The sequence below is a fragment of the Oryzias latipes genome, chromosome 23 (assembly GCF_002234675.1).
Source record: "Oryzias latipes chromosome 23, ASM223467v1".
Classification (NCBI taxonomy): domain Eukaryota; kingdom Metazoa; phylum Chordata; class Actinopteri; order Beloniformes; family Adrianichthyidae; genus Oryzias; species Oryzias latipes.
This window is the reverse complement of record NC_019881.2, coordinates 1,920,225-1,992,313: the sequence shown is the minus strand read 5'-3', so window position 1 is coordinate 1,992,313 and position 72,089 is coordinate 1,920,225. Positions and strand designations below refer to the sequence as shown.

Genomic DNA, 72,089 nt, shown 5'->3' with positions numbered 1-72,089 from the left:
GCCAAACGTCAAGGTCAGAGATACGCTGCTGCTTGGAGATGGCGCTATCAGTGGAGTCAGCCACAGAAGAATGCAAACTTTATGTTGCCCAAGTTCTACTGTTCCAGTGATTACAGGACTCTTATCTAAAGTCTTGTACCAAGGAGTTAAACGAATAATCATCCATGTAGGTGCTGTCGATATCAGAAAAGAACAGTCCGAACGTTTGAAAAAAGACTTCATCAAGTTATTTGAAGAGATTGACAAAGTAGAGGTTGAAGCATTCATCAGCGGACCTCTTCCTAACATCGATGGGGTGTCACTCAAGTTCAGCCGTCTGTTTCAGCTGAACAATTGGCTCTCCAGAGAGTGTGCTTCCAGAGGATTGCATTACATTGAGAACTTCAATACATTCTGGAAGCGAAAGGACCTTTTCATGGGAAGAGGCCCACACCTGAACAGAGGTGGAGCAAGAGAGTTAGTGAAGAACCTCCTCCACGCTCTGGGGCATAGAGGCCAAGGCCCTGAAAAGGCAGTAAGGAAGGACCGAGCCAGTGTCCCAGGAACCACAGCACAACGGCAACAACAACTACCTCCACTACCACCACCGGTCAAAGACTTGGATCCGGCAGCACCAGCACCACAACCACCTCCATCTAAGGACTCAGCTGCACCAGCATTACAGCAACCACCTCCATCTAAGGACTCACCTGCACCAGCACCACAACAACTACCGCCAGCTAAGGACCCAGCTGCAGAACCACAACAACAACCACCAGATTTGGCCCCAGAAATTCCACCATCTGACCAGCTGTGGGCGCCCCCTGCTACATCTACTCCCAGTGAAGACTCACTTTCCTTTTCGTCCCCCCCACTTTCACCCATGGCCCTACCTAGCCATTTTGATAGCCTCATCAAGTCAGGAATTAAGATGGCTCCCCTAACACCTGTGAGCCTCACACCACACAGGAGCTCTCCTACCCCTCCAGCGCCCCCTCCTCATCCTTCACCCAAAGTCCCTCCAACACGGCCTTCATCCAAACCCCCTCCAACACGCCCCCTCCGTCGTTCACCCAAATCCCGTCCAGCTCCCACTCCTCCCGGTCCATCACCCAAACTACCCTCAACTCAACCTCTCCTGCGCGCCTCTAGACGTGCTATTCCCCGGAGCTAGGATGAAACGGGCCCCCAGTGTCCTAGGAAAGGTTATGTCAAACTGGGGCCCTGTGATGAACAGCTTCCTTCTGGTGCTATACCTGTAGTTGCACCACGTAGAATGCAAAAAAGGGCAGTTAGACTGTCCAATCAAAGAAATCTAGTTCACATCCCTTGCAAGAAGGTTTTGACCAGTCCCAAGGAAACTAATCTCAAACTTGCTGCACTCAATGTCAGATCTTTATGCAACAAATCATTTTTAATCAATAATCTTATCTCTTCTTTCAATCTTGATTTTATGTTTTTAACTGAAACATGGCTTGACAAAAACACAGGAAACATAGTTCTAGTCGAATCAACTCCCCCCAACTACAAACATGAATCGGAAATACGAGAAAATAAAAAGGGTGGAGGCGTTTCTGCACTGTTTAGAGATAATATTGCAACCCGCAGACTATCATTTGGTGTGTTTTCATCATTTGAGTATGTGTCCTTTAAGATTGAGTTAAAACAAACTCCTCCCTTACTCTGCATAGTTATGTACAAACCTCCTCAGCACAGCCAAAGTTTTATTGATGATTTCACTGAAATGCTCTCAGTTGTGTGCACAGACTTTGATGGTCTAGTCATTACAGGTGATTTTAATGTTCATGTTGATAATGTCAATGACAGAAATGCAAAAGAGCTCAATGCTGTCCTTGAAACCTTTGGTCTAATTCAGCATGTGAGTTGCCCCACCCACAGCAGAGGGCACACTCTGGACCTGCTCATCACAAGGGGGGTTACTATTTACAATGTCAGTGTGGTTGATGTCGCCCTCTCTGATCATTTCTGTGTATTCTTTGACCTGTCTGTTGCTCCCAAACCACCGCCTGGCCCTGCAGTTGTCCAAAGGAGACAAATAAATGAGAGCACTAGGGCACAGTTTGTAGAAATGATAAACCCTGAAAACGCCTCTGGTGCCAATGTTGATGAAATGCTGAATTCTGTTACTTCTAGCATCTTGAATGTTCTGGATGCCATTGCCCCTATGAAAGTTCAATTGAGAAAACATAGACAGAAAGCTCCCTGGAGGAATGATGATCTAGTCAGAGCACAGAAACAACAGTGCCGCAGAGCCGAGCGAAAGTGGCGCAAGTCAAAACTCCAGGTTCATTATGGAATATATAAGGCGGAGTTGTACGCTTATAACCAGATCTTATGCAGAACAAGGGAAAGGTACTTCTCTGAAATAATTGGAAGTTGCAGCAGCAACTCTCGTATCCTGTTCACAACAGTTAACAGATTAACTAACCCCCCAACCCAGCTACCAATAGAATTGGTTTGTACACCTAAATGTAATGAGTTTGCTGTATTTTTCAATGACAAGGTTCAGGGCATTAAAAAAGCCATCAACTCCACAACACATATAACTATCGAACGGCCACCTACTCACTCTAAGCTGACTCACTTTATACCTGTCACTGACCAAACTGTCCAAGAGACCATCACCCGTCTGAGCTCGTCTACATGCTGCCTTGATGTGTTACCCACTAGATTTCTAAAGTCTGTCTTGAACAGTGTGTTGCCATCAATTACTCAAATAGTTAACATGTCTCTTCAATCTGGAATATTTCCAGAGGCATTAAAAACTGCAGTCATTAAACCTCTCCTGAAGAAAAACGGTCTTGATCCCACTGTACTGAATAATTACAGACCTATCTCTAATCTGCCATTTTTAGGAAAAGTCCTTGAAAAAGTTGTCTACCAACAGCTCACTGATTTTCTCTTATTAAACAATTCATTTGATGTTTTCCAGTCAGGTTTTAGACCCCATCATAGCACAGAAACTGCTCTTATCAAGGTAACCAACGACATCCGCCTGAACACTGATGATGGCAAAGTCTCTGTCTTAATCCTGCTAGACCTGAGCGCTGCCTTTGATACTGTTGATCATGGGATCCTTTTGCACAGACTCCAAGACTGGGTTGGCATCTCTGGATCTGCCCTAAGTTGGCTCAAGTCTTATCTGGAAGACAGGAAATATTTTGTTGAAATTGGGAGTTGTGTCTCAGACTACATGGGCTTGAATTGTGGTGTGCCCCAGGGATCGATCCTGGGACCCCTTCTGTTCAACCTCTACATGCTGCCACTAGGGCAGTTAATACGCAGTAATAACATATCTTATCACAACTATGCAGATGATACTCAGATCTATGTGTCACTGACAACAGGTGAATATGGGCCGGTGGATTCTCTCAACCACTGCCTCCAACAGATCAGTGCGTGGATGCAGAACAACTTTCTCCAGCTAAACTCAGACAAGACCGAAGTTATTGTTTTTGGCCCACAGAAACAAAGAGAAATTGTCAGCAGCAACCTCATTCTCTGTCTCTCAAACCCTCAAATCAAGTCAGAAATCTAGGGGTAATCATGGACTCTGACCTGAACTTTAACAGCCATATCAAGTCAGTAACATCAGCGGCATTTTACCACCTGAAAAACATTGCCAAAATCAAAAACATAATCTCAAAGCGAGACCTGGAGATACTTATTCATGCATTTGTCTCCAGTAGGTTAGACTACTGTAACGGCCTGCTCACCGGCCTCTCCAAACGAGCTGTAAAACAGCTTCAGTACATCCAGAATGCTGCTGCTCGAGTCCTGACCAGAACCAGGAAGTATGATCACATTAGTCCTGTGCTCAGGTCTCTGCACTGGCTCCCTGTACCTCAAAGAATAGACTTCAAAGCAGCTCTGCTTGTGTACAAGTCTCTCCATGGCCGAGCACCAAAGTACATCTCTGACATGTTAGTGCCATATGAACCATCTCGTACTCTGAGGACCTCAGGGACCGGCCTCCTGTTGATTCCCAGAGTCAGAACTAAACAAGGGGAATCAGCGTTTCAATATTCTGCAGCTAAAATCTGGAACAGCCTCCCTGAAGTCGTAAGACAGGCCTCTTCTGTGTTCATGTTCAAATCTAGACTTAAAACATTTCTGTTTAGCCGTGTATATGACTGAAAGGTCCTATCTGCACCTTTCTTTCCTTCCTTTCTTTTTAAATCTTTTTTTTTTCTTCCTTTTCTTTTAAAGTAAATTTTATGTTGATTATTTCTATGATGTATTGTGATTTTAATGCACTTTTCTGTTTTGTGAAGCACCTTGAATTACTTTGTGTACGAATTGTGCTATACAAATAAACTTGCCTTGCCTTGCCTTACAGTTTTCTGCTGCAGGAAATGTATTTTTTTGTTTTGTTCAGAAAGGAGAGTAAAGATTAAGAGAATCACTGAGTATTTTTGAGTTTCCACATACGGTCAGAGTAACACCACACCATGACATATTAGTGCTTTTTCATTGAATCAAACATGTATGATTGGGTGGAAACAAGTACATTTTTATTTGTTTTTCAAAATAAAATGCGTCATACTTCTCAAAAGGAAGTCATTTTTTTATTTTGGTAGATGAGCTAAAAATAGTCCAGTCCAAAGACCAATTTAACTGACAATAGGCACAAAGGAGGGCATCGAACCACAGAAACAACTATAAAAGGTTTCAGCGCAGAGTTTGTCTTCACCTTGGGGAGTCAACTTGTGGAAATGAACCCAGTGAAGCTGTCTGTTGTGAAGCTGCACCGCTCCTCCATTAGGAGGAGGGTCCCTGCTGGACGGGAGCTGGGACCCCCAGCAGCAGCAGAGGAAGACCTCCACTCTGACATTCATTTCATCTCAAGAGTTCAGAGCGTTTCCGATATCCAGCTGCTGAATTTGTCCAAACCGAAACTGCTGATGGGACCAGAACGACTTTTCCTACCAAGCTGTGGTGAAAAAAATAACAACTGAACAAAAAAACCTTCAAATAGAGTCAAGACTGGGAGGAAGAGCAGAGTTTGACTTTGGAGCTTCAGCTGCAGTGTTGACATTCTTTTGACAGTCTCCTCATTCGTTTAGTTAATGTCATTCTGACAGATTTCCTCTGGTATACATCACTTTATGACTGCACCACTGTGCTTTACTCAGAACCCGGTCTGCTACATAGACCCAACAAAACCTAGGGAAGATTTTCCATGAGTGAGAGGACTTTCTGTCATGCATTATGACTTTATTGTGTCCGTCCTCGGGGTCCTGGGTCCATTCAGTTCCTCGTCCTCTCTATTAAGGATCACAGAGGCTGTTTCCAAGGGTGCCTGCTATGGGATGTCCCATTAGGTTGTGTGAGGTATTGGGAACAGGGCGGATTTTCTGCTTTTATTTTGGTTGATTGTGTTACTTCCTGTTGTCCTCTCATTTCAGATGTCTTGACTCCTCCTTCCCGGTGTAATTCTCCCACAGTGTTGTCACCGGTCCTCCCTGTTGTGTTCACCTGTGTGTAATTGTTGAATCCCTCCTCCTGTTTTGTAGTCTGCGTCTCCCGTCATCCGTTGCCAGATTATTTTGTGTTTGTGTGACAGCAGCAATCATCTTCCCTTCATTTCCAGTCTGTTTCCTAATAACGTTTGCTTCTGGATCTTTCTGCATCCTGCATGTTGTTTCCACCCCCATCCCGGCAGGTTTTGGGCCCCAGTCTCACTCCGAGTCATTTGATTCTGAGAATCTATACCAATATGATACTTTTGTAAGACACCAAAAAATAAAAACACTAAATAAGCAGATCAATGTTTTCTCCCTGTTGTTGTCCCTACTGTTATTAACTGTTATTAACTGTTATTAACTGTTATTAACTGTTATTAACTGTTATCAACTGTTATCAACTGTTATTAACTGTTACTAACTTTTTTATCCTTTAAAACCTGAGCAAGGCACTTTCAAAAAACAGTTAACTATTAACTAGTAAAAAATAGGAGATAGTTATGGGAGAAAGTTTGGTGCCTGTAATTTTAGTATCAGCAGAACTGTTGAACATTTTTGATCAGATGTGATTGATATACCTGTTAAAATGTCCTAAAAACTTCATGATGAATTTCTTTTAAAATCGTAGTTGGAGCACAAGAATGATGGCGAGTTTTCATAGATCATATCAATGGAACCATTTATTTGTTGTCTTTGACGTTGACTTTGTAGACGGTCCCCTTGGCAGTTGTCTCTCTGCCATCTACCTTTTATTAAAAATAATTAAATAAAAACGATCTTTTGTCTTTTTAAAACACCTTCGTAGGTCGTTGTTTCCAATAGAGACACTTGCTGTCCTGCTTCAGGAGGACATTTATTCTAGAAATGATGAAGTCTGAATCTGTGAATATCCCCTAACTTTACCGAACTGTTTTTGTGCGCCTTCTTCTCGTGTGGTGTTCTGCTGCGCCAAAAAAATGTTGTGATCCGTTCTGGTATTTATCTGCAATAACAACATAAAGCACTGAGCATTATAGGAACAAAAAGAAAGTTTGATCCCTGCACTCAGAAAAAAGTTGATAAAACTTAAATAAATCACTTAAATTGGTAACAGGTAATTGAATTAAGTTTAATATTTTATGTCTATTCAACTCAATTCAATATGTTGATCTAACTTACATATTTTTTGTTTATACAACTCAAATTAACATATTTATGCAACTCAATACAAAATATTTATTTTAACATAACAGGTTAAATTTAAACAGAGTAAAACAGCCGGACAACAAAACACATGGACAAAAACTCACACTGAAAACCCAATCTGCCCAGACAGACAAAGAAAATGGTATCCCACAATTCCTTGCGCTGCCTTGCGTTATGACGTCATGACACATTGACAGCTTCACATCAACGTTTGTTTGGTCTTATTTGTGTGTTTGATATTAACAATTGTTTCTTTATTGTGCAACTGAATGTGAATTTCTGTAAATTGAAAAATGTGTAATAAAGTTTATTGGAAAAAAAAGAAGCTTCACACCAAAGTTACACCAACTTCATTGAATTAAGTTGATTGAAAGTAAAATAACTATGTCAGACAACTACGTGTTATTTTTAATTTGAACAAACTCAAAAAATGATTTATTTTCACCAACCTAAATCATGAAGTTACATGAGTGTAAAAAAGTTCATCTACGGCCCAAAAACCTGTTTTAGAGTTTGATCAGGATGCAACGTCCGATTCAGCTGGAGTCTGATTACATCATTTCTGATTGGATCGGGACGTCCCAACATTCAAGCCTCCCAATCCACTGGAGAAGAGGAACTGGCTCCGCCCACATGGTGCTAACCGCCAATGTTTCCACCCCCTAAGAACACGAACAGCTTGAAAACACAATAAAACCACACACATGGGGCCCCCACATCCCCAGACTGGCGCACAAACATCATCAGAACTGTCAGAACTGCAGACTTGCTGGTTGCCGGTCACAGACCTCTCAGCTCCTCCGGAGCATTTAATGGGTTCCAATTAGCAGATGGAAGGCCCTCCCACCGGCCCTCCCTCATTTGGAAACCAAGACTTCTGGATACGTGACGTGTCCTCCAGCCGACTAAAGACACAAACCTGTTTTCCTATTTCCCATCATCTATTCCCATCAGCTAGGGGGTGGGAGGTGGGAAAGGGGTGTGTAGGTCCGGGGAGGGGGCTCTACTTTAATTTTCGTGCTCGTTTATTTTGTCTTAACGTAAAGCACTTTGTGTTATCGTTTTAAAGGGAAAGTGCTCTTTAAATAAAGTTTGATTCGATGAAGTTCAGAGAGCTTCATCTCCTCTGACAGCGGAGGGAAAACGGGGCTTTTCAGGCGACGGATTGCAGCAGCAGAGCTCTGCGTCTCCCGGGATGCTGGAGTTAGTTCATCCAGGTTGTCGGGGCAGACGACCTTTTTACCTCACCCAAAGGCGTGCGGGATGCAGCCTGCTGCTCCATGAATTCTTGGTGACCTCGCCCTGTGGACAGGACGAGTGCGGCGGTGGCGTGCTGTGTGATCTGTGAAGAGCTGGCCTCCTCCTGAATAGATTTCTGAAGAACGACCTAAAAAATAAATAAAAAGCACGGAGGAGGAAAAAAGAGGAGCGGGGGCTGGCACCTATGATGATGTGAAGTGACGTTAAGTGAGTCTGGAGGAGTTTTAGAAAGCTGAGAGGTCAGAAGGAGAAATGGAGGCAAACCGGGGGGGGGGGGGTCTCGCTGGATCGTGGTGATTTTTGGCTTTGGGACAAACTGCTGCACAAAAAGGATTTCTGAGCCGTTTCTGGAGAAAAGTTTGAGTCAGATAAAGATGAGCTCCAGAGGAAACGCTGCTGCCAAGTAATTATATCCCCAAAAAACCACCTGTAACCCTTGTGCTATCCTAGACACATTAACGTTGGGAGTGGGGTCATCTAGACCCACTAAACAGTGCTCTGAACCTTTTTTCTTCAATGATTTGTGATCTTCACTGGTGTCCATGGATTACATGAAATCTTTCCACCTTTATCCACCTTTGTCATGGTAGGGAGAACACCTCAATGGAAGGGGGGGTCATCTGGACCCCATAGGATAGCACAAGGGATGAATGGAAATAATTGCTGTTCAAACGGTGGTGGTTAGTGATGGACGGCCCAGAAAAAAGTTTCGGCCTGATTTGAGATCCGTGGTCCAGTTCTTGGCTCAGGCTCGAGGGTCACAAGCAGCAGGGCTCCAGTTTAAATTTTTGCCCCGGTTGCACCAGGGCGCCCTTTTTTCCCCAGCATGAACGCTGGGGCAGATCTCAGCAGTTTTACATGGTCTATTTGCTTTTAAATAGTTCTCATCTGATTGGACGAAGACCTACAGGGCTGCATTTAAATGTACCCTGCCCCCCCCTCCCTGGTTTTTGTGGGTTTCTTTGGTCGTGGTACAGCATGAGGTTTGGTTCCCACCCTGCCTGCACGTGCGCCTTTTTTAAAGTTTTATTGTGACGGATGTTAAATGTTTCTGCAGAGCAGAGATCACAGAAAATGCTGCAGACAATCCAGCAAAGATTTGTGTTTCATTTGTTGGTTTGTGTCATTTTGGGGGGGACAAAAACCCAAATTCCTTCAACTGGCTACCAATAAAGCTGCAGCAACCTACAGAACTCATATAGAAATCTCCTGAACAGGTTTTTTTTCTTTTAAATGATAAAAATGACCTAGAAAGTCTGAAGAGAAGAAGACCACAAGCTGTCTTTCAACAGCAGAATAACCTCGCTAAAACTTCCACTCCTCCTGTGAAGACAGCCTCTATAAATAACTTCCTGTTAGATGCAGGAAACTCAGGCTAAGAGTGCCCTCTATGTGCAGAGCAAAGACACATGCAGCTGCATTTGCATGCATGACCGTTGAAGCAGTTAGAAGGTTTCCCCGTTTCTTTGCTTCCCTCAGCAGCAGAGACCCGAGGAGCTCAGAGCGTGCGAGCACCTCAGGTGAAGCCAGAGCGCCAAACCTCACGCCCGGCGCCACGCCAACCCTGTCAAGTGCCGTGTCATCAGAAGTTAAACAGGGAGAGGGCCCAGATCAAAGCGGCGAGGCAGATCTTCACTGTCCGACTTTATCTGTGCCTCAGCCCCAGAAGCCCCGTCACATCCGCCGACGCTCAAAACCCATTTTCCTTCTGGACTCATTATTCCCCCCAAGCGCCGGATGACGGTACACACTCTGTCACGCTTGTGTAACCCGAATCAAAGGGCTCTGTTTGAAGACTCTTTTGGTTAATAAGTCTATTACAGAGGCATAAAAACTGCAATTACATGCAGGATTCACAGTCCAAATCCCTGCTGAGCCTCAGCAGCCTGATTATGCAAAGACAGGTCCGTCACCTGGAGAGTCTCATTGAGTCTTAGCGGCTCCACGATAAAACAAAAATCTATACGTATTAAAAGCCAAGTTTTGCCGTTACGCCTTTGCATTTCAGACGACGATTCAATCAGTCTTTCAGGCGAAGAAAACAAATGCCTCAAGTGCTGCATCCACAGAAGGTGCTGCAAAGAATCTGCCAAAAGAAACAACAAAGCGCAGCGAGCGGCTGATGAAGGTCAAACGCTTTCAAAGCCTCCAGACTGGAATGATCTTGTTAAAATACCTGGAGAGCCTGTGAAAGATGAACATTTCAGCCTCAAGGGATTCATTTCATCTGACAGGAAGCATCTCTTCAAGAGAGCTTTATTTCAGTTTTTCTGCTAAACTTTGAGCCAAATCATTGACTGTATACGAGAACTGGACTGAGGCACCCCTCCCCCGGGCGTTCCAAACAGGAAGTAGCCGCTGGCTCCAAGAAGCCAAAATCCCACAGACCTCTATTGAGAAACAAATATTTCTTGCTAATCATATTTTTTCTGCAGTCTGGTCTGTTATTCTGAAGTCATTCAACTGACCAATCAGAGGCCACATCAAAAGTTTGAAATGTTTGACTGACCGGCTCCTAATAGCCTGGTTTCACTGGTAGGGGGTGGGGCCTTCCAACAAGCTTACTCCCAATTGGCAAGAGTGGTTGCCATAGAAACGTAGACTCAGATCAACTCCGACCAATCACTGCTTACTGACTATTTTGTGATGTCAGCCAGAAATACAAACAAGTAAAGCCTGTTTCCTGGTTTATTTCATATCCATATCAAGGTGATTTATAATAGCTCAAATTTTTACACTATGAGGGGCGTGTCTTTTTAAATGCCAGGTGGGCGGGGGCGGAGCTAGAACATATTATATGGCAGGAGGGGCCTTTGTAAGGGCGGTCAAGCACCAGAGTGAAAGGCCTTTATGAAAGAAAGGATCAAAAATACATATTTCTGTTTCAGTTTGAATATTGTTTTGGTGTAATTTCAAAATATTGTTTTTGCAATGCTTAGAGAAGCTATTATTGATGATTTGTTAATCCTTTTCAATAACAATGCAAATATTGACTCAAAAATAACTTTTTGCTTGGAACAATAAGCAAAAGCGAAGCCCCGCCCCTTCAGGGAGGCGGATCGTCGTGGTGCTGGGGGAGGCAAACTCTGGTTAACGTGCCGTTTCTCTTCAGGCTTCCCTTCTTTTCCGTCAGAATCCATAATGTTACATTTGTCCAGATAAAACATGTTCAGTAGAAAGATATTGTATTAAATTGTCTTCTCAAGATTGGTGTAAAACATAATTGTTCATATTTTCTGTCTAAGAAATCTTTCAGAAACAAAAGATTTACAATGACACAGATTTAAGTCTGTCTATTAAAACGGTTTTATTTTCTTCTTTGCTTGTTTGAATTCTCTGAAAAGTCTGTCATCTTTTTTTTTTCACAAAACAAATTCTAAATCAAAACATTTGGACGAAAGCTCTTTGTTTTTAATGAACAATCTTTAACAAACAATTTGTGATTCATCTTATTTAAACTCTGATGATGGAGGACATGTATAAATGTATAATGGAGAAAATAAGCTCAAATTGCATTTCTTCCATTTATTGACCTAAAATCTGTCAACAAAGTTAGAATTGGAAATGAGTGGATCAAACATACTCTAAAGACCTGGAATGTAGTTATAAAAATGTTACTTGACACAGGGTTAGTTTCCAGAGCGATGCCTATTGTCGGTAATATAGACTTCCTGCCTTCAACACGGGACTCCGGTTTCAGGACATGGGCCACTAAAGGCCTTATTACTCTCAACCATCTGTTCAATGGAGCAGAATTTAAGACTTTTTCACAGCTTCAAGGACAGTTTGGTCTCTTGCTGAATGATTTTTATAAATATCTACAAATCAGGAATTACATCATGAACCTCAAAGAGAGAAACAATATTTTACTGCAATTGCAGCCAAAACTGTTCCAACTCATAAACACATTTCCAACTTGTATTAGAGATTCTCAACTGCTGCTAGACAGAATACGTTTAATATCAAAGAAAAATGGGAATTAGAATCCAACTGTATAATAGAAGACGAACAATGGGACAAATTGTGTGAGGACAGCCATAAAGGAACTGAAAGTTAACTATGGAAAGAATTTGACTGGAAAATCAAAATGCGATTCTTTCTCCTTCCTGTGTCGATCTCTAAGTTTATTAGGGCTTCAACTACAGCCATATGTTGATGCAGAAAAATTGGGGGTCATACACATATTTTCTTTGACTGCCCCGTTATTAGTGAATTTTGGAAAAATATTAAGAGGGAGATTGAAACAGTGTTGGAACAAAACATTCCTTTAAATGCCATGTCGTGTTTGCTGCGTGTTTTCCCAGGGGACTTTGGTTCTGATCGCATTTTATTATTGGTAGCAAGAAAAACTGTAACAGGAAATTGGAAAAAGGTCACATCACCATCTTTAACAGAATGGAAACGAAGAAACAGATAGATTTATTTGGTGGAAAAAATGACAGCGTTTCTACAACTAAACACTGATGTCTTTGAACGTAGACGGCTCACTGTTAAACTTTATTTGAGGTTGTAACTGTAATATGTTCCTTTATTCATGGTTGTATAAGTATCTGTGTAACTGAACTACTTATCTCATATTGCCTCAATGCAATTTTTTGTTTTAACTTGAAAATAATTATTGTACACCTCATTGGATGTGGACTTATGGTCAAATGTATCTCAGGGAATTGTTGTTTATTTGTTGTGATGAGAGAACAAAAATAAAAAGTTCAAAAAACAAACAAAAATTTTTTCTAAGTATTTGTTTATTCCAATTGTTGTGAATCAGAGGAAAAAATGCTGCTTGAAAAAGTTTGAGGTTGTGATATAGAAGCTACGAATGATTGGAGGGGGGTGGGCTTACCCAGCACCAACAGTCCCGCCCACAATTCAGAGGTGACTTTCTGATAAATTCCTGCCGCTCTGCAGAAACTATGTCCCAGAAACAAGACTAAAATGGCTAAAAACAGCAAAGTGAGAGTCAGAGAACGTCTATAATATTCAGTGGTTCTCACCTTTAACCCCTGTGCTGTCTTGTGGGGTCCAGATGACCCCACTCCCAACGTTAGCGTGCCTTGGATAGCACACGGGTTACATAGGGGTCTTTTGTGGTCTTTTGTTTAAAAAAGGATGTTGAATTGACTTTCTTACTGAGGTCTGACAAGTCTTTCCTTGATGAAATCATTTTACGATCTGCAAGTTTTAAAAAATATGCAGAAATCCTTTTACCTGATCCAACCTCATCCTTTTCCGATTAAATGATGCGCAAATTAATTATCCAGTAGTGGTTGATACAAGGAATGGGTTGATAATGAATCAATAATATATCCATTGAAGTAGAAATCAATCTTTCATACCTTTCCTTTTCCGGTGACCTAATTTAAAACAGCAGCAGAAGCCAAAGTTCACCAGCTTGATGCTAATGTTTGATGGAATTTCCGATCAGTTGACCCAAACATGCATTGCCGACTAAATGAACAGCTATATAAACTCACAGGCAGGAATTTTCCATACATCTTATTAAGTAACCATGTGCGGGTTGACCCCCGGGTCGCGGACGGGTCATTTGGTACCGGTCCGCACAGAAAGAACAAATAACTTGCATTACTTCAGTTTTATTTATTTCGGAATCTGAAAGATGTTTTATTTTGAAAAATTGCCCGATTCTCTGTTCCATCCGTCTATGTCACTCTTGACGCAGGCCAAGGCGCTCTTCTTGGTTTTAGGTTTTAGGTTAAAAAAAAGCCCAGGAGCTAGCAAAATGAATAAAATAAACGTATTTGGAAAGTTTCTCAGCCAAGTGGGAAACGCCCAGCCAGGAGACAGGAGAGGATCATTATTGTTATCTTTCCACACAAAATATGTCTAAATTTCAAATTGAATGGAATCGAGTGGATCTTAAATCCAATCAATCCAGGCTCAGATTAATCAAATGGAATCCATTCTGGAAATGATTGGTGATACCCGGCTCTAGCTGGGCCTTCTTGCAGTGAGGTTAGAGCGCTAACGCTCCAGCGCTTCAGTTCAAGGAATGTGTTTGTCTCTTCTGGCTCCACACGCCTGGATTCTGTGTCCCTCCACCTTCCACGCTCATCCTTTAGTGATTGTAAAAAGCATTGTCTGTCACTGAATAGACCACTGAAAAAATGCAGCACAAACACAACTGCGTTGTCCTAATGTCTGGTACAGAGAACATTCTAGAACGGCATTCTGGGAAGTGAATAAATATTCATTTTGTCGTTCTAAGAGGTTTCCACACTTGAAACAACAAAAATCTCCCATTGAAAATGTTTACTTGTGTTTAAAAGCTTCCCTTTCTTTCTGTTCCATGAAATGCACTTAAAGAAAAGACGTCCGACCTGAACAGATGTGGATGTGGGCGTGTTTACAAGGTCACTCACCCCTCATGCTATTTCATCTTAAAGCTCCATCGTCTCTTCTAAAGGTTAAAACCTGTTCAATATCAAATTAAAGCTAAATGAATTCAGTCCAGGACAAAAACATATTCATGTAAAATGGCGGGATTGTCAAAAGTTTATTACATAATGTTCCATAATCTTCCAGCCTCTGCATCCCACTGAATGAACTCCTTGTGGTATCTACAGAGGACATTAGGGGCTTTCCAATGATCCCACCTGTGAAGGGGTGGGGCTCTGGGAATTGTAGTTTTTGGTCGACTCAAAACGTCATTCATAAAAAATGCTTTATTTCCGGCTCCAACGAAATCAACTCAATTCAGTTTAACGATATGGTCGCCGCCATGTTGGAGCCAGTCAACATCAGCACGCAATGTTTAGTCCAGGTGTGTCTGGATAACCATTTCTATGGCAACCAATCTGTCAATCATTTTAAGCGTTTGGCGTGGGGGCCAGCAGGCACCACATGCTTTCATTGAGGCATCTGATTGGTCAGTTTACAACTTCAATAACTTGCAATAAAAAAAAAAAAAATAAGGATTCGAATGAACATGTTAAAAAAAAAGGTATCGGATCCAGAACGGTTCTTCTGACAAATACAAAGCTGTTTATTTCTCTATAGAAGTCAGTGGGATTTTGGCTTCTTGGAACCAGCGAGTACTTCACATTTGGATTAAGGGGGGGGGGGGGTGTCACTCAGTCCAGGTCTCATTTACAGTCAATGGTTGAGACAGGGAACCAAAACCAATAATTAATTACTTGTTAGAGCGTGAAAATGGTTTTAAAGGGCGTATACAATACTTTCTAAGCCTTTCGGACTAAACTAAATTTATTTATCTTCTAAAGCCGTCTATTCCCTTTTGGGGTCACGGGGCTGCTGGAGCCTATCCCAGCCATTTGTGGGTGAAGGCAGGGGTCATCCTGGACGGGTCACCAGTCTGTCACAGGGCCACAATCACACAGCCATGCACACTCACATTCAGACCACCAACTATATCTATATATATGATAATATTGGCACACTAAAGAAGACATTTTTAGTCAGTTCTTTTTGCAGCTCATTTTCCTACCTGGAAGTAAGACGACTCAATCTCTGAGGCTCCGCCTTTGGCTCCTTGTGGGCGGCGCCATTTCGAGACGTCAACCTAGAGTCGGCCTTGGCAGTGTATTTGGGTTTGGCCCACGAAAGCAAACGGCATCCGAACTTCTGCAAAGATGTATCCATGTCCATGTCCATATTGTGGACATTTTGTCACCGCTGGCTAGCTCCGTAGAGGAGGTGGGTGTGTCTGTTAGCCTGAAGGCGGAGCTGGCAGCTCAAACTCTTCCTGGAAGGGGCTGTTCTTCACTTATCCGTGTCACAATGTGAGGACCCACTCTTTTTTTCATGGATTGGTATGTTTTTAGAGGACTACTCAGAGATTGGATCAAAAGACTGTTGGGGTTGTTTCTTGTGAGTCTTTGACATTATAATACAGTTACAAATTTTAGTGGATTTTGCTCTTATGTCCTGTATATGTCAATTACAATTAAAAGTTTTTTTTTCTATTTACTAGAAAGGGCCTAGGCCCTTAAAAATGATTGTAGCTATGCATAAAAACATGAGAATTTTGAACACGGAAGCCCAAAATGCACACATACTGGCGTTTTTGTAGAGTTTTCGCTGGAAGACGCTTGAACGTGCGTTGCTGAGGGTGTTGGGAATGTAGCTTCAGTGTTTTTAACCCATGTGCTTTCCTATGACCCCCCCCCCCTTCCATTGATGTGTTCTCCCTACCATGACAAAGGTGGATAAAGGTGGAAAGATTTCATGTAATCCATGGACACCAGTGAAGATCACAAATCATTGAAGAAAAAAGGTTCAGAGCACTGTCTAGTGGGTCTAGATGACCCAACTCCCAATGGTAAAGTGCCTAGGATAGCACAAGGGTTACAAATATTGTTTAACCCCTGTTCAACTTAGGGGATTGAAAAACAATCAGGAGTGCCAAAAAATAACTTTTGGTGATAAAAGTAAATAGGTGTGAATGAAAACATGTGATTCTCCCTGAAAGCTTGACAGGAACAGATGGAGATCCTGGTGTCTGTGACCCGATACCCGTCCTGCTGGTAAATCCTCCTGATTGTTGATGTTCGTGGATGAAGTCCGATTCTGACTCATGCTGTGGAGTCTTGACAGTAAATGTAGAAACGCTTAGGCGGGAAGCAGTAGTCTGTTGGCTCCACACCCGGCTGCTGGAACAGAGCAGACAGATGTGCTGATATGCCATATATAGCCGCGGGCCTTTTCTGACTTCTAAAGGCTTCCGCTGTCAAAATGGGGCGCCGCGGAGAGCATGACACAAAAGTTAAATGAAGGTTAAATGGAAGCACTTCAAAGTGGGAGAACTCCACAGAAAATAACGCTGGAGAGGTTAATGTGTGTCTTGTCGAGCCACCGGAACAGCCTGTAGCTGCTGGCTGTATGGTTTTGAGGTCCGGTTGGGGTCAGAAAGCCTCCGGGCCGTCGTTTATTGGTTTGGTTCGCACAGTGTGATAACAAGCTTTTGAAGGGATGTTCTCTTCTGGGTTGGGTTTTACTCTGTTACTAGTCTGATAGGAATCACGTGATACCAGAGGCAGGTAAACGGTAAAAAAGACAAGATGCAAAAGCTTTGATCATTGTTCATAAATTAGTGTAGAAAAAGAAAAAGAAAAGCTCCTCTAAGTAAGGGTTAATGGCCAACAAAGTATGCATTATCACTTGTTAACGCACGCCGTGGAAGACTGAGCCGTCCGCCGCGAAGCGCCTTAAAAAGTGACAATACATACTTCGAAGGTCATTAACCCGCTTAACCCTTGTGCTATCCCAGGCACTTTAACATTGGGAGTTGGGTCATCTAGACCCACTAGACAGTGCTCTGAACCTTTTTTTTTCAATGATTTGTGATCTTCACTGGTGTCCATGGATTACATGAAATCTTTCCACCTTTATCCACCTTTGTCATGGTAGGGGGAACACCTCAATGGAAGGGGGGGGGTCATCTAAGATAGCACAAGGGTTATGTACACTGAAAAAACAGACCCTGTTAAAGTAAAATTCTCAAATTTTAAACAATTTTATTTAAATGGGCAAAGAGAAATGATCTTACCAAGAATTGGTTTTAATAATAAATACTTTCCTCATTTCTGTTTATATTTTTTTAGTTTTAAGGAACCTAAATGTACTTTATTTTAATTAGAGAGATAAATAGATAGATAGATAGATGACTTTATTAATCCCACAATGGGGAAATTTCATTTCTGTGGCAGCAACACGACATTCAGAAATAATCTATATAATATAACATCAATAAAGGACATCACAAATGACATTTATATTAGATAATTAAAAATATTACTAAAATTATTATGAAAAATTATTATCAAAAATGAGATTCTTATTAAATAAAGAAATAAATAATAAATATTAAATAAATACAGCTGCAAAAGTGTAAAAAACATGCTGTCTGCAAAACATGTAAACTGTAAAAAAAACATTACAAATTTTTTCAAAATACAGAAATAACTAATGAAGTTCACACCAAGAACAAAAACAAACAACTGTTCAGGAACAAAAAACAATTTAAAATTGAAAAACAACAACTACAACAAAAAGTAAATGAATCAATGACTAAACAGAAAAACACCCCTGGGACCGTGGAGTGTCACTTTGACACAGTGTTGTACAGTCTGATGGCTGTGGGGAGGAATGACCTGCGGTAGCGCTCCTTCTTACACTGAGGGTGCAACAGTCTTGTGCTGAAGGAGCTGGTCAGCGCCTCTACAGTTTGGTGCAGGGGGTGGGAGGGGTTATCCATGATGGATGTCAGCTTAGCTAACATCCTCCTGTCCGCCACCTCCTCCATGGACTCAAGTGTGCAGCCCAGGACAGAGCCGGCCCTCCTAACCAGTTTGTTAAGCCTCTTCAAGTCTCTGCCTGCACTGCCCCCCGCCCAGCACACAACTCCATAAAGGACCACTGAGGCCACCACAGTGTCGTAAAAGGTCCTCAGCAGCTGTCTGCACACGCCAAAGGACCTCAGTCTCCTCAGCAGGTGAAGGCGACTCTGGCCCCTCCTGTACAGAGCATCCGTGTTGTTGGACCAGTCCAGTCTGTTGTTCAGGTGAACACCCAGATATTTAAATGTGTCCACGACCTCAATGTCTGAACCCTGGATGTTCACCGGTGACTGTGATGGTGAGGACCTCTTGAAGTCCAGTATCAGCTCCTTTGTCTTGCTGGTGTTAAGCAGCAGGTGGTTAACTTCACACCAGCTAACAAAGTCGGTGATGACCCCCCTGTACTCCTGCTCATCCCCCCCTGATACACAGCCCACAATGGCACTGTCATCTGAGAACTTCTGCAGATGACAGTGGTGGGAGTCGTAGATGAAGTCTGATGTGTACAGGGTAAACAGGAATGGGGAGAGCACAGTCCCTTGAGGTGCCCCCGTGCTGCAGACCACCACATCAGACACACAGTCATGCAGCCTCACAAACTGTGGCCTGTCTGTGAGGTAGTTGATGGTCCAAGCAACCAGATGTTGGTCCACACCTGCAACCTCCAGCTTCCTCCTCAGCAGTGATGGCTGAATTGTGTTGAAAGCACTGGAGAAATCAAAAAACATGACTCTCACAGGGCCCCCAGGGGCCTCCAGGTGAGACAGGGCCCGATGCTGCAGGTAGATGATGGCGTCATCCACCCCGATGCCTGGTCGATATGCAAACTGCAGCGGGTCCGGTGCTGAGCTCACCTGAGTGTGGAGATGGCTGAGGATGATCCTCTCCATAGCCTTCATCAGGTGGGAAGTCAAGGCGACAGGTCTGAAGTGGTTCGGTTCCGTAGGACGAGGTACCTTTGGAACCGGAACCAGGCAGGAAGTCCTCCAGAGGACTGGTACCTTCTCCAGTCTGAGGCTCATATTAAATATGAACAGCATCACCACACAGAGCTGGTCTGCACACTCCCTGAGGAGCCGGGAGGTGATGCTGTCAGGGCCTGTTGCCTTCCTGGCCTTTGTTCTCCTTAACTCCATCCTAACCTGACTCAGGGTGAGGCAGAGGGGGGTTGGAGGGTGGGGGGGCGGTGGCTGGTCTGGTGCTGTGAGTCGTTGGGGGGGTCCCTTTGCTTCTGTTGGAAGAAGGGGAGAGTGGACTGTTTGGTGCTGAGGTGGTAACAGCTGCAGCTGGGAGGAGACGCCTGAGCTGGAAAGGTGTGAAGAGGGGGCCGAGTGGGTGGAGACTGGGGGCTGGGCAGAATCAAATCTGTTAAAGAACAGATTCAGTTCATTTGCCCAGGCTTGGTCACCTGTGACCTGGCGACCATTTCCAGCCTCAGCATGTCCTGAGATGTGTTTTAGACCCCTCCACACATCACGGATGTTGTTCTGTTCCAGGCGCTGCTCCAGCTTCTTCCTGTAGCAGTCCTTGCACTTCCTGATCTTATATTTCAGGTCCCTCTGTACTCTGCGTAGCTCCTCCTTGTCCCCAGAGAGAAAAGCCCTCTTCTTTTCATTTAGGAGGGTCTTCAGCTCAGGAGTGACCCAGGGCTTGTTGTTGGAAAAACACTGCACTGATTTTGTTTGCACTGTGTTTTCCACACAAACATTGACATAGTCCGTGATGCAGTCAGTAAGACTGTCAATGCCCCCCCCGTGTGGACTGCAGAGAACGTCCCAGTCTGTGGTGCTAAAACAGTCCCTCAGTCGCTCTGTTACTTCTTCAGTCCAGATCTTCACCGTTTTAATCTGTGGTTTCTGCTGTTTCACCACTGGAGTGTACGCAGAGGAGAGATGGACCAGGTTGTGATCAGAGCGTCCTAAAGGGGGGGAGGGGGGCAGAAGCATATGCATTCTTGACGTTTGCATAGAAAAGGTCCAGAGTTTTCTGTCCCTTGTATGACAGTTCACATACTGGGTGAAGTTGGACAGGGTGGCGGAGAGGGGGGTGCATGCATGGTTAAAGTCCCCAGAAATCAGGATCAGGGCCTGTGGGTGTTGTGTCTGCAGCTGGGACACGGTGCTGTGCACGCGCTCACAAGCGACAGCTTGTGAGCTTTTTTTTTTTAACTTGTCCTGTCCAACAGCTGGGCAGACAGATGAGAGCTGAGGGCCTCTTGTGTTGGACAGATTTTACTTTAACAAGAGGGGTTATTAATCTTCAGACAAACCAAAGGTATGTCTGAATAAACCCCTTTTGGAATTGAGGCCAAACTTTATTAATTTCAATCATGTCTGAAAATCTTAGGTGTTGGACCGGACGGAAAAGGAAAGAGGGGAAGAAGAGAGAGGGACGCTAGAGAGAGGGGGGGGTAATAGGGTGATAATAGGAGGGGAAGGGGGGTAAGACCATGAAGCAGCATAAAGCAACAAGTTTACTGGTTGTTAATCATTATGGTAAGGTTCAAATGTAGTACAATAAGGGCGGAGCCTGTCCACACACACACTCAAATATTATCAACACACCTGCTAGCTGCAAAAATGTCCACCTGTCGACATGTACACAAAACAGATAGTGTTCACACGCATACTTATGCCTTAAAACAACTAGTCATTCAATCATGCAAACTATTAGTGCAAAGGTGAGCTAACACCTGTGCTCAGGTGAGTGTTTATGTTCTTCTAAAATGGATGGTGGAACGTGGAAAGAAGGAGGGAGAGTGCCCAGCCATCCCCACCACAGCAGCGGCAGCGGCAGCCGGAATCCCCCCAACGCCACACGGGAACCGGCAGGGAACAACCGCCGCCCGGGCGACCAAGCCCGCCACCCAGGCCAGGGCCAGCAGGACCGCCGCAAGGCCCCCAGAGCCAGAGAGCAGGGAGGCACGGAGGGAGAGAGAGCGCCGCCCCAGCCCAACCAGGAGAGCAGCCCCCAGCCGCGCCGGGAGAACCCAACGCAGGGCCCCACCGGAGAAGGACGCCCACAGCCCCAGACGAGCACCCCACCACCACCCAGGAGTTCCGGGCATCCCCCCGCCCCAACCCCAGGTACGAGCCAGGACCCCCCAAGGGAGACCCACTCCGCACTCCAGGCAGCCATCCGCCCGGCCCACGGTTGGTCCAGGGAGGAGCGAGGCAGGGGCCCGCCGCCCCCGCCCAAGAGGGGGGAACCCCGGGGAAAAAAGAGGGCCCACAAGGGGTGTTGTAAATATGGCCCGACCAGGCTCGGCCACAGTTGGAAATTTGGCGGGGCCCAGCGCTCAGGAGCAAGGACCAGAACCCACCCCCCAGGGACACAAACACTCCCGGCTCAGATGTAATGTGAACCCCCCCGCCACGCGGAGAGAGCACCGCCGGGCCCAGGAAGCCGGCACCCCGGGGAAACGGCCGCCGTTGCAAAGGGGCCCGCACCCCCCACCAGTGAAGAGGCAGGGGACAGATGGTCCTAGGTCCCACCTTCCTTGCAAAATGTGTGTGTGTGTATGTGTGTTTGAGAGGGTGTGTGTGTGCATGTGTGTGTGTTTATGTTGGAATGTATATATTGAGGGGGGAGGGGTGTGTGTGCTAAGGGGGGTGCAGTTAAAATTGGCGGGCAGGGCACTGAGGGGACATCTCCTGATTACTCACAGTGACGTCCCCTCACCCTCCCCACCAAGGGACCCTAAATGTCTAAGGTGCGGTTAAAATTGGCGGGTAGGGTGCTAGGAGGACATCCGCTGCTTGCTGGCAGTGATGTCCAAGCACCCCCCCTACCAAGGGCCCTACATGTCTAAGGTGCAAATAAAACCGAAAGAGGGGGGGCCCACTCCATACGGCAACCATAGGAGGGGGGCCACTGCCTAGTAAACCCCCCCCCCCCCCCCCCAAGGCTCATCGCAGGCTAAGCCCCCCACCCCCTCACCCTATTATGAGGTTATATGAGTTATATGAGGAAGGGGGTAAGTTGGGGACAGCTGGTAGACTGTCCCCCGGTGGTCAAACAGCTTCCCCCTCAGAATTAAATCTTAGTAGAAGTTACCCATCGTAATAATTCATATTAAATTCTAAAACTAGAAGTCATTCTGAGGAAATGAATCTACATTTTTGTTTTCAAAATCATGACAAAGAACTTGAAAAAAAAACATCTTTCAAATTGAACCAAAAGCTCCAGTTAAAAGCCATTTAAGTGTTTTTGAGTCTTGAATCTAGTTTTTCTATTGTCCAGAGTACGGAGTAAAATGACTTTCACTCACTTCAATATTATTTAAGATTTCTCTGAAGTAGAAAATTCTCCGCTCTGCTGATTTTTGAGAAAAGCTCAGAAAGATGTTCAGCAAAACCAGCTTCACTTAAAACCTGCTCAAATATCTTTGATGTCGGAAAACACGGTTTGCATCAAACAGTCTGTGGTGCAGAACTTCAAAGGTTTGGAGGAAAAAAAACAGATTTTTTTCCACAAGCTGGATTCATTTTTATTTGAATGCAAAAGCGATCAAACTTGTAGAAAAAAATATTTTCTAACAGCAACCATAGAGTACAGAAATTCAAACATTAAAGGTTCTGCACAACAATTTCTAAAGGTTTGCTGGTTTTCATTTTTAGGTACAAAAAAGTATTTTCTGCTAAAAGTTATTTGGCGCTTTAGGTTTTAAAAAACTTTTCAGGATTTTCATTTATGGGAAAACAAAACATGCTTCATCACACAAAGATACATAATAGACTTCTCATTTTTCTAGTTTCTGTTTGTATTTTTTTAGTTTTAGTGAACTTAAATGTACTCTATTACTTTAAAAATGTGTCAAAGTGGAAATAATCAAATAAATGGCGTTTCAGAAGTGAACTTTTGCGTGTTAACATCCAGAGAAACCTGCTGTTGTTTGTGGTAAACATCCTGGACACAAAAAGACGTCTGTTGCTCCGTCACAGAAGAAATCCTCGTATGAAGAAACTCCGTCAGTCCGGCCGAGTTCCAACACGCCTTCTCACCTTAGGATGACCAGCAGCACAGTCAAGTTCACGCTCGACTAAACAATAGAGACGAATCGCTGACATATTTTTATTAAAACATTTCAGACGCTTCAAGTTCAGAACAACAAATTACTTTTATTGATTTTTAAAGGGCAAACTAAAGAAGCACAAAGTCCACAAACTATGAAGGCATCACATCAGAGTCTCTGAGGATTTCCTCCAATCAACGACTTCCAGTAATGACTTAAAATTGCAGACTTTCACAGTTGTAATTGGTTTTCTGTGAGAAACTAAGTCTAAATTTATAAAGTTCAAATAAGCCAATTTATGACAACAAGACGTTTAGGACTATTGAATGTTAGACGATAAGCAACACCTGTTCAGGTGGCCGGTTCCAATCCAAAGTCTGAGGAAGCGCGGAGAAGCCACACCAGTTTCTACCACAGGGTTTACGTCCAAAACCTGCGGCCGCTGAGCACGCGCTTTGACCCGTCAGGGACTCGCATTTGGTACTGACCTACGGTTGGCGTCCCTTTTTATTCACGGAAGCTCTGACCGTTTGAAAATTGATCACGAAGGACAAATGAATCATTTGGTTTGTGCCCAGATGGAATAACACGACAGGGATTCTTTCATAAGATCCCTTCAGGCTGCTCCTGGTATGAAGAGATTCCCAAGAACTGTTTCCTCACAGCAGAGCCAAGCCTTACATTTTTTATTATTATTATTTATTGTAACCCTTGTGGTATCTTAGATGACCCCCCCCCCCTTCCATTGACGTGTTCTCCCTACCATGACAAAGGTGGATAAAGGTGGAAGGATTTCATGTAATCCATGGACACCAGTGAAGATCACAAATCATTGAAGAAAAAAAGGTTCAGAGCACTGTCTAGTGGGTCTAGATGACCCAACTCCCACTGTTAACGTGCCTAGGATAGCACAAGGGTTACGAAGTTACTTAGTCATCATTCATAGAATTTGGGGGTCATGGCTCGTATGTTTTAACTGAGGGGAGTGGGAAGGATGAAGGGTGGGTTGGGTTTTTACAGTAGGGTTTTTACAGTAATATTGTGTGTTTTTTATTTTTAACCCTTGTTCTATCCTAGACACTTTACCATTGGGAGTTGGGTCATCTAGACCCACTAGACAGTGCTCTGAACCTTTTTTCTTCAATGATTTGTGATCTTCACTGGTGTCCATGGATTACATGAAATCTTTCCACCTTTATCCACCTTTGTCATGGTAGGGAGAACACCTCAATGGAAGGGGGGGGGTCATCTAAGATAGCACAAGGGTTAATGTTAAAGCGCTTCGAGCTACGCGATGCATGAGAAGAGCTACTTTATAAATAAAGTTTGATTTGATTTGATTTGATATAATAGAGGTGAGAGAGAAAAAGCCTGGAACAACATTGATGAGGTTCGAACCACTTTGACGTTTCGCATCAGCCTCTTCCAATTGTAGGTGGGGGACAAAAAGAAGAAGCCCCTCCCTGCTTGTTCAGTGTGAACAACATAAGCTACAGGCAAATTTACACTAAAACCTCAGCCCTGTTACTAATGCATTTGTCACAGGCCCCCGTCCAGCGGGTGACCCGTACCATTCTGTGGGGTTTGGGTTGTACAGGATGGTTGAGCAGGTGTGTCTTTTAGGCTCATGCAGCCACCTCAGGAAAAATGGAACGTACCATTGTTGTGGGTGTCCTAGGTGTATCTAGCCCTTGTGCTATCTGGTGGGGTCCAGATGACCCCACTCCCAACGTTAACGTGCCTTGGTTAGCACATCTGGACCCCACAAGACAGCCCAAGGGCTAGAAGTAAGGATATGGTAAGTTACACTCACTTAAGACATAGTATGGAGCCCCTACACCGCGCTCTGGCTATCAGTACGGTGTGAGTGCCATCCCCCTGCTGAAGACACGCAAATGCTGCTGCACGCACGAGGTGTGCACGTGACACGCCCACAGGATGTCCACACAAACACACTGATTGTCTAATTTCTTCATGTCTACTAGTCAGGCCGGTCCTCACTTTGTGACATCACAATGTGAGGACCCCTTTTTCGTGGATTGGGAGGGGCCAGTGTTTTTAGAGGAATTCTCAGAGATGTGTTCATGGATTAAAATATGTATTTATAATTTGAGACTGTTTTTTAATAATGAACATTATAATAAACTTAAAAGCTCAAAAAACACAAAAGTTGTTTTTTTTGATTAGATTTTTCTGATTTTTGTTTTGTCATTTTAAATTTTCTCTTTCTCCTGGTGTCTCAGGTCTTTTATTTTGAGCATATTCTCACTTTCAAACTATTTTTCTACAGTGCAAACACAAACATGTGTCACAATAGTGCATTTATCTGAATTATTTCATCATTTATACAGGCTTTTACCAACTTTGAGTTACTGCACAAGTTTCCAGCACATTTACAGTGAAGGCAGCAGCAGAAAGTCCCAAACTTCCAGTGTGAAGCCCAGGAGAAACGCTCTGATCATATGAACAATTCAAGGGAAACAGAGCGAGGAGAGAATAAGGATATTTGACCGAGGTGGATGTAATGCAACTACTGGCTCAGTAAAAATAAAAAAATCAAACGGATCATCTGCTCGGGGTCACTTACCGCCCTTCAGCATTTAACCTGCTCCCTCATGGTTGTCGGTGACGTTCCTCTACGCCGGCGTGTCCGCTAATTGCCAAGCCGCTGCACTCAAAGGCAACCAGCCTGAAAGTCTGCGGCTTAACAGAGAATTTTTGTTTGATGCTGGTTTTGAAGGTCAGCTTCTTCAGAGGCCCCTCCCCTGCCGATCAGAGGCTCACTGTAGCCTCCCAGCCTGGTCACACACACCGCCCCATTAAAATCTAGCCCCAAACCCCGCCTGAGGGTCTCCAGCCCAGCATACCAATGAGAGTGTTGGGGGGGGGGGGGGGTGGTGGCAGCAAATGGAAACAAACGGCAGGCAGAATCCATAACAGGTTCTCCTATAGTCACCAGCAGGAAGAGCTGCGTTGTTGGCGCGAACACGGTTAACCCCCCCCCACCACACACACACACACACACAGGGTCCACAGTCATATTCAGTCCTGCTGCTTTTTGGCAGCTTGTGTCACCGGGACCGCCTGCTTTTACCGGCTGGGGGTCCAAAACCTTTCTTAACATCAGGAAAACTGCAATTCACTCAAAACTGCATTTGAGGTGAAACTCAAAGAACGACGTTAAATTATTGCTTATTGTTGCTGAACATGCAGTTTCCAGAAACGAATCAGGCTTCTCTTTGCAATCTAGATAAGTCAAGATTGAGCAATCTCTCATCTTTTTAAGGTTTTCTTTTCAAGCAACCCCGCCCCCCTTCCCTTCCCTGTTACTGAGAGTTCTCTGTTTACACACTCTCCTGCTAGCTTACAGCCCTTAAGCTAACATTAGCGGTGTAACCAAAATGGTGAGCAATATCAGAGCGATCCAGTTTGGATCCAGATTCCCGCTCAGACGAGGAATACAAAGACGTTCACGGATCCAAACGTAGTAAGTGGCAGTTTGAACAAAGACATAATACTCAGAAATGCTATTTTGAGTTCAATTTTCTTTATAAATGTCCTCAATCCTCACAAAAAGGATACAAGAACATGTAAAAGAAACAAAAACACCATTTTTATCAGAATGGGTCTTAAATGCATGAACAATCCCTTAACAGGAAGTGTTTGTTTCCTGTTCCGTTTTTCTTCTGCTGAGCGTTTGCAATGGGAACTAAAAAAAGTGCGCGGGGGGGGGCTTCAGAAATGCAGAAATTGCTTTTTTTTTCTAGATAGAATAATTTTGCAGAACAGAAACTGGAAACATTTCAGCTGCCAAACTGTAGATGGTCAGCTGTTTAGCACAAAAACACAAGTTTTCCTTTTTTTTTTTTTTACATTCCTAATTTTTGGGTTGTTTTGTTTTTTTTGCATTTTTTTTTGAATGTGTCAGGTGTTCAAACATGTATAAACTAAAAAACAACGTGAAAAAGGGGAACTTTAAAAGAAAAAGATCTCTCAGATGTCAGCCCTGTAAGCGCATCAAGCAACATGCCAGCAGGTGGCAGAAGCGAGTCAGTTCCGAAGGACGAAGCAACTTTATAAACTCCAGTTATTTAATCATTCAAACGAAATTCCTGAGGGTTCCATTCTTTAACCCTTGTGCTATCTTAGATGACCCCCCCCTTCCATTGAGGTGTTCTCCCTACCATGACAAAGGTGGATAAAGGTGGAAAGATTTCATGTAATCCATGGACACCAGTGAAGATCACAAATCATTGAAGAAAAAAGGTTCAGAGCACTGTCTAGTGGGTCTAGATGACCCAACTCCCAATGTTAAAGTGCCTAGGATAGCACAAGGGTTACATTTTATACCAAGAACTACTTTACTGGAAGACAAATGTCCTATAAGTGACTGAAATTTTACTCCAAGAGGCTTTTTATCTACACACAAGACTATAAAAACCCTCAGGGCAAAAGATTTTTTAAAGGCAACTTTCTATGACGTGAAATTCTCCATTTAAAAAAAACATAAAAATGACTTTTTTAAGTATTTCTGTCCTATTATAACTGAATATTTGCAGTAAATACTTTTCATTCTTTTTTGCTGTGCTACCGGATATATTCTCTATCGTCTTTATCTGCCTTAAAAAAGGACCCCAACCATTAAAGTTAATTTTAGTAACTAATCCTTTGTCACGCTTCATCCAATCGTCTCTGAACCGAACACAAGGAGAACGCTGAAATTTCATCACCTCAAGCGACATGAAAGTGTTGCTACATGAAACGTCCCGCTTAGATATGCAAAAAATCCTATGGTTGCCATGGGCTGTAACAGTCCTGTCCGGCGCCATTTTCCATCAAAAATACGACCAGTTGTGGTGACATCACTGCAGAATGTGGCGTGAGTGTGGGAGTAGTGAAGACCATGGACCGTCAGTGTTTCAATAGGCTGTTACTTTATTCAGTTAGTTTAAGATCACAACTCGAAGACAAAAATACAAAACATACGGTCAGTTCTTCGTACCAGTGTGGTTTTTTTCCTGGCCGTGGCGTGCCGGTTGCAGAGGTAGTGAAAGACTGACAACAATGTGGCAAAAAAGGGGTGAAGTTGGCCCGGCGGGACGGCCCACTGCAGGGCTGCTACTGGAGGGAGACGTGTGGACGGAGCTCCCTGTGAGACCACAACCACGGACGGCTCAGCCCCTCCCTTCTCGCACCATCACGTCCTGGTACGGGCGCCGCCATGTTGAAACAAGTCAACGGCGGTTGGTCTGAGTCGTCGCATCAACGGCAACGGCGCCCGCATCAGGAAGCATTTTGCGAGAGCTGGAGGTAAGGCATTTCTGTGGACGACGTCACACCTCCATCTGCAGACCGGACGGATGTCCAAGTAGCCGATGTGTCAATCACATTCGGTGTTCGGAGTTATTCATATGATTTTGGAGCACGGTGAAGTTTGGCCTTCCTGGACGTTATTTATGAAAAGTAAAAAACTGCAAAGACTTCTGGGATTGCAGAAAGCAACGTTACAAACACGTCTGTGCCGTTAGACACAGGTGAACAGTCCTACAGCCCGCCAGTAGCAACACAAGCAGCCGCCGCCGCCGCCGCCGCCACCACCAACAGAAACAGGAAGTGATGCTCTTCCAGCTGTTGCTTCTGGTGAACATTTGCATATTGTTTCTTTTTTAATTCACTTTTTTTTAACTCAAAATCGTGTTTCAATGTGAAAAAAAAGTCATTTTCACAACAAACTAGACAGTTTATTCAAATGGGGTCTCTTCTCATCAGCACATTCAGCTGAACAAATATTGATCTATATTTGGAAAAATAATCTTAAAATAAAAATAGCATTTCATAGGATTTTAAATCTATGCAATCTATACTAGTTTTGGTCATCAGTGAACTTTAACAGGATTGTACACACAATGACAAGCAGCTACAGTCTGTTAGTGCATGAAGGATTTCAATTAGAAATGAACGTGGGATTCTTTTTCATCTATGTTAAAACAGCAGTGAAATATCTACTCCATATATATGTCATAGATGCATATCTACATCTTTTTCACGCTTGTGACGTCTACAATGTCACAAAACCATCTCTGCGTGCGTGAATTAGCATGTTTTTCATTCATTTTACTGGATGGATAAATAAAGGTTTCTTTTGTTGGTAAAACCCTCAACACGCACAGACAGGAGGAAGGACAACGTCAAAGTCTTTGGCGTTCTCCTCTGAAGATTATCCTCCTTTGACTTTCTGCATCTGCAAACCAATTGGAGTGGAATAAATAAAGAATAAAGCCGCTTGCTCTCAGTCACAGAAACCACAACCGTTGAGCTGCGTTCGCACCAAACATCATTTGTGCTTTAGATGCTCGTGCGAATTTTTAGCAGTGGCTAATTATTAGCGAAGAGCGTTATACATTCTGACACGGAGACAAAAACTTTGATGTGCAGCGCAAATGTTAAAGAGTCAAATCTATTCATTTCAGTCCATGCCTAAACTCTGGCAGAAAAGTCACGCTGCATCAACCAATGACAGGTTGATGACGTAATCAGTGGGAGGAGTCCAAAACCAACATGCAGGACAAGCTCTTTGCTGACACTTTTGTAGAGCTCTTCAAGATAAAAAAGTCCAGCCTTCTCTCTCAACACCATTCATGTCTGCCATAATGTATGGTTAGCTTTAGCTCCTCCCAAAGATAGAAGTAGCCTTTCATTTGTGTGGGATTCAACGATGATGAACAAAGTGCGTTTTACAGATGGCTAAGACTGCCGAGAAACCGCCGTTACAATTCAGACTACAATCTTCTTTCTCCTTCATTCATATACTCATTTACAAATGGATTTAAAGAAGTGGCTCTAAACAACACATCGATGTGCGTTACTTTACACAACACTTCATGATCCTGCATACATTTGTGGCTAAAAACACAGTTTCTTCGTTCGTGGCGGCTTTGAAACAAATGACAGTTCAAACTGTGTGGTTGACCTTTAAAAACAATACATGTTTCAGTACTTAACACACGGAAAGAACGTTGAGCATTACAGACAGCTTTTTGATGAACAACGGTATGCATACTGTATGGAATATTCACATTCTGATGGGTTAAAATGAAGGAGATAAAACTGCGTGTAGACTTCATCAGAGCAACTGGAGTTTAACAAAAGAATTTCTTTTACACACTTTTTTATAAATAACCAATTTGTTCTACAATCCATGAAAACTGGATTTGCTTTTACAACGTTCAGCCCATATAGACGATCGTTTACTGCAGTGGTCCCCAACCGTTTTAAGGATCGGTTCAACTCCTTGATGTCGATTGACACAAATATCCGTGAACCATTTCAGCTCCAAAATTCTGCCCATTTTGTTTTTTTCATTGCTGGAAATGAATTCAGACATCAAGGGGTTCATGTCAGACGGTATGTTTGCCAACTGGCTTGAAGGTATTGGTTTGTTTGTTTTCCAATTTTCCTTGACTTTTGAGGAAAAAGTTATGAGAAAATCTATTTGTACTATTAGAATAGTCCAACAGGAAATTCTAAAGCGACTTACCCTTTTGCGTCATGGAAGCTAAACATCGGACGCTAACTTCCGTTTTGTATGACTTTTCATTTACAATAAATTAATACAACAGACAGATTTTTTGAACTGTCCATTTCTAATTGTAATAATCTGCTGTGTTTTTGACTTAGCAAACTGGTAACATTTAAATTCTCACACACTACGCAGAGCAGGTTTGTGTTCACTTAGCTAGCTTAAAGCTTTTCGATTTAGTGGTCGGAGCAGCAGCTTTAACCCTTCAACGCCGAAGATGTCGCTGGCAACAACCAAGTAAGACACTTTTTTAACCACCGCAACTATTAGACCATTTAAACAATGAACGTAAGACAGCTTTGTACGCACATGTTAGCAACACGGCTAACGTAAAGCTAATATGCTGTTCTCTGCGTCAGAATCAGTTTGCGCTGATTGCGTAAACACTGTAAAGCGTTTCATACCAGCCCAAAGCTGCTTTTCTCCGCTTTATGATCCATTGGAGTTACAGTAATTGCGTAAATGGTTAAATACTTCTGATAGTTCAAAGAACGTCAACACTGGAGCTAAAGGGTTAAGTGGGTAGCAATTCCTTTCTGACTTGACTTGGGTCTAGATGGAGTCATTGACGGATGATGAGGAAAGAATCCTGTAGTTTAACAGAACAAAACTTCCTACAGAATCGGATAATAAATTAAACGTAAATGATGTAAGGGATGTCGTGTTTTCTCTGGGTCTGGGTACCAAAGGACAGTACAAGTATCGGTTGGAGGCCCGAGGAGTTGAGGACCACTGCTTTACAGGACAACCCAAAGCTTCAAGTGCAGAAATGTCACAAAGGAAGCAGATTCTACAGATTTCTCACAAGTTTTAAAAGTTTATATTCCAAACAAATCAAATAACAGAAAGTGGTTCACATTTAACCCAAAGCTTGATCATTTTGAAAGAACACAATCAGGTATTATCTCCACATTCCCCCTGCTCTCGTGACACGGCATTGCATTTTAAGGCAATGGATCGTAGAATGGACTTCAAAATACACGTCCCTGTATATTTGCATTCAAACATGAAAGTACACATATTGCTCCCGGGCTCTGCATGTAGAAAAACCCTATTATCCCGATGGATTTTGGTCATTAATACCTTATTAAGGCCCACAGAGGAAATTACATTCAACCGTAATTAAATTCTCTGAATTGCAGCAGTTTTATAACAATGTTGGATGTGAAGTGCAGCCATTTTTCTGTCATACTGTATAATAGTGTGAGGATATGGAGGTGGAGAGGTTTTATGGGCTGATCTGAAAGTCGGGGCGGGGTTTTGCTGCGCCGCGTTGGGCGAGGGTTGAGGCAGGCAGCGGGGAACCAGCATCCCCGGCTGTGAACACATCTGTACGGGGGGGGTGTGAACGTGTGACCCTGAGGTTTCAGGCTGATAACGGGCCGTGAGGGTCGGGATTTCACAAGACGTTAGGAGATTTATCTTAGTATTTAAAAATGTCTGATATGTGTAGAAAATAAAACCTGAATCATCAAGAGAACACAGAGCTTTATGGCTTTTATGAAGCATTTGTCCCCGTCCTCTATGGGTTTGTTTTGGCAACTTAACTTTTTTTTTAATAATTTACCAAAAAATAAATAAAATGTTGTTTTTTTAGGGTGTTGAGAGTAACCTATCCTAACGGACGTCACGTAGAAAAGAGCATAAGCCATGTTTTATACCATGTTAATACATGTTTTACGTATTTTCTGTACATATTTTTGGTGTTCATGAGGAATAGTATTTGACAGTTTTACAGCGATAACCATAACAACCGTTTCCCTTTAACGAAAACAGAATTAGAGAGACGAGGTGTTCCACCAAGCATACTGTATGTCCGCTGAAGACGACTCAAACTGAAGAGTAATACCTTTCAATTGTGATACTAGATCAGAACAGAGACACACCAAAGCAGCTTTGGGTTTCTTTCACCTCACTGTGGCCAAACAGGCTACTAAATACGTCAGATGTGGAGTGAAAGTCTCATTTGCTGCACAGCTTTCACTCCTGAGACTATGGTCCACAGGCTGAAGGTCTTCAACAAAATACAGAGAATTCACTTAGATCCCTCGCTGTATCACAGTCTCAGAATTCCAAAACCTCTAAATGCTAATTTGCTAACCTTTTTTTAGAGTGCATCATTGTGTTCTGCATCCTGATTGGGTGTAGACTATTGTCACTTCTGTCTAGAATATGCTGAGCTTAACTGATATGAACAAATCGTGAGCAGATCTTTAAGTCAGTTCATTCCTCTTCAGAACACGCTGAATCCTGTTTGGGGTCACAGGGTTGCTGGAGCCCATCCCACGGTTGGGTGAGAGCGGCGGCGGACACCCTGAACAGGTTGCCAGTCTGTTGCAGGGCCATGCAATCCCAAACGCACATCTAGACACTTCAGAATCATCCATGAACCTATGAGGCATGTTTTTGGACTGAGTGCCCACGCATGCACAAGGAGAACATGGAAACTCCACTCCGTGATGTGCTAACCGCAACATCACCGTGCACCCCCCCTTATCTTCCTACAAAGGTCTGCACTTTAAGTGTTTAACCAAGACGGCTACTGACTACTTCACGGATTTTGCCAATTGTGAGTTATCTTTAGAGCGTAACTCCCGTGACAAACGAGGGACCGTGCGTTTTTGGTAACAGTTCTGCCAAGTCGATGGCCGTCTGACCTGCCTTACTTTGTTTATGTTGGAGCTCGTCTTGTTTTTAAGTATTTTTGATCAGAATTGGAAGAATTCCAACCGGAATGGAGTTGGTGTTTGGTCAATAAACACAATAGAAAACTGCTTTTTTTTCAAGGAATACCAAATACCAATAACGGAATACCAAAACGTCTTTGATGTTGACCGAGCTGCTTTCATCTGGAATCGTGGGAGAGTCGTAAACTCAGCCGGAGCTGAACATGGCACCAGAAAACAGGGGTCAACAACAATCGGATGAAATGAAACCAACAGGACTCCTCGTGGAGGGTCTCTGTCTTAGTCACTGGGATTTCTAGTGGTGGTCTCTGAAAATAAATGTTCAAGTCTACGAGGAAAACTGCCTTTCAGCAAAGCTCGATCTGATCAAATATTACATCCTGTTCAACAGAGACGTTGTCGTTTCTTAATTATTCTGTTAGTGAAATAAGGTGTTTCTACCTGGGGTGAAGGGAATGCCTGGAGAACTGATCCCCAGAGTGAGTCTGTGGCAGCAAAGAATCTACAGTAGGTTTGTGGTCCACAACCATCAGGATGTCGTCGCTAAATGGAAGTCAATTTTGCAGCTATGGCTCGCTGGCAAATGCGTCTCACAGCTTCCCTCAAAGTATTTTTGGCAGTTGAGTTTAGATGTTGGTCTCCCGCTGCATAGGTTGATCGTCTTTCTGGCTTTTGTCGACCAGTTCCACGGAGGCCTGAGCTTCATGGTCGGCCTCTTTCTCCTCCTGAGCCCGGTCCGGATCGTCCGTCTCAGTCCGTTTGTACATCTCTGCGTGTTTGCGCTCGCGCTCCAACAGTCTGTAGTTGATGAAGTTTCCGATGAAGAGCCAAATGCTGGCCAGAATGACGATGGCGCCGCAGCAGAAGTACATGTATTTGTAGTTTTTGGTTACATCCACCAACTTCCCTGAAAGACAGAAAAGTTCAGCAGAGATTTTCAATCAAAGACAAAAATTCAGTTAAACTATTAAAGGCCTCTTTTTACCATAAGCATTAAGGTTCCTCAGTTTAGGGTTCAGCTTTTATGATTTTTGAAACAATTTTTCCTTTATTTAGATTTTTGTTCATTTATTTTCAAGTCTTATCTTGAACGCTCTGGGTGTGGAGAGGGGGCAGAAGGCTGGGGGAATTCTGCTTCTATTCAAATCAAATCACCTAAAGCAGACCCAAGAGTCCCTCTGAATGATAGAGGCATTACTCTGAGTGCGGTGTAGAAGGTGTTCTCCAGTCTTCTAAATAACCGGTTATCTGAATATCCAGAAACAAACCAAGTCCTTGTAGAGGAGCAGAATGGATTCAGGAAAAATAGAGCGTGTATTGACCATATTTAGGTTTTGTCCTCGGTGGTGACAAAAGTACATTTATTTGTTTTGTGGATTTAAAAAAAAAAGCAATTGACTGGATAAATAGAGATCTTCTGGAATATAAATTACTCATGTATGGTATTAATGGTAAGTTTTATAAAGCAATTAAAGCTCTGTACAAGGCTCTAATAGCCTGTGTACAGGTGAATGACCTGAAAACAGGCTGGTTTCCTACACCATTTGGAGTTAAACAATGATGTTGATGAGATGTTCTTTCACCAACTCTTTTTGTTATCTATGTCAATGATTTAGCTCAAGAAATTAAGAAAACTAACTGAGGTATTTATAATAATAATTGGAACTTGAGCATATTACTTTATGCTGATGATATTGTTTTAATAACTGACGAGGAAATAAAATTACATGGAATGTTAAATACAATGAATTACTGGTGTAATAAATGGAGACTCACTATCAATGATGATAAAACAAAAACAATTAATTTGAGAAAGCCTTTTGTACCTCAAAGTAATGTTCTGTTTTATTTTGGTAAAATTACTCTGATGTATACTGATACTTATAAATATCTTGGTTTTGTTTTCATAAAGATCTGATGGAGGAAAGCAGCCGTGTGTTGAAATGCAATACATTTCCAGTAGGAAAGTGCTTTTGACAAAATCATCCAGTTTGAGTAGTTCAAAGCCGTTATCCCTTTCTTCTTTATCCCCCATTTTATCCCATTACCTCTTTCTCTCTTCTTTTTTTATTTGTCGGGTCCAACAAGAAATGTTTATAAACATAATTAATATAAATAAAGTTTAACCTCAATTGCAAAAAGGGTTTATACAAATATACACCTTGTGTGTCTGAAAATCTATACACCCCTGTTGTATCAGTAAAATCTGTCCAACACAAGAGGCCTTCAGCTCTGATGTGTTTGTTTTTCTCCACATCAGAATCAGCAGATTTGCGTTGATCGCGTCAGCGGCTGAAGAGTTACAGTCTGTCAAAGAGTGTCCTGGTTTTAAGGCGCCGCCAAGGTTTAGCAGCTTCTAGATATACTTTAGCCTAAAAATATAAAACTTGACTTAATTTGTCTTTTCTAGTGATCATAAACCAATTCAACCATAGAAAAATAACAAGAGAGGACAGTACCTGCTAATGGAGGACCAATGAGAACTGGGCAGCACTCCACAATGGTGGTAAGTCCAACAGCACTGGAGAACCTCTGCGCTCCAACCAGGTCCATCAGGGTCTCAAACAATACCGAGCTGACCATGCCAAAAGCAAAGCCAAAGAATACTGAATACACCACCAAGCCAGTGTAGCTTTCAACCAGTGGGCAGAGGATGTGGCACACACCATTGTACAGAACTGCAAAGCTAAAAAAGTACTGGATTCTGGGTCGGACCCATCGTGAGTTAGCCAGTAGCCCCATGGACGGTCTAGCAAACATGTCTACAAAAGCTAAAATTGAGAGCAGAAAGGCAGCAGAGTACTCGTCTACGCCCATGTCCTTGGCGTAGGCAGTAAGGAAGACGATGGGAGCGAAGAAACCAAGAAACATGATGACGTTGCCTGACAGGTAAATGAGGAAGCCGCGATGTTTGAAGAGCGTCAGATCCAGGTATTTGTTGACGGTTTTCCATAAGCTGCGCTTTTCTTTCGTCGTGGTTGCAATGGGCGTCAACGCCTCGTCCTTCTTGGCCTTGCCGGGGGGCGGCCCCAACGGTCTCATGAGGGAACCGGCCACACAGCAGTTGAGCAGGAGGCCGCCCAGGATGAGGAAGCTGCCTCTCCACCCAAAGCGATTGAAGAGGTACTGGTTGAGAGGCGCCAGAGTGCTCAGGAACACTGGGCTGCCCGCCATGGCCAACCCATTGGCAATGGGGCGCTTCTTGAAGAAATATCTGCCTATCATAGTCAGTGCTGGCTGCAGGTTAAAGGCCAGTCCAAGTCCTGCAACATGGAAACATTTAAAAGTTAAAAGAAAGTTAAAGCAGCACATTAATTATTGGTAGTGACATTAATACAAACTCATTCAAAATAAAAGCACTGGGAAGGTAATTTCCTCTGTAGTTCATTTACTGAGCTTTATGAAGTAAATGAAGCGGTTTATTACAGTTGGTGACTCTGACTCCAAAGATTATATTTAAATAGAAGACTTCCAATTACGTTGAGTTAGAGGGGAATTGGTCCAATGTTCCTCTGGAGAATTGCAGGCTGCTGGTAATCATAATCCCACTTAAACAGTCGGAGAAAACGATCAGAGTCTTTCATCTGCAAGTTGTTTGCTACAGAAGCTAATTCAACCTGGAACTCCGGAGGAATTTAAAGACTCACTTTGCTGAAAACGGTGTCTTTGGTGTTTTAACACGTCCTTGTGGCATTTCTCTGAATGATCTGAGTATTTCTGTCATCAAATTGTTGAGAATCAGAGGCAGACAAAAATAAATGCTGTTTGAAAAAGATCCTATTTGTGACGTAGAAATGACGCTGGGCGGGGCCATAAGCACCCTGCTCCGCCCCATTCTGATGCATTCAATGGTAGACAACTAGATCTATGCACGCCTTCGTTTTTTCTCCTGGAGCTGGTGTCTGGCAGGTAAACAGAGAGCTCTCAGCATTGGGGAGGGTAAAGAGGGGTCGCTCTCCGCCAACTGCCACGCCCACAATTTCTAATGAACTCCTGCTGCTCTGCAGGAACTACGTCCAAGTTTTTTGGTTTTGGTCTTAAAACGCCAAAATAGATCAACAAATGATCGGAGTAAGACTTTATTGATTTATTAGGATATTAGACGGTACAAGAAATCAACAAGAATCTGAAACTGTAGTAAGCAGAGTTAATGTAGAAGTCAGCTTGTTTTTTTGACTCCTGCCTCAGTTTTAACTCGTGCCAAGATGACTCATCCCATCTACTTAAGGTGGAATGACGTGGCCTCTGATGGACTTACCACCGATAACGCCGATGCACATGTACAACTGCAGGACGTTTGTGCAAAAGGACGCCGAGATCATGCCGACGGCGCAGAGACAGCCCCCCATCATGACGATGGGCCTGCAGCCATACGTGTTCACCAATATGCTGCTGATGGGACCTGCAGGGATCAGAAAACAAACCACAACGGTTGCAGGTTTCAGGAAAGCTACAGTTTGCTGTTTTAAGGTTTTACCTCCAAGTCATGAAATAACACTTGTGCTATCTCCAAAGGGAAACCAAAGACACGGTTTGGTAAAGACTAAAGCAATGTCTGGTGAGTTCAGATTGAAAAACATTCACACCTCATGTAGATAGTAAACTAAATATTTTATCATCGATATAAATAAAAGGAATCTAAGTTTCAGGAGAAATAAAAGCATTAAAAAGCATTAAAAAGTGAAATGTATCATGGAAAACAATAAAAGAGATAAACAAAAAGATTGTGTCCATATGTAACCCTGGTGCTTTCCTAGGCACTTTAACGTTGGGAGTTGGGTCATCTAGACCCACTAGACAGTGCTCTGAACCTTTTTTCTTCAATGATTTGTGATCTTCACTGGTGTCCATGGATTACATGAAATCTTTCCACCTTTATCCACCTTTGTCATGGTAGGGAGAACACCTCAATGGAAGGGTGGGGGGTCATCTGGACCCCATTGGATAGCACAAGGGTTAAATGTTTCTAGCAGTTATTTGCATGCTGGTTGAAGAGTGTGGGAAGAAAAAATGGGTTATGGAGCCTATTTATATTCTACAAAGTTGATGAATATAAATGAGAAATATTGTCAATTAAACTGAAGAAAAGCTATTTTAGAATTCATATAGCTTCTGTTTTTACAGAGAAGGTGGCAGTAGAAAATGCTGAGTAATAAATAACAAAATCCTGAAGGTTTTACTTTAACTTGATTTTAAATATTTTTTGTGAAGATAAATCATTTTCTGATATTGTAAGACAATATTAAATGGTCCAAGTATATGCTGGTGATAAGAAAGTGACACAAAATATGTTGTGTTTTTAGAGGCAGAACTTGCCTTTTTTTAATGTAATTTACTTTTGCTAAAACCTAAGAATTTTATAAAATATGTAAAAACATTTTTTTTTAAGTTATGCAACTGTATGATGCAAATTTTACAAGATATAAGGCCAAATGTGTCTTATGAATTAAAAAAGACAAACATTTAATGTAAATATTAGGCAATACAGTCAAAAACGGTTAAAACAATGTTATTAATGAATACACTACATTCTCAACGATCTATGATATTAAGCGGCATATGGGTCTAATAATATTTAACTGCAATAAAGGTCAGGATAATTGTTGGAATTTTCCAACAAATCTAAAACATTTTTGCCATTTTGTGACAACTGCTCTAACTAAAATTTTGATATTCTACAATATTTTATCTTTAATTTAAAAAAAAACACAATATACAGTCTTACCAACTTAGATCAATAGAAGAAAATAAAATCAATACTGTGAACGCTGAATTGTGATTCAAAACATTAAGAAATTGTATGTTTTTGTGGATAAAATACTGTTTTGTTGTTAAAATAAAATGAAAAAGGGCAGAGAAGAGTATTTTCTACTTATTTTTTCCAGTTAAAGTTAATAGGAACCTTTACATTCTGACATAATTAAGCTGAATTCAGAAAAGAGAGGGCATCATAGAGTAATAAAGGTTTTATTTCCTCTCTTTTCACATCATATTTCTGGTTAAAGGCTACAGCAGAGGAAGAGGAGAAGACATGACACTTCCTTTTCTCTGCATAACTTTTATTTTTTGACCTTGAGCAAAGTTCCCTTCATTTGCATCCACGGCAGTTACTCTCAGGGGACTCAGCGGGACCCAAATCAAGATGAAGAAGCCCGTGCGCCTGGACTTTACATCATCCTCCAGCCCATTATACAGCCACGAGACCCAGAGCTAAATATAATACGCCAAAAAAGGGAAGGCAATTATAGTTGTCTTTTAACATTATAAAGCCTGAAATGTTGGGACTCCAGCCTTCCATCACGGTTAAAGAACGACCAGACGGGAAAGCAAAGAGCTGCTCCACAAACGGACGGGTTTTTGGTTTGGCTGCTGGTGACTGAGCAGCTACACGTCATGAAATCCTGGCATTCCATTTATTGGAAACAAAGACCTCGACTGAGAAAGGTGAGGTTTTAGTGAGACACCAATAGATAGATGCCTGTCTCTAATAAACCACTGCTAAATATCTGGAAGTAACACAGAGGCTACTATTGGAAGGTGAATCATTTATTCATCTTCTACTGTTTACTTCCTTTCGGGGTCACGGGGTTGCTGGAGCCTATCCCGGGGACACCCTGGACGGGTCGCCAGTCTGTCGCAGGGTAGTGTGTCCGCAATCACACACCAACACATTCTCACACTCACACCTAGGGACAATTTAAGTTGACCAATGAACCTATGAAGAATGTTTTTGGACGGTGGGAGGAAGCCGGAGACCCCAGAGAGAACCCATCCATGCATGGGGAGAACATGCAAACTCCACACAGAAAGGTCCCCCTTTGATGTTCTAGTTCAGTTCCCCCAGCCGGGACTTGAACCAGGGGCCATCTTGCTGTGAGGCTAGAGCGCTAACCACTGGGCCATTGTGCATATATTGGAAGATATATGGTTAAAAAAATGTATCAGACTGACCAATAGAATGATCGTTTATTTCTTTATAGAAGTCTATAGGATTTTGGCTTCTTATAACCAGCAGGTACTTCCTGTTTGGAAGTCCAGGGGGAGGAGTCACTCATTCCAGTTCTAATTTACAGTCACTGATTGAAACCCGCATTGTTACAAAGCGCTTAGCTTTTTTCAGGGGGGGAGGGGTCTACATGACTAACAGTGATTATAACCCGCTCAAGGTCAGCCTGCATCTCTGTGGATCAGTCACTTTGATCCAGAAGACACTCGACCTGCAGCTTAAACACATCAACACAACGCCATGCCTGCTGCACTGAGGAGGGGCGTGACAGCTATCTCACTCAAAGGCGGAAAACGTAGCATTTCAGGCATGATCAAGTTAGTTTTTTGGCAGATCAATACAGTTTTATTACTCGCCAGACCAAAAACACAAAAGTAAAAAAGAATAAATAACACCTCCTAAGGGTTGGTACTTAAATGTGTCTATTTCAGTCTGAAGAAAACAAACTTCAGTTGAGAAATGGGCAGCAGCACACTTAAAACAAGCTGCATTGGCATGTTTACCTCATAAAAGAAGGTCTATAGGTTGTAGAAACAGGGTTAGCATGTGGCAGTGGTAATAAGTGGAAGGTCTTTTCAATCACTTGGATCAATTGCTTTATTACTTTGTCTGGTCTGCTGGCGTTGGCTCATTACCACACAGCCCCGGCGTAATGATGGAGACGTGTAAACAGCCCACATAAATGGCTGTGGGGAATTAGACAGGTGTTAAACATTCAGAGTGATGGAATCATCCGTGTAAGAGACACAACAGGAGAGCAGCTGTTTAATGAATAGCTGATGGGTGCAATCAATATGAGTGGGCGAGTAACAAGAGCCGCTCGCTCGCTAACTTTGCATTCTGACTCCGTGAATGCATGATGACGGCATCTGTCTTTAGAAAGAACGTGACAGTGAAGATTTAAGTCATATACGTCATTCGGAACTACGGCTGGGCAATGTGGAAATTTAAGTATCGCGCAATGATACGGTGGCCCAGGAGGGTCGCAACGCTTTAGATTTCACAACACAAAATAACACGATACAATTCATAACAACACTAAAAAAATTAACTCACAACACAATAACACACAACACCTCTACTCAAAGCAAAACTGAGATATTTGTGTTGAGTTAATTGTTTCGTGTTGTGAGTTAATTGTTACGTTTTGTGAGTTAATTGTTTTGTGTTGTGAGTTAATTGTTTCGTGTTGTGAGTTAATTGTTTGGTGTTGTGAGTTAATTGTTTGGTGTTGTGAGTTAATTGTTTGGTTTTGTGAGTTAATTGTTTGGTGTTGTGAGTTAATTGTTTCGTGTTGTGAGTCAATTGTTTCGTGTTGTGAGTCAATTGTTTGGTGTTGTGAGTTAATTGTTTCGTGTTGTGAGTTAATTGTTTCGTGTTGTGAGTTAATTGTTTCGTGTTGTGAGTTAATTATTTCGTGTTGTGAGTTAATTGTTTCGTGTTGTGAGTTAATTGTTTCGTGTTGTGAGTTAATTGTTTCCTGTTGTGAGTTAACTGTTTCGTGTTGTGAGTTAATTGTTTCGTGTTGTGAGTTAATTGTTTTGTGTAGTAAGTTAATTGTTTCCTGTTGTGAGTTAATTGTTTCGTGTTGTGAGTTAATTGTTTCGTGTTGTGAGTTCATTGTTACGTTTTGTGAGTTAATTGTTTTGTGTTGTGAGTTAATTGTTTCGTGTTGTGAGTTAATTGTTTCGTGTTGTGAGTTAATTGTTTGGTGTTGTGAGTTAATTGTTTGGTGTTAGGAGTTAATTGTTTGGTGTTGTGAGTCAATTGTTTCGTGTTGTGAGTTAATTGTTTGGTGTTGTGAGTTAATTGTTTGGTGTTGTGAGTTAATTGTTTGGTGTTGTGAGTTAATTGTTTCGTGTTGTGAGTTAATTATTTCGTGTTGTGAGTTAATTATTTCGTGTTGTGAGTTAATTGTTTCGTGTTGTGAGTTAATTGTTTCCTGTTGTGAGTTAATTGTTTCCTGTTGTGAGTTCATTGTTTTGTGTTGTAAGTTAATTGTTTCCTGTTGTGAGTTAATTGTTTCCTGTTGTGAGTTAATTATTTGGTGTTGTGAGTTAATTGTTTGGTGTTGTGAGTCAATTGTTTCGTGTTGTGAGTTAATTGTTTGGTGTTGTGAGTTAATTGTTTTGTGTTGTGAGTTAATTGTTTGGTGTTGTGAGTTAATTGTTTGGTGTTGTGAGTTAATTGTTTCGTGTTGTGAGTTAATTGTTTTGTGTTGTGAGTTCATTGTTTCGTGTTGTGAGGTAATTGTTTGGTGTTGTGAGTTAATTTTTTCGTGTTGTGAGTTAATTGTTTGGTGTTGTGAGTTAATTGTTTGGTGTTGTGAGTTAATTGTTTGGTGTTGTGAGTTAATTGTTTCGTGTTGTGAGTTAATTGTTTCGTGTTGTGAGTTAATTCTTTCGTGTTGTGAGTTAATTATTTCGTGTTGTGAGTTAATTGTTTTGTGTTGTAAGTTAATTGTTTTGTGTTGTGAGTTAATTGTTTCGTGTTGTGAGTTAATTGTTTCGTGTTGTGAGTTAATTGTTTCGTGTTGTGAGTTAATTGTTTCGTGTTGTGAGTTAATTGTTTGGTGTTGTGAGTTAATTGTTTGGTGTTGTGAGTTAATTGTTTGGTGTTGTGAGTTAATTGTTTGGTGTTGTGAGTTAATTGTTTGGTGTTGTGAGTTAATTGTTTGGTGTTGTGAGTTAATTGTTTCGTCTTGTGTGTTAATTGTTTCGTGTTGTGAGTTAATTGTTTCCTGTTGTGAGTTAATTGTTTCGTGTTGTGAGTTAATTGTTTCGTGTTGTGAGTTAATTGTTTCGTGTTGTGAGTTAATTGGTTTGTGCTTTGAGTTAATTGTTTCGTGTTTTGACTTAATGTTTTTAGGGTTGTGACGAATTGTAGTGTTATTCTGTGTTGTGTTGCTAAATCTTAAGTGTTGTGTTGTGAACATTCTGGGCCACCATCTGAAATCAACAGAAAGGCCGCCGCTTTGAAAATATTATTTCTTTCATAATTTTATCATGAATCTCGTGTGCAGCTATGACCAGGGTGGCGGGGGCAAAAGGGGAGAGCTCGCTAGTGAGGCTTGGTCAGGGGGGGGGCAGCGAGGATTGGGGGGGGTAGCACCTGTGGAACATACAACGCCATTTGCGACTTTAATTCATCTTTTTGGTCCACCTGTCACATTACAGGGCTCCAGACTAACTTTTTTCAGTAGAAGCACTAACTGAAAATTTTAGGGGCACAACCAGAAAATTTAGGGGCGCATACCATAAATCAACATGCAAACCAAATCTACTAATTTCCACTGTATTACTAATAAATACTTTAATAATAGATGCAAAAATTACAATGTGCTGTTTCAAATTCAGTGTCACATTTTATTCTTCACTTTTGAAGATGCAACAAGAAGGTAAACTGACAGCACCATCGCTGTCATGACAGTACAAATAAGTAAAGAAAACGGATGGAAATTTATCTTTGTGACACCAAATAGGTGCAGCCAAGATGCACAATAAGCGTGTTTGAGATCACCCAGGTGAACTTAACGCTGCGCAGATCACCTGGTGTGAGACATATATTTTTGTTTTTGCTCCAACATCAACTGTCAATCATCACAAAAATATCGCGAGAAAGGGGTGGGAGCAAGGGGCAAACCTACCCGGACACAGCTGGAAACTAGAGACTACAAAACAATGCATTATGGGACATGTGTCCTGATGGTTTTTGTAGTGGAGTGATTAATTAAAATAATTTAAAATACCAATTCATTAAAAAAGGCTACATACATCACAAAACATTAAAATAATGATAAAATATATAATAACACAGATCATACTAAGGGGGAGAAGAATATTAAAACTAAATTGAATGTTAAGGACAATTCCAATTTCCTGTTCCCCTCCAGTCTTGCTGCAGATTCGCCTTCATCTCACAGCCCCCCCCCCGCCTGGTGTCCCTAACGATCCAGGCGAGGTGCTGGTTCATGTCAAACACGTCTATCGTTGCATTTTCCACACGTATTTTCAGTGTGTCTAAAACTAATATTGTTGTTGTTCGCACATGTTTAAAGTTCAAGCCCCGTTAGCTGTCACGCATGTAGGTGTGGGACATTTATTCTCCTCAGCTGACCCGACTCCCGCGGGAGCGGTGAGCTGCCGTAACGGCCGTGCATAAACCGTTTGATGCGCCGCCGTAACCGTAACCAAAACCTAAACCTTCCTCCGGGTCTGTGCGGCCCAGAGAAAAGTTCAGCACGGACTGCATGTATTTAGAAAATTACGTGCGAATAAATACGTTCTAAAGGAAAGTAAGGAACTCTTTGATGTGGTCCGGGGAGGGAGGGGGCTGTCAGGTTTCCTGCTTTCAAGCCCTGTCATTGTCACGCCCCCAAGAGTCATTTACCCCACTGTGATTGGTTGCTTTGTCAGCTCCGCGCACGACAATGAAAAAGTGTCATTCATACAAACTGGCGGGCTGCAGTAACATTAAACCTTCATATTAAGGCAGGGACCGCAAAATATCATCTTGGGGGCCGCAAATAGCCTGCGGGCCGCAAGTTTGAGACCCCTGCTGTACACTCTGGCCCTGGTACACTAGCCGCAGGTCGGAAGAACTTATCAATAGTTCGCTTCCTCATAGCTCAGACGCACATATCAGGTTGTGATGATATTTTTCTCCGTTTCCTTCCCACAGATGTTTACGCGCACTCGATTATCTCTAGGCCCCGCCCCCTCCAAGCATTTTAGCCACTCACAGTGGCTTTCCCTATTCTTCTCACACGCAGTGGCCGCCTCACAGACGGGCATCACGCGAGTGTGTGCTCGCGTTTCATGAGTATGTGCGCGAGTGTGTGTGTCTGCCTGCGTGCGTGTGCGCTTACGTCTCATTGATTATATCATTGATCATTGACGTGCCCCTTCCACGTTTAATGTATAAAAAAATACGGAGGGTGGGTCAGGCAAATTTACTGGTAGCACATGTGCGACTGGATTAGGGCTGCAGCTATCGATTCTTTTTGTAATCGATTAATCTGGCACTTAATCGATCGATTAATCGAGTAATCGGTTGAAACGATTTGTGTGTGTTTTTGAACAACCAAAACAAATCTTGCATAACAAAAATGATGTGGTTGTAAAATGAACAAGCATTTGATTTTAAAGATCCGCTCTGATGCAAATGTTACTTTGGTGTTTTTAAGTTGGTCTTGAGAAATAGCGGAGCTAGAACATTTTGTATGGGGGGGGGGGGGGGACAGAAGACTTTGAAAGGGTGGCACAACACCAAAATGGAAGGCCATTAAAAATAAAAGAATCAGAAAAACATATTTGATCATTATCATTGTTTATATTTCGTGTGAAAATAATGCTTTTGTTATTTTTGCAATGCTTAAAGAAGCCTCGCAGTCCGCCGAAAGGCGAGCTACCACCTGTCCCAGCCCCTGCCTCTCGGCGCCCCCTCGATGCTCTTAGCTGAGTGTCCCGCGGGGTCCGAAGCGTTTACTTTGAAAAGTGTTCAAAGCAGGCCCGGTCGCCTGAATACCGCAGCTACGGGCTCTCGCCGCCCGCCGAGGCGGCCCGCGCTGGTCGCCGTGGAGGGGGGCGCGGAGCGGCTGACACCGCCACTCGCTCGCTGCCGGTGGCACGCGCGGGTCCCGCGCCTAAGGCGTCGGGGTTCCAGCGGTCGCGCAGACGTCTTCTGTTCAGATGCTGAATCATGGAAGATGTGCTGTTGTGTATGCCAGCTGTATTTTGCAGTAGAGACACTGCACCTTGTTCTCTTCTTTATTAAGTGTGTAATGATCCCACACTTTAGACAATTTCTGCCGTTTATTTATAGATCTATTCTCCGCCATCGCGCCAACTAAATTCAAAAGGTCCGTGTGAATAAACGGTCCGTGTGACACAATCAAATCCCTGCGCCGCGCGTATAGTGCGCGTCATAGGAATTTGACGAGGCTTCGAGGCAGAGTTTTTGCCTCGAGGAATTTTTGTAATCGAGTAATTCGAGTAACTCGAGGAATCGTTTCAGCCCTAGACTGGATGTAAAATTTATTCGCACACTCTCAAATTTTGGTCGCAAAATGCGACCAATTGGTCGCAGTCTGGAGCCCTGCATTAGTCCAACCCAGACGGGATATTTAGTCTGGAAATTGTGCCATCCGAGGAAAAACTCGTCAGCAACACCTCCAAAATGACCTCCATCTTCAAGTCTCTCATCTCGACCTATTAAGGCTTTATTGACGGTCGAAGGCTGTTCGCTCAGCCCTCAGCTCTCCCAGCTTGGTGTGAACCAGCGCAGATGGTGAAAAGAACATACATGGTAAGAGGAGGATTGCACTGAGGACAGATGGCAGCCATGTAGGGCTGCTGCGCAGAAGCCACAGCAGGAAACAAGAGCATTGTAAAGCTAAAGATCTGTCAAAACACATTAAAATGTTTATTAAGTTAAAGAAAAGCCAACTGACAGCAGAACTTTTTAGCTAAAGTGTAGTTCTAGCTTGATGGACATTCTAACCAGGCTTTTTATTAGAGTAAATATTATTGTCTCAGATTTTGTATGATGTCTTTCAAGTCTACCTGTAATTTTACAAACACCTGGATTTGGAAGGAACATCGACTGCAGGTCGATTTATGGACCAAGTCCGTCTCAAAGACATTGTGATCTCCGACCATTCTAGCATGTCTGGGCTTTACCTGAGGAGTTCAGTAATGCAAGTCAGAGACAATGATAGAACAAAAGAGACTAAAAGACAGTGTATCTTTACTGTTCATGTAAATACTATAGAATGCCAAGAGCAAAGCTCGCTGGGACGATTATTAAGGCTATTGCATCTCCAAGATATGCTTTTGCATAAGTACTGACATAGTAAAGTAGACATGAAGCGTCGGTGTGTAATAAACGACAATCTCCGATGACCAATGGCCATTTTTCCCTACTCTACCATACACTGCTTTAATAATACTGTACTGCTACACTGATTGCTTTAATCAAATACTGAAATGTTTATCTGGTATTGCTTCTGTTAATGCCAATAGTACCTACCTACTATTTGACACCACACAGCTTGACGTAGCGTACCATATTTCAATGCCAAATGGACCCTGTTTACCTGTCACCATCACACCCAAATAAAAATTGGTTTCTAGCAACCGCTGGTCTTTCTTAAGAACCGCGCCGTTCAAGTAACTTTTTGAATAAACGCTGAGGTTATTATTGAAAGATATTAGACAATTGTTTGGCCCAAAAATATTTTTTCGATAGTGTTCTTGACACTTAAAATTGCAAAAATCTTACTAATCCTACTCTAAATTTGTTTGAGCACATTTAAATCAGATGACCCTTATGTAAAACATTGGAAATGTTAAAAGACAATAGGAGGTTGAATTGGGGGGTTAAACAACCGAAAGCAGCTCAACCTCTCCTCACTGCATTAAATAACAGGATCACAACATCCTCTGCTCACATAATCAATACCACATGCCAGTAGAGTGTGGAAACACACACGTAAATTTAAAAAGGTTTCAGATTGATCCCTGCTGTCAAAAGGCCTCATTGAGTCTGCTACTGCTTTAGTGGGGGCCTCATGATACAGTTTTACATTGTTCCAATGTCTCCTGGTGCCATGTAAGTGTCCCACTGGGAAAATTAAAAAAAGTCATAAAGTAAACATCTACACCCCTTTCTTCATTAAACTCGGACTCAAATGACATGAGATGATCTTCATGTCTTGTTCATATCTGTCACATTTGTTTTCTACATTAAAGTCATTTGGTATTTTTCAGAATTTTCCTGTGGATGGAATCCAAAAGTATCTAATGTAGTTTTTCCCAACGCTTGTCCTTGGACCACACTGTCCTGCATGGTTTCCATGTTAGCCTGCTTATGCACACCTGATTCAGGTCATCATCAGGCTCTGCTGACAATGACAGACGTCAAAGGCAGGTGAGTTTGAGCAGGGTTGGATTGAAAACAAATGCAGGACAGTGTTCCCCTAGGTCCAGAGTTGGGTAAAACTCAATCCGAGCACTGACTGCCTAATTTTAAGGAGCTTAAAATACTTTATTTATAACTTTATAGTCTGAAAAATGTCTGTTAGTGGTTTTAATAAAGATATCAGATGGAGCAACACAGGGTGCCTAACATCAAGTCCTAAATTAAAGTATGAACACAGGTGAGAAGGAAAATCAACCTGAAATTGGATACCTGCAGCGTACATGACTGCCAGCATGATGGAGGAAATCCATGCGATCTGACTGTAGGAGGCATCAAAGATGATCTGGATTTCTTTGAAGAAGACTGTGATTGCTTTGGGGAAGGCGTATGAGAAGCCAATGGAGATGAAAGATGCCAAGACCACAGCCCACCCCCACCCGCCATCCGGTGGGGCCACGGCGGGAGAACCTGTGGCTGGGGGAGGCATTTTTAGCCCACCTCCACCTGGAGTTCTCACTGCAGAGACAGAAAACAAGAGTAGTTATTAAAAAAATGCAACCAAACAACAGAATTCAAGTTTTAATGACATTTGGATCTTAATAATCCCAACATCGTTTTTTGAATAATTTCAAAGGCTGGGGCATTTCTATTTTAACTTTTTATCTGGCCCAGGTTATAAAGAACAACAACAGTAGTTACCATAGCTACGCAGATGACACACAGACATGTATTACAATGGCACAAGGAGCCAGAGGCTCTGCATAGGCTCTTGGTAAATGCATTGAGGGTATTTAACACTGAATGTGCCGCAGGTTACTTCAGTTAAAAAAAAATAAAACTGAGGTTTTTGTCTTTTGGGCCTAAGAGAAACTGCTGGAAGTTGCTGAAGTGCTTTAATCTCTTCATCTAAAAACCACCAACCAGGTCAGAATCTTGGTTGCAGTGATGGACACTGACCTAAATTTTGACAAACACGTTTAGGCAGTCACAGAAAACCTGCCGACAATCATCTTAAAAATATTACAGGGATATAAGATCTGACGTCCAAGTAAGACCTGGAAAAACTAGATCATGTGTTCATCTTTAGTCGACTTGACTACTGTAACAGTTTTTACAGGACTAACAACAGAATCGATCAAGAAACTTCAGCTTATTCAGAACTCTGCTGCTCAGGTTCTCAGTAGACCACATCAGTCCAGTTCTGAGGTCTTTACACTGGCTGCCTCTTTACCAAAGCGTAGACTTAATGCTGCGCTCACACCGGCCTCAGAAACGTGTGTTCAACGAAAACTCGATGTAAGCATGTGTGTTTCGGGCTTCTGAGTTCAAAATTCTCACGTTTACAAACTGCAAGTCTTAAGGTCCATTTTTCGGGCTCTGCATTTTAAAAGCGTGGTCGTTGAACCCATGTTGAAAGTTAAACCTGGTTGAACTTTGACCAATCAGGGACCCGGGTTTGGTAGTAGCGTATGGATACCATTGATTTATAAGCTGAAGTGAAAATTGATCATGGAGGAGAAATGAATAATTGCAGTTTGTGCCCAGCCAGAATTACTGTCTATGACATCAAGTCTTTGATGTATCGGAATAGAGCTGGCAAAGGAAAAGATTTGAGAGGTTTGCACTTCTTTGACAAGTCGCATCGAGCCTCTTCCAACTGTGAGTACAGGCACTAGCATCAGGTAGCGACAGACCTGTGTGAAAACCATAAGCGAAACGTGCGTTCAAGAACCAACATCACATGCCCAGCGTGTGCGTAGCTTTAACGCTCTGGTTCTGGTTTATGAAGTTTTGAATGGTTTAGCACCAAAGTTACATAAATGACCTCTTGGCCCAGAGTACGAACCAGGCTTTCTGATCATCTGGTTCTGGTCTTTTGTCAGTTTCTAGATTCAAACCAATCATGGAGAAGCTGCATTTAGCTTCTATGCTCCATAAATCTGGAAGAGACTTCCAGAAAGCCTCAGATCAGCTGAAACAGTCTATTGAAGAACAGGTTACAGATCCACCTGTTCTCAGCTGCATTTGATTAGATTTTATTCAAAGGTTTACATCTTTAAGCTACTTTAATTCAGTTCTTTTCAACTTTCTTTAAACTTTCTTTATTTTAATGATCCCTTTTTTAATATTTCTGTTGAATGTTTGAATCCATACAGGAAAGTGTCTGATTGTTTTAGGCAACACGTGTTTTAAGCTACAGCTCGTATTGACAGTACAAAGACAGCCGTGTCATTGTCATGTTTTGTCCTCTTTGTCATTCACACTGGCCCCTTCCAGCAGCAAAGCAACACAAAAAAAAACACACAGCAGCGTTCCACATCCTGGAAAACGTGTACAGAAACCAACTGCCACACGATGACATCACTCCAAACGCTTCACCTGCTAGATCAAAGTGGCCCCGCCCACAGTTCACCTTGAGCGCTCAGGAGGAAACAGGAAGCCAACTGACAAAAATGTTGCGACAGTTTATGATCAGGTGCCACTGCGGGAACAAAGTTACACACCCAAATGACCTGCTTTAAAGACTCAAGCCTGCACACACACACGCACGCACAAGCACACAAAAGCAGTTGACAACAGAACAATGTGTTTGTGCAATGTTTAACTAGCTTCACCTTTCTAATCAACCAGAAGTCATTTAAAGCTGCATAATTAACTTATCATGATGCCGCTCAGCTTGGCTTCACATAAACTAATTTAGCCAAAAAACAAAATCAACATGTTTGCTTGTGCATAAGCACAAACAAACAATTATTGGAGATTAGCACAGCTCAGGATGAGAATAACATTTAGGAAGGCCTCCTTTCAACATTTCAGCCTAGTTGAGTCACTGCAGCTAATTCTGTAAAAATGGGTCATTTGGGACTTTCAGTTATAGACAAATTAACCTTGATGATGATATCTGCAGTGGAGGTCGGCGCTAGAAAACGTCCATTAGGCTACTTGATTTAGAAAAAGGAAAATACTTTGCAGTTGAGAAACGATGCATGACATACAAAAAACGTTTGCAGGTATTTATACATACACGGGGTTTGCAAATAAAAGCAGGTTTAACCTGGAAACCAGCTTAGCAGGGCCAACAATGCAGATGGTAAACATTTTTACTTCAGTCATGTCTCTGGAATTTAGCCTAAGGTCAGATGGGTTTTGAGTTTCCTAATGAGGGCTAATAAATGTAAAAAAAAGGAAGACTAGCATAAACTTATACAGCTTTAGAAAGTAGATGAAGATGAATTGTTAACCAAAACTCAAGAGTTTGTCTTGACAACTAAGAAACTTTGCTGCTAAATTTCTAATCTAGCTAGTTCCGTACCCATTTATTAACAATTAGTCAAAACCAGCAACAAGTTTTATTGTAACGCCTTCAAATCAGTTGGTCTTTAAATGCCGTCCCACATCCTCAGCACAGCATTTCAGTGTATTCTTATTCTCCCTCAGAGTAATAGGATGTAATACACGTTTTCAGCGCCTTCAGTAAAATTACACTGCAGTAGTTCCTTGTTTTTTCGTTCTAAAGATAACCTGCGACAGGTGAAATCTGCAAAGTAGGATTATGGATGTTAGAAGGCCATTAAACTCCTCACTTCACACATTTTAACCCTTTTCTCTGTTGTTTAAACTCTTAAAGTTCAAACTTTCGTAGAAAAACAAGTCCAGTATAAAATGAAAACAAAAATTTGCTCGCAATTTAGGATTAATGTAAATTTCGCAAACCAAACGCAATCTTAGCAGGAGACACAACACAGATATTGACTGACAGAAGCCAATCATGATCCAGAACACAAAGTGATGTAAAAAAAGAAAAGAAAAAAATCTATGAAACAGTGAGACTGAGAAAAGTCAACCACAGTGTCGCAAGGGACCGCTGTACAGTTTTAAACTGGGTTATCATGTTTTTTGTTTTGTTATAAATAAGCTATCGTTAAAATAATCTTTTGGTGCTGTTGGTTGTAAACTCTTCAAAAAAAGGACAACAATCCAACATTTGATCATCGAAATCAGTTAAAAGTGGTGAATTTTTCCAAATGTTACTAACAGTTTAATCTTTTGGACTAGAATATGGTGTTTAAACAATTCAAACAATAAAATGGTAAATGGTGTAGCACTTTCCTGCCTTGCTTTAAGGCCTAAAGCTCTTTACAGTCACAGTCCCGTCCACCAATTCACTCCACTGCCAAACACTGGCGCCAACCACTAACCTCCAGAAGCAATGTGGGGTTCACTGCCTGATTTGACACAAGGCGGGAACCGGACCTGCAATTCTCTGACAACGAGTTGACCTCTCTGCCTCTGCACCACAGCCCTCTTTAACTGTTGCCATCAAGCTGCATAACAGCAATCTGATTTTCTCTGAACCTAGGCTCAATTTGATCAGTGAAGTCCAAACGGTTCATACCTGTCCAATGTCAAGGACAAACACCGTGAAATCAAAAGATGGACTATATTGACAGCTTTAGTTTCCATGGGCTCAGACTCTCTCCTTGTTTTGCCCACAAACACGGCCGGTTGATCAAGTGACTGCGGACGCGCACAGAAATTACCGTACAAACACCACCAGAACACTGTGTTTATTTATGCTCAACAGTTTGAGAATGACTTTGCATAAATGCAAACTATCAGGTGGACCGCAAAAATGTAAATGTAAAACAACTAGGTCATTTTAGTGGCCCGCCTCATTCATTGTGAGTGGTCCTAGTGGCTAAAAACAGCATTTTTTAACCCTTGTGCTATCCTAAGCACTTTAACATAGGGAGTTGGGTCATCTAGACCCACTAGACAGTGGTCTGAACCTTTTTTCTTCAATGATTTGTGATCTTCACTGGTGTCCATGGATTACATGAAATCTTTCCACCTTTGTCCACCTTTGTCATGGTAGGGAGAACACGTCAATGGAAGGGGGGGGGTCATCTAAGATAACACAAGGGATAAAGTGCCTTGTAGCTGTGCAATGTTTAGTTAAGTTTAGTTGATGTTGCATGTATGAAGGAGGCCCCAGAAAGAAAGGCTCAAACACAACTCTATGATCAAGTCTTATGGATGTCTTGACATTGAATCATGACATCGGCCACAGGTTGTGACAGCTTCATGATTAACCTACAGGGATGAGAAGAGAAATGTTTTAAGAAGAGAAGGCTAAAAGTCCAGACGCCATGACTCCATCTGAAGACAACGTCACCCCAATGAACGAGAATCCTTATCGACAAGTATTATAAATGTTAGTAATAATAAGCAAGCTTTCATGCATAAAGTGATTTGATCTGTGCATTATTTTCCAATGGACGAAGTAATCACTAATTGAGCATTAATAGTTGTATTATCCCCTTTCAGGGTAGTAGTCTTTTTAGCTTCCCCAAGTCATGACCTCTAGCCCACACTACTGTGAACACTTATACAACAAGCAAGGGTAAGTGTGCGAAAGTAGTGTCATTTTTTCAACCCTCCCAAACCCTGCAGAGTGTGCGAGGGGCCCATGAGTGCTGTGGTTGGACATGCGTTCTATAAAAAAATGGGCTGTAGAATCTGTATGAAAAGTGACACATACATAAAGTTTGATCAGTGAAAAGTTTAGCTATTTCATCATAATTTGGTGCCTCCAAGCAGTCCCACATTTTTCATATCATTGACAAAAATGTATTAGATGGATGCCAACATTACAGAAAAACACAAATCTGTCTACATACTGTATATTATTTTGTTGGGGTAACTGGAACCTCTTCCTGTGCTAAGGGGTACATAGGTCTTTTCAAAACACGGTTATGCCAATTATTTGAAAATTGATTATGAAGGAGAAATTAATAATTGTGGTTTGTGTCCGGCTGGAATTAAATCACACCAAGTCTTTCATTTATCAGAACAGAGCAGTGAAAGAAAAAGTCTGGAGCGAGATTCACCAGATTTGCACCAAGCCTCTTCCAACTGTGAGTACATGCACAAGTATCGGTTGGGACCGTTTCAGTGTGAACACCGTATGCTAATAGCATAGGGCAGACCACGTTCAGCATGTTCTTGAACACGCATCACATACCAAGTGTGTACGTACCATGAGACTTGACTTGAGACTCAGCCTCAATGACCTGAGAACTGGGACTTGTGTACAGAGTTCATTCGTTTATTCGTATTTTCATTCTGCAGGAAACCACTGTCCGGTTTGTGAGGATTCTGCTGTTGGACATTTGTGATGTTTCAGGTTTTTGTCATGTTCTGTCTTCTTTGTCAGTCTTACCAGGTCCATGTTGATCATCCACAGTTGTCTTCATTTAGATAACTACCCTAAGTGTCTGTAAGTGTCTGGTTTTCATTTCTTCATTGCCAGGTTATCTGCTTTTTGTTTCTTCCTCGGTTTTGTCATGTCTAAGTTTAACTATTAAATGTTTAAGTTTGTGCAAACAAACGCATTTTCCTGCATATTGGTTCCAGTTCTTGACGAGGTTTAAAAATGAAAGCTCTCTTTATAAAGCTTTTACATTAGAAATACAGAAACATCACATTATCTTTCCCAACAAGCAATCTATCAATAGTTTGTGACTTTTAAATTAAAATTTTAAGACTTGACTAGAATTAACCACCAAAGACTTTGGATTTGACATAGACTTAAATAGGAGAAAAATAGAAACGCAGAGTTTACTTTGTAGAGTATTTTCTCTGTGTGTAAAGACTTTGTGTTCATTGAAACTTAACCGAGAGCTCCTTCCCTTCCCAGGGTTGTATATGTGCATGCCCCTTTTCCCTTTATCATTCCTGCTTACAAGAGCCGAGCAAACACTGGTCAGATTACAGCGGGTCCAGTGTTCCTCTGCCTTACAGACCATTTTGATCTGTTTTCTCAAGGGGCCAACAAACACTGTTTTATTCCTTTCTTGCCAACTGAGCTTTTAGTTCACTTGAACATGCTTTTGTCTTCACAAGAAGCTGAGCGCAGACATTAAAAGGAGTACAGCATAAAGTTCCTTTCAGTGTGTCATTTCATGTGAAAGTCTTGAGGGAGCGCAGCGCTTTCAGTTGGAACAGGAACAAAGTCTGCAGCTGCCAACGTCTTCCTGCTGAACCACCTGAAAGCTTTCCCTGCTGCCACGCAAAACTGCCCTACTTTCAGAAGCGACACACATTCAGAGCACTCATTATCTCTCGTGTCACAGGCAGTTTAGCTCAGGCGTCAGAGCAGGTCGTCCAACAACCGAAGGCTTGGCGGATCGATCCCCACACTCCCCAGCCAGCTGTCGCCCCCCGAGCGCGGCTAGCCTGCAGCTCACCGCTCCCCCCAGGGGATGGGTCAAATGCGGAGAAAGAATTTCCCCATCGTGGGATAAATAAGTAAAGTATCTTATGTGGTTATGTCAGCTGTAAGGTGTGGAACGCAACGACAATGTTCTGCTATTTGAATGTGATGTTTTTACATTTCTACCTGTTTTTGTTTCTTTCAAATGTCTTTACTTCAAAGTAGACTCTAGACTTTTTCATAGAATAAAGATTTTGACATTTTGTCAAGATTTCTCATCTTAATCTGTGTGTTTTGTGAGCCTAAATGCCCTCTATTAAAGAAAGAAAAAAGAAGAAAAATGAAAATGTCTTTCACATCGTGACTCAAAAGTTCAAACATATTGTACCTGTGCATTGGATTTTCTTGAATGAGTTTAGTATCCTGAGGAGAAAAATGCAGAAAAACTCAACAACTCTGTTTGATTTCTGTTCAGCCTGTTGTTCGAGCTCTTGACCTGGAAGAACGGCCTAAAAGAAATATTGTGCATCTGCATTCCACAGAGATCAAGCAAGGCTTCCAGCACCGACACACTCATAAACTGCATGGCCAGAAAGGCCCATGTGTGCAGTCTAAGCTGTTCCCGTGTTTCATGAAATAATTATAAAGCAACGCTCCAAAATAAAATGTTTGCCTGTAACCCTTGTTCTATCCTAGGCACTTTACCATTGGGAGTTGGGTCATCTAGACCCACTAGACAGTGCTCTGAACCTTTTTTCTTCAATGATTTGTGATCTTCACTGGTGTCCATGGATTACATGAAATCTTTCCACTAGGGTTGTGCCGATTGACGATATCATCGTCCATCGTGATGGGTGACTGACATCCCGATGGAGAGACCACCATCGTGATGCCACGCCCCTGCCACGTTGCGCGTCGACACCATAAGCCGCGGTTACATGTACAAAATATCTTGATCGGATCAATGGTTGGATTCGAATCCAACCGGTTGATCGGAATAAATCATTCGCACATGCGCAGTAGGGTTTGAAAACCGGAAGGATATGAATTCCGCCGAGCGGCTTTTTTTTTCAAACTTTATTGAATGTAACAATTCAATACAAAACAATGTTAAACAGCGCCGAGCGGCTATATACATTGACATGTCAGCTCGGTAAAATACGAGACGATCTTCTAAACGTGCCTTTAATAATGTTACGGTTATTATGAAACACCTGTTCGCTCATCATTTGAATTTTAATCCGTGTGGTCAGTGCTTTTTCTGAACGAAACCAGGATTAGCAGTATGCTAACACGGGCTAACAACATTAGCTTTGGGTGGTGCTGCTTGCTGGCTGCACGTAAACATGTAAGAATAACTTCAGCCTTTATTTAGTCGGGACACGACTGGAAACACAAATCTGCGTGATTGTTTGAATGTTTTCTAAGGACTGAGCGACATTTCTGCTTTGAAACTCAAACCACTGTGTGTGTGCTGACGATCCGAGCTGTGCTCAGACACACACTTTTAGACCCGGTTCTGAGTTCAGTTGCTTGTACCCCTAGAGCTGCGGGACGGATCGCAGTCTTAAATCTCACACACATAGCGCTCATGTAACAAAGCACCCCCCCCCCTTCCCCTCAAACACAAAGCTGGAAGTCCGCGCTCCGCCGGTCCACTTGACTAGTTAAGTGCGGGAGCGGACTACTTCTTTTCTATTTTGTTTGTTACTTTTTTTGTTAAAGTCACTTCCCTCAGTTTATACTGGATCATCGAGGATTAGTCATTAGTTGGGAAATAAAATGAAAAAAGCAAAAAAACGAATAGCAGTTATATAAGAACGAAAAATGTAAAAATACCCCCCCACCACGATATCATCGTCCATCCCGATGGTTGACAGCAAACATCGTCAACGGCCAATTTACGGGACATCGCCCAACCCTACTTTCCACCTTTATCCACCTTTGTCATGGTAGGGAGAACACGTCAATGGAAGGGGGGGGGTCATCTATAATAGCAGAAGGGTTTACAGCAAAACTATGAAGTCGCTTGTGATTTGCGGCTTTCAGTTAAAAGACGCATCCAACCATCTTCTAAGCCTCCTAAATGATGTACAGCTTTCACATTTAAACTCTCACCTCCGTCATTGTTGATGCCTGGCTGAGTCCACTTCAGACCTCCAACCATACTGAACCCATCAAATGAATTCAAGAAGAGCATAGAGATCCTCAACCATTTAAGCCATTGATCTCCAACTGTAAACACAGGTGTTACACGCTGCCACTGGAATCCAGAGTAGTGGAGATCATCTGGTCACTTGATGAATACCAAAACTCAATGCCAAGTTGGTAACAGTACTGACATGCATTACAACAGGTACCACATAAAAACACAACTGTCGGTGCTTTCGTTCGGACATGCCAATCAATTGCAATCCGTTCAGTTTTGCAGCACAGTTCTAACCAATCACTTTCAACAATTCCGGGTGGGCTCATGTAAGAATGGGTGTGGTTGTGAGGGTGCACGAAGCTCCATTCAAAATGCTGAAGGTGAAGAAAGCAAATGTTTGTCTGTACTTCACAGAAAAAGATTCTGGTTCAGTGGCCTGATGGATAGGAGCGACGTGTACAATGCTCTGAAAAAAGTCTGTCGTCGTGGCGATAAGCAATGAAATATGTGTTTCAAAACTGTCAGAACGAATGAAATCAAACATCTTAGGCATTTTGAACCGCTCTCCTTTATCCTTTGACGTTGCTTAGTCACACTTAAATGTTTGTAGAATTTTTATTTTTAGTTTGGTGGCATCAGTTCAAGGTCTGTTTAAGCACCAGAACCATGTCAAAAGTACCGGTTCTGCAGCAGCACTGGATAAATCCAAACGGTACCCATCCCTAAATATGGCAGTTGCTGGGAGAAGAGTAGAGAAGAGAAGTAGAACCAGGACAGTTTAGACAATTCCATGCAGTCACCTTTTTAGACAGTTTGGTTTTGTCCTGTTTCCGCATGAACGCACATCAGTGCACTAAGAATGCTTCATAAAAGGCACGGATGAGCCACTTTAGCAAATGACTGTAAAGACAGGCCCTCTTGTCCAATACTAGTGTCCTACCTCACAATGAGTTTTTCAATTAAAAAGGGTTGAAATTAACATTCTGTATCTCTGTAACAGCCCCAAAGGACGGACTGACACAATATCATACTCTACATATTATAGATGGTATGTCGGTTAGGTTAACACGTCTGTTCAGGGATGGAAGAGCAACTCTTTTTGGTACATAGTGTATGTCTAAAGATGGACACATCAGGGACTCGCGGGAGCATCAGCTTTAACAACGCAGTAAAGTTACACAATCCAACAAACAAAACATCTATCTGTTTATGTAAAACTACGCCTAAATGGTTAAGTAATTAATTTAAAGACCATATCTGAAAAACAAACATTTCATAAAGTAATTGGCTGGACTGTAAAGTCCTGCTGAGTGAAAGTATAAAACTACACCGTGTGTAGTCTCTTTAATAAAAGTTAGAGATTAAGTCTTTTTTTTTTCAGAGTGGATCTAATCTATGCTAATCAGATTACAGGCCGTCCACAGCAGCGTTCTGTGAAGATGCCGGTTCTGATTGACTGAACACGACAACGATGGATCCTCAAAACTCGTAAGCAGCTTAAATTGATGGATTGGAACATGAAGCAGAAGACAGATTGACCATAAAAGACGCTAAACTGGGTTGGAAAAGTTCAGCTTTATGGAGCCGCTTTATGAGGACCATAAAAGTACAGAAGAAGTGTAGCAAAGTCACCGTCTAGTCGCAGTATTGTCGACACTTTCTTCTGATCCTGCTGCCGTGTCCTTCACCTTACTTACTGCTGTAATCACAGAGTAAAGTGGGATTGTCAGGGGACGCTTAAAAATGTCATCTAAAAAAACATTGCAGAAAACCTTCTCTGTTAGAGAGCTCATCCAAAAAAATAGAAATCCTGTCAAGTATTTATACAATTCAATGCTGGCAAGAATCATCATTTTCTACTAAGACAGACCAAAAGGTCAAGATGCCTGTTTTTTCCAACATCCAATTTGGAAAAACTGAAACAATGAAGGAATCCCAATTAGAGTGACCTTTAACCCAAGTATGAAATGGTAAACTGTAAGACATGGCATAGTCCTTACAAGTCTTTGGAAAAAGTCGGTTTAAAGTAACGGGGTTAGTAACCCTGTTACTTTTTTTAGTATCAAGAGTAATTTCATTAAATAATGATCTGCACTGAATGAACGCAGTGCTTTAGTTTGATTGATTTAATGATTGGTTCAAACCAAACGGACCGCTGGTGTCTTTTTTCATAAAGTGTCTTTGAAGCAACTTTCATGTCGCCCTCGGCAACACACGTTCAAGCAACAACTTCCAATGAAAATTCTATCTGAACATAGGAAAATGCGGGGTACAAGCTTCCGCTTTCCGTGTCACACGTAGCTACGCATGATTTTAAAACCATTTTCGGGAATAACAAACAAAATATGTGTGCCATGAAGACAGAAATCAAGTTAGGGTGTATTCAGACTGGAGAAGTCCGTTGGTCCGGACCCCGTCCGCTTAATTTTGTCTGACTCAAGTCCTGAGCCTTGTGTTTGGTCTGTATTCAGACTGACATCAAGGGGACTTTCCTGTTCCGGACCAAAGCTAGTAAACAAAACCATGTGACCGAAAATCTCTTCACTCATTGGTCAGGAGTTACAAGAGTGGGGCAAAGCAACTAGAGGCAGAAATGATGCAAGTCCTGCACTTTTGGTTCTTTTAAACCATTTTGTTCATAAATTTTGGACGTCTGTAACGTCAGGTTCAACACTTTTTACTGATTTTTTGGTCCAGTGGAGTCGTGCTGCAGGGCGGTTACTGTCAAAGAAGACAGCAAAGAAAGTTCACTGATAAGTGTCTATGGCATATAGATTGTGGGGAAAACAGTGAGAAGCTATCTGTATCACGTTAAAAGTTGCTTTGATCAGCCTGAATTCATCCGATCACATCCCAGTGAGTTGCTGGGTCTCATCGTTGTGGTTTTATGGCTTTGGTTTAAGAGAATTCTGTTCATGAACTACATGGTGGCTTTTAGGATGACGTCACAGCAGCGCATGCCGCGTAACCAGACACAGAAAAGCATGTCAGAAGTGTTTTAGTGGTGTTAAAATAAACGTTCTAACAAATAAACAGTTGGACCCTTTTTTCTGTTTGATAACACGACAACCGTTGCTTTATGTTTGTCCGCGGCTCATCTGCTGCTACATTCCTACTTTGTTTAGGTCTGGGCCATCTTCGTGGCTCGTTCACTTCTACCCATTTTTCACCTTATGCACCGGAAAGGCTTTCCAAACTGGGGTTAGCCAAGCATTCTTCCCTCTAACAGAATACATTGGTGCTAAATATCTGTTCAGGGTATTTTTGTATTTAACCCTTGTGCTATCTTAGATGACCCCACCCTCACAGTGACGTGTTCTCCCTACCATGACAAAGGTGGATCCATGGAAGGATTAATCCATGGAAACCAGTGAAGATCACAAATCATTGAAGAATGAAGGTTCAGAGCACTGTCTAGTGGGTCTAGATCAGTGTTTTTCAACCAGTGTGCCGTGGCACACTAGTGTGCCGTGGGAGATGGTCACGTGTGCCGTGGGAAATTGCCCTCATAACTGATCTAAAAACATTTTCCATCTCCAGGATTTCAGCTCTCTGTTCATCCAAACAGGCCCTGAGAACACTGAGGAGTTAGGACTATAAAAGATCGTAAAATACATTTTCTTTGCATTTATTTTATTTTATTTTATTAAAGACATTTTGATAAGAATGACGGTACCACGATTCAGCTGCACCTTCGGCTGTATTTTGGAAAAGTCCCGTCCCTTTAACTGTCTCCACCAATCATTCTTGGGGGGCTTAATCACATGTCATCAGTCTGACCAATCAGAAGTGGTTAAAGTCTTCACTTCCTTGTTCTGATTCTGCTTCTAAAGTCTCTCAGTTCCAACAAAAATACCAGCTAAAGCTCGTCTTTAGCGGTGTAGCTTTCCGCAGAATCCGGTATCAGACCGTGGAACAAGTGAACAAAACAATGAAGCTCCGAAAACCGATCTCCGGCTGTTTTATGCACTACATCTCCCATGATGCATTGGGTTGTGAGAGTGACAGCGCACAAGGAGATCTGTTGTTAAACGTCTTGACACCAACGAACACACATCAAACTGCTTTTAAATCTTCTAACTTAACTTTTATTGAATCTTTTAGAAAAAAACAGCTGCAGTTTCCAGCTTTTTCTGCAACAATTATCTCAAAAATGCATGTGAGATTGCGGAGGGGCTGTAGATCAATACAGACTATGAGTTTCTCCTTTTTTTAAATTTTTGGATGCTGGTGTGCCGCGGGATTTTTTTTAAGGTTAAAGTGTGCCGTGGCTCAGAAAAGGTTGAAAAACACTGGTCTAGATGACCCAACTCCCAATGTTAAAGTGCCTAAGATAGCACAAAGGATAAGGCAGTTTAGTCCATCGTGTTCATAAACACATATGCCTACATTTCCACATTAGGAAATAAATAAGAACACGATGGAAGAGAAAATGTTGTTTTGGTTTGTTTTAGGTCAATCTGATTAACACCTTGCTCCTTTACAGATAAATGAGTTCTGTCCAAATCTATCAGGGAAACTTGGTCTCCATGGTGACGGCTTATCAGCATTACCATTCCTTCCCCACCCACTCCGTCTGAGTCCCATGCTGAGACTTTACAGTTATGGCAACGCATGATTAGCTCTAAGGTAACCTGAGAGTAACGCCGTTTAGAGGGCAGTTCATTATTAACACAAACAGAAACACTAACATTTAACTCCAACGTTTTACTAGCATTATGTAGATTTGATACCATATTAATTATATATATATAGACTTTTCTCCCAAAAGTACAAAAGAACCCTGATAGGGTAGAAGGTATTCCCATACATTCCTTATTTCTTTAACACATTTGTGTCTTGGCTGTGGGCTCAAAAGCCCTTCAGGCTAATTCCTGGGAAAGCCATCACTTCAAAAGTTCACTTTGGTTTTCCATGTGGGCTGCCAACACCCACACTCCTCAGCCAATCCAGAGCTCCTTCCTGCCACACACCTCTCATCGTACCATGAAGGTCAGACCGTCTTGGTCCTGACCGCCCTCATTGAACCACAGAAAGGCATCAAATGCCACAAAAAGCCACATGCTACAGTTCTGCAACAGTAAGGTCACAACATAAACACAAACGGGTTTAGGATCTACTGACCGTCTCTTCAGTATACTGCGTTATGATGGCAAACTACTCTACCATTAAACATCAGGCATTGGGAAAAAAACTTCTTAAAAATCAATGGATTATTCCAGTTAGATTATGAAAACAAAGATCTGATTGAGATCAAAGATTCACACTATAGTACCAAAAGTATTGGTTCACCCATCCCAATGATCAGAATCAGGTGTCCTGATCATTGGGCCTGCCCACAGGTGTATAAAATCATCACTTAGACATGCAGACTGTTTTCACAAACATTTGTGAAAGCATTGGCCGTTATCAGAAGCTCACTGAGCTCTGTCACAGGACGCCACCTGTGCAACCGATCCATTGGTGAAATGTCCTCCTAAATCTTCCACAGTCAACTGTCAGCTCTATCAGAACAACATGGAAGAGTTTGGGAACAACAGCAACTCAGCCACCAAGTGGTAGACCACGTAAACTGATGGAGTGGGGTCAGCGGATGCTGAAGCACAAAGAGGTTGCCGACACAGTCAATTGCTCCAGACGTCATGTGACCTTCAGATTAGCCCAAGTCCAGCACGCAGAGAGCTTCATGGAGCGGGTTTCCATGGCCGAGCAGCTGCATCAGAGCCACACGTCACCAAGTGCAATGCAAAGCGTTGATGCAGTGCTGTGAATTAATTATTAATAGAGATTATAGTATTGTTAACAAACACTAAAAGCTGCACTTTGGGGAACAGAGTAACACAACTGTTTATATGCTTTTGACTTGGCTCAGTGGAGCAAATAGGTAATAGTCAGTCACACATTCTGCAAGTTGTCCCACATGAAAAGTTGAGTCTGGTCTGTAATGTTCATTAAAGAACCTCAGCTGTGATGTTTCCTGGAGGTTTGGAAATACTTTAGCTGCTACTTTGGTCCATTCTTCCATGCAGCTCTTCTTAAGAGCTGTAATGTGTTAGAGGTCTTGCTGGAAAACACAGACTCTCCACTCCTTCCACAGGTTCTCTATTGGACTGAGGTCTAGAGACTGGCTAAATTACTGAAATGTTTTTGTTTATCTATCCACTCCTCTGTTGCCTGGGCGATGTGTTTGATATCGACACTGGAAGATCCAGATACATTTAACCCTTAATGGTCTTACTGATAAAAGGAGGTTTTTGCCCAACATTCTCCATACATGACTCCAGTCATCCTGCCCCCTTTGCAGAAAAACAGCCCCAATCCATGATGTTTCCACCGCCATGCTTTACAGTGGGCATGGTGTTCTTGAGATGCAACTTGGCATCCTTCTTCCTCCAGACATGACAAGTGATGTTTATACCAAAGAGTTCCATTATGATCTCATCAGATCACATGACATTCTTCCAACCTTCCTCTGGATCGTACAGAAGTTCTTTTGGAAAACCCTCCCCGGGTGGAAGGCGGTTGTCAGTGATCTTGGTTGTCTTCGATATTCAGTCTTGTCCCTGGTGTCACTTGACAGCTCTTTGGTCTCGGTCATGTTGGAGAGGTTGAGTGTGATTGTCTAAGGGTGTGGACAGGTGTCTTTTCGACAGACAACCGGTTCAAACAGATGACATTAATTCAGGTAACCAGTGAAGGATAGGAGAGCATTTTAAAAAAGAAGTTCCAAGTCTGTGAGGACAGAATTCTTGCTGGTTTGTCGGAGATAAATACTTATTTTCTGCATCAATATACAAATAAATTCCTCAAAAATCAAACGTCATTTCTTACATTATTTTCTAACATTCTGTCTCTCACTTTTAAGTGTGATGAACATTGCAAACTTCTCTTGCCTTTTTAAGTAGAACAACTTGCAGAATGTGTCACTGACTGAATACTTTATTACCCTAAAATTAAAAACAATCTATCATGTCACACAGCTTTGTCTTAAGGGATTCCCAAAATGATCTAAACAGACATAAACACATATCACCAGTCTACAGGTTAATGATAAATGCAGCCTGTTTACAAGTCTACAGCTTGTAGATTGGAGCCAAATCATTGTTGACAGTAAAATACTGTAGATCCAGCAGCCCTTAACTCACCGTACCTGCATCTGTTGAACATCAACAAACGTTTTGCAGTCACACGCCTAAAGACGTCAAAGCTTTTCCAGATAGACAAGCAGTGTGGGGGGGTGTCAACCAAAGGCATGAAACACCAGCAAAGAAAATGTTATCAAATTAAAAATTAGAATTATTCAAGCGTTTTTAAATATGTTGAAATGTTTTTTTTAAATAAACAAATGTTTGTAGTAACAAATAATCCAAATTTGAATGTTTTTGTTATTTTTAAAATACAGGTTTATACTTAAAAGTTGAAAATGTATCATTAGCACTAAATTTGGCTTGTAGTTAGCTGTTTAGCTAGCTAACAAGTATCTATTAAGGGTAGTTAAACCTAACGAGCTAGTAGCCTGGCAAGCAACAGCCCCAAAACATCACTGCTCTAGAGGAGATCTGCATGGAGGAATGGGCCAAAATACCAGCAACAGTTTGTGGAAAGCTTGTGAAGACTAACAGAAAACGTTTGACTGCTGTCATTGCCAACAAGGGCTACATATTGACCAAATTATAATTATATAAATTATAATTTTCCACCATAAATTCTTTAAGAATCAGCCAATCGGATTTTCTGGATTTATTTTTTTTGTCGTCTTGTCTTTCATAGTTGAGGTTTACCTATGAGGAAAATTACAGGCCTGTCTCATGTTTTTAAGTGAGAGAACTTCCGCAATTGGTGGCTGACTGAATACCTTTTTGCCCCACTGTAACTGTACCCACAATGGAGTTCTTCCAAAGGAAAGTTGTATTTTGCCTCACAGTAACTGAATAAAACATGTTGAAATATTTCTTCTTTTTTTTTTATTAAAAAAAATATTTTCCCCACAACCAAAAGTCAGTAATAATAGCTGATCTAGATACTCTTCAGAAAGTAAGTGCCACTTTACAGTCATTCATGGGAAGTTTGATAAATCCTACAAGTCACTCAGTATATAGTAAAATACTTCTGCATACATTTTATACCATTTGATTTCCAATAAAGAACTGGTTACAAACGCCAAAAATGTGTATCATTTTCTCTGGCTAGTTTCCAGAAAGTAGCTGCACATCCTAAACCCCTTCAGGAGCAGAGAATTGTTTAAATTCACTCCAGTTTGTGTGCTTGTTAAACAAAGCAGACATAACATGTTAGCTCAGTTGGCCTCGTTGACTTGATCTGTTTACTTTCGCTCTTGACCAGAGAGGGCGCTGTTTCCCCCGTTAAGGATAAGTGATGCTAAACAACCTTGACGGATGTCAGTAAGGCAAGGAACTCAATAAACAGCCCATTTAAGCTGTTAATCCGCAGTATTCAAGCTCCTCTATTCAGCAGATATGCATTTATGTTCAATTTGCTGCTTTGAGACAATAAAGAAACACCCCAAGAGGCTTTAAACTAGTCCACATGAAGCTGATGCAACGGTGAAGGGGAGATTCGTGACCACTGCAGCAGAATCATATGATGCTGCTGATGTAAGGACGGGGACCGGCTGAAGCCAGTCCTAATTCCCGCGGCCTACATGCGCTACAGTCCGTCTATTGACACGAATGTAGCCATGCAGTTAAAATTCCTCCTCTCCCGCCAGGCCTCTGAACGCATCATAAAATGTAGTCACCCCCTCTCACGGCGAGACTTTAGTTTATCCCGTTGTTTCGCGGTAGTTCTCCATGCAACCCGGCGCGAGCTCGTTTACAGTGAAAGCGCGCGCGGACACCAACAGCTCCGGCTAATCCTTCAGTAAGTCGGAGACGGAAGTGCCTCCTCTTACGTGTCATGTATCTACTTGGTGTTACCTTTGTGGAGATGCCCGTGTGGTCCCGCGCGGGCTGCCGGCTCGGTGACCTTGGAGTTGAGAGATGTGTGTGTCCGCGCGGCTGAGCGTTTCCTGAGTGCGGAGCCGCTCGCGCGCGAGCCTGCTGCTGCTGCTGTTGCGCGCGGCGGAGGGCGGTGCTGCCCGCTGCCCGCAGATCCGCGCGCGGCGTTTTACAAACACAACAAAAAATGTTCCAGACGTTAAAAAAACCTTGTTTCCTCATGAAGAAAGATTAAAGGTATCCGATATAAATATATGTATAGGTTTGCTTTGAGACACATTAAGGAGGCTGTGAGTCATACAGCTTCATACATGTATGACATATTTTATCCGCTCCTCATTCTCTATGATTTGAATCAAGAAATGATGATTGCAGTTTTAAGCTTAATTTTATTTATCTAAGTCCTCCGTCATTTAAAATTAACAAAATTAAATAAAATTAAAAATCCCATAAACTCCATTTTCATCAGAGTGGATCCTAAAGGCCCCAAATCCTTCACAGTCACAAGTCCCCTTTACACATGCGCACAAGTGTGTCAGCAAGACCACCAGGAGCAATGTCTTTACCAAGGAAACTTTGACACATGAGTGGAAAAAACGGGAATTGAACCTGCGACATTGTGATCAGAGGTTGACCGTTCTACCTCCGAACCACAGCCACCCAAAGAAAAGAATAATGTAAGTCCTGTCAGTTCTTAAACAGTGGCAAAAGGCTTTTTTAGTAGCTACTGTATAATAATAATAGTAGTGATATTTTATGTCTCACTCAGCAAAAATGAACTTTCCTTTGTCATTTGTCCTCCACGAACTACTTAAGACATCATTTAGGTCTTTCATTCATTCATCTTCTGAACCCGTCGTGTCCCATTTGGGGTCTCGGGGCTGCTGGAGCCTATCCTGGGCCACCTGTGTGCCCCGTACAGGTCTGCCCATTTTTCCCATCCCACCGTTGTTCAGTTGTTCATCTGTTGGCGTCCTTTAGGTCTTGTGCCCAACAAAATGATGGTTTTGTCCTACAGTTTTCTGAAATATGTTTGAATTAATTTAAAACACGTCTTCTTTGTCGTCTAGACTAAACTTTCTAAACTTTAAGAAAAGTAAAAAATTAAAGGCAGAGAAACTTTATTTATGCCAACCATTCATACATCTGTTAGCACGTTGCATAAAATGCCCATTAGCACGTACTTACATACTTTAACAAGATGCGTGTATAGATGCCTATAGATAAAGACGGAATATAACTACGTATTTTAATGGAACATTGTCTTCTAGACTGATCTTGTTTTGTTTAGATGAAATTGATTTTTTCATCTAGATGTCAAACTTAATGGTCTGAGGAAGTCTATCAAACACGTCGCCTGACAAAACGTCTCTTTTAAAGATCCTTTTTTACTTCAACTCATATTTAGGTTTGACAATAAGAGACAATTACAGGCTGAGTTTTATTACCGCATAACGATGGTTGTGAATAATTTGGTCATTTATTTTAGGCTGAAATGGAAACTGGATGTTAAAAACCATGACTACCGTCTTCCAATACTGGGGCAGAATTGCTTCTTTTAGTTTTCCTTGACCTTTAGTGCAAAGGTCATCCAATTCTTTTTTTAAAGAATATCAAATGAAATGGAAAAACAGTTCAAAAAGTCAAACTCGCCTTAGCAATATCTGGATTTGCTGCCAACTATTTGTGGAATTTGCTAGAAAAAAGGAAATCTGGTCGCTGAAGGCCACTTTATATAGCTATAAAATCCCATCAACAGAGACCGTCAGATTGTTGTTCATTAGTCAGAACTGCCTTTACGGGTGGGTGGGGGCTGTCTGCGAAAAATGGGCAAACCTGTACGGGGCACGCAGGTGGCCCACGACATATCAAGGTGGTGGGCCGCTTGGTGAGCCCATTGAGTGAAAATGTTCATGCACAGGTCGTAGCAAACACAAGGGTGAAGTAAGTGAGACGCAAGCGTGTCCGATGGTTTTAGCGTTTCTTTCCAACCCCGGCGACTTCCGTTCCTGTGATGAGTACGCATCCTGTTAGAAATGAAGAAATTAGACAGTTCAAGTTTATTTCTTTGGCCCAATATTTGCAACAATAGTCGTCTCAATGGGCCTCATGCCGGTTACGGTGTAATAAACATGAATCATAAAGAACAAGAAGTCATAGAATTCAAGTGGTAATTACTAAACTAACCTGAACTGGCATCCCTGCCCTTAGACTCTCCTTTGCGTTATGGAAAGACTCCTAAAAAAAAATGGATTCTGGAAAAAACGAAGAAACCTCAGGGGTGTCCACAGGAAGGAGAGACCCTCCCCCAGGACGGACAGGCGATGTTCCAGAACTCTTAGAGAAGAAAGTGTTACAGGTTTCGTTTCATTGCTTTTGTGTTTTGGTTCTCTTTTTGTTCTGGACGCACCCCAACTCTCCCCTGCTTCCAGGGGGGTGCCGGACGCACCCTGGCCCAACCCGCCAGCCAATTGCTGGCCAGACTGTATGCTTTGCCGGACTGCTCGGCTTCCCACCCGGCCTCCGGAGCCGCCTCGCTGGACAGCGCGGCCTCCCGGCCGTCCTCCAGACTCATGGGGCCTCATTTATAAACGTTGCGTACGCACAAAAGAAGGCGTACGCCACTCTCTACGCAATAGTTGAGATTTATAAAAAGCAAACTTGACGGGAAAATGTGCGGTCCTCCACGCAAGCTCTGACCCAGGCGTACGCACAAAAACGGGTGAAATGAGAAACGGCGACACCGTCGGCAGATGGAAGAAACACGTGAAAATGACAATACTGCCTCTTATAAATAACATGAAGACTTCACAAAGCAAGTCTCAACAGCCTACAAGAACACCCGTTTGATCGATCAGCAGTTAAACAAACAAAAAAGATCAAACGAAAATTACAACAGAAATTCAAATGAACAAATATTTGCAAAAAGAAAGTTGAAATATGTTCTACAATATTGGCATGTTGTGCAATTCATCCTCATCAATAATATAGTTAACAGAACGAAATAATGTACAAAACTGATATTCTCGTCAATGTGTCCGTCTGGCGGAGCAGATATAGGTGTGGATAGACGGCCAAACGTATTAATTGTCCAGTGGGGAAAGCTGTTTTCATAGTAAAACATTTCTTCATAAGCAAATGAATTATGGTATTCATGCATAAGCTTTTAGTTTGTTTTATTTTTGATAAAACCATGTATGGCGTATGTCTCAACCATTCAGAAAGCAACAAGAATTTACATTTGCGCTGATCAATATCCCATTTCCACGTCGATTATTACCGACATCTGCAGCTTGTCAGATGCAATTAGACGGAGGGAAATAAAATGCCCCATCACAAAGCGTAATGACGCACAATGGCTGATCTTGCGCTCTTAGAGGATGTGGCAAATGCAAGAATTCGGAGAGAACGCATCTTTAGACAGCAAGACGACTTGCTGGCAAATGAGGACGAGTGGCTTATGAGCCGGTTCCGACTTCCTCGAGCCGTCCTGTTGGACCTCTGCGGGCTTTTGGGCCCGGCGTTACAGAGGAGCACTCGGAGGAACCACGCCGTGCCAGTCCCACTTCAAGTCCTAACAACACTAGGATTCCTGGCGACAGGCACTTTTCAGAGGGAATTGGCTGACAGGTCAGGGATATCACAGCCCACCCTTAGCCGGGTAATGCCAGACGTGTTAAAAGGCATAAGAACTTTGTCCCGTGAGTCCATCAAGTTTCCATACACGGCGGGTGAACAGGCATACAAGAAAGCTCAATTTGCAGTTATGTCTGGTTTCCCAAATGTCATCGGAGCTATTGACTGCACTCATGTTGCCATAAGGGCGCCGAACGCTAATGAAAATGCTTTCATCAATAGAAAGCATTTTCATTCCATAAATGTCCAAATTATTTGTGATGCAGACATGTTGCTCACTAACGTCGTAGCTCGGTGGCCTGGGTCAACACATGACTCATTTATTTTGAGGCACAGCAGTGTTGGACGCCGACTCGAGGCGGGTGCCATACGTGATGGCTGGCTTCTAGGTAAGTTTGATTGTAGAAATTCACATTTGTGTACTTCAATGTCTTAACCATTTCACTATCCTTGCAGGGGACAGTGGATATCCCGTCAAACAGTGGCTGCTTACGCCTTTCCTCAACCCACATAGTGCAGAGGAACAGCACTACAACATGTGCCACAGCCGAGCTCGCACTGTAGTGGAGCGCACCATCGGCCTGTTTAAGGGCAGATGGCGCTGCCTCGACTGCACTGGAGGGAGGTTATTGTACACGCCTGGAAAGGTGTGCCAAATCGTGCTGGCATGTGCTGTGCTACACAATGTGGCACAGCTTAAAAACGTGCCTCTACCCCCTGGCGCCGATTGCTGTGTTGGCCCAGACCCTGAACCCCATCCCCACGCATTTGAGCCAAATGCTGCTGCTGTGCGCCAGCGTTTGGAAGTGATGCGTCGCTTGTGAAGAACAACAAAAGGTGCGGAAAATATTATTTATTCAAACATTCCCTCATAGTGCAGTTTAGTTCAGTCAGGACGGTCTTGATTTCGCCCAACTCCTTGGCCACCTCTCTGATTGAACTACTGACTTCCCTCTGCATTTCAAGGACTGCATCGGTGAGGACGCGTCCACTGCTGGAGGGTTGAGAGCCGCGTGCCGTGGAGACGCTGGGTCCAGACGGCTGCTCAGCTGCAGCATCGTAACCACTGGCCCCGCTGGAACACCCAGCAACTAAAATAAAATATTTCTATATTAATAAACTGGAATTGTGAAGCCTGCATAAATGTGACTTGACTCCATTCATTTTAATTATTTCTCTTACCTGTGTCACCCGCTGCATCTGGCGCGTCGGTGTCCCCCTCCGCCTCAGCCACCACTCCACTTAATAGGGATTCCCCAATTATTGCCGCCAGTCTCTCATCAAGAGGGGTCAGCTCCGGTGTCCCCTGTCCCCCACCCGTGGCAGACACACTCTGGCGATGCAGCGCCAGACGTTTTTTTGCCTCGACTTTGATGTCCGACCATTTCTTTTTTACTTCGGCCACGGTCCGAGGCTGTGAGGCTACGGCATTCACGGCGTCTGTTACAGTCTGCCACTCACGTGGCTTTTTGGCATTAGTAATGCCCACACTGTGCCCGCCAAACAACATTTGTCTCCTCTTTTCCACCTCGCCAACGATGACTTCTACTTCACATTGAGTGAAGTTCCGTTTTTTTGATTTTCTCTCCGTGTTTGGCATGGTTTCGCCATCCATGAATATTCATTTGTGGGCGTTTCACGGACTATTTATGGGCAACTATGGGCGTGTCATGAAGCCGCAAAAGCTGCGCAGCATTTA

At 42.5% G+C, this 72,089-nt stretch overlaps 1 protein-coding gene across 2 annotated transcripts; it reads right to left on the bottom strand.

Annotated features, from left to right (window-relative positions):
* Positions 1-28,152: 28,152 nt before the first annotated feature.
* On the bottom strand, positions 28,153-66,893 carry slc16a7 (solute carrier family 16 member 7). 2 transcript variants are annotated; one of them, XM_004082850.4, is made up of 5 exons: positions 66,734-66,893; positions 48,703-48,948; positions 37,765-37,908; positions 35,966-36,769; positions 34,133-34,413 (listed from the first exon to the last, which is right to left on the bottom strand). In XM_004082850.4, the coding sequence occupies exons 2-5, from the start codon at positions 48,917-48,919 to the stop codon at positions 34,133-34,135; spliced, it is 1,446 nt and encodes a 481-aa protein (XP_004082898.1). In that variant the 5' UTR covers positions 48,920-48,948; positions 66,734-66,893. The 2 variants fall into 2 exon arrangements, with proteins under 2 accessions (XP_023808068.1, XP_004082898.1); XM_023952300.1 differs by lacking the exon at positions 66,734-66,893 and having other exon boundaries at positions 28,153-34,413; positions 48,703-48,919.
* Between the last annotated feature and the right edge of the window lie 5,196 nt (positions 66,894-72,089).

What these genes read in the sequence shown, in the direction of transcription:
- slc16a7 (XM_004082850.4), bottom strand. Translation starts at nt 48,919, where the DNA reads ATGCCTCCCCCAGCCACAGGTTCTCCCGCCGTGGCCCCACCGGATGGC. An exon ending in GGCAGTCATGTACGCTGCAG is followed by an intron (nt 37,909 to 48,702) that starts GTATCCAATTTC and finishes TGATCCCTGCAG; the next exon opens with GTCCCATCAGCAGCATATTG. An exon ending in GTGCATCGGCGTTATCGGTG is followed by an intron (nt 36,770 to 37,764) that starts GTAAGTCCATCA and finishes TCCATGTTGCAG; the next exon opens with GACTTGGACTGGCCTTTAAC.